The sequence below is a fragment of the Seriola aureovittata genome, chromosome 24 (assembly GCF_021018895.1).
Source record: "Seriola aureovittata isolate HTS-2021-v1 ecotype China chromosome 24, ASM2101889v1, whole genome shotgun sequence".
NCBI classification, from domain to species: domain Eukaryota; kingdom Metazoa; phylum Chordata; class Actinopteri; order Carangiformes; family Carangidae; genus Seriola; species Seriola aureovittata.
The window spans coordinates 437687-508172 of record NC_079387.1 but is presented as its reverse complement, the minus strand read 5'-3'; the positions used below and the strand labels follow the sequence as shown (position 1 = coordinate 508172).

The 70486-nt window shown below is 45.3% G+C and overlaps 2 protein-coding genes and 2 long non-coding RNA genes across 8 annotated transcripts; 2 read left to right on the top strand and 2 right to left on the bottom strand.

The window, feature by feature from the left end:
* Positions 1-18290: 18290 nt before the first annotated feature.
* On the top strand, positions 18291-25514 carry LOC130165393 (uncharacterized). Of its 3 annotated transcripts, XR_008826790.1 has the most exons (10): positions 18291-18391; positions 18470-18508; positions 18614-18671; positions 19291-19461; positions 24036-24299; positions 24394-24419; positions 24643-24726; positions 24819-24894; positions 24978-25219; positions 25310-25514. It is a non-coding gene; the product is annotated as an uncharacterized LOC130165393 (long non-coding RNA). The 3 variants fall into 3 exon arrangements; XR_008826792.1 differs by lacking the exon at positions 19291-19461; XR_008826791.1 differs by lacking the exon at positions 24394-24419.
* Positions 25515-26577: 1063 nt separating this feature from the next.
* LOC130165232 (uncharacterized) lies at positions 26578-31378 on the bottom strand. Its single transcript, XR_008826756.1, has 2 exons — positions 30876-31378; positions 26578-26658 (listed from the first exon to the last, which is right to left on the bottom strand). It is a non-coding gene; the product is annotated as an uncharacterized LOC130165232 (long non-coding RNA).
* Positions 31379-36116: 4738 nt separating this feature from the next.
* On the bottom strand, positions 36117-50585 carry kynu (kynureninase). 3 transcript variants are annotated; one of them, XM_056370294.1, is made up of 17 exons: positions 50447-50585; positions 44025-44080; positions 40938-41074; positions 40291-40513; positions 39209-39403; positions 38976-39096; positions 38818-38900; positions 38350-38411; positions 38137-38208; positions 37919-37993; positions 37694-37840; positions 37515-37613; positions 37321-37394; positions 37193-37245; positions 37029-37114; positions 36712-36942; positions 36117-36578 (listed from the first exon to the last, which is right to left on the bottom strand). In XM_056370294.1, exons 5-17 carry the CDS (start codon positions 39375-39377, stop codon positions 36456-36458), a joined length of 1395 nt encoding a protein of 464 aa, XP_056226269.1. In that variant the 5' UTR covers positions 39378-39403; positions 40291-40513; positions 40938-41074; positions 44025-44080; positions 50447-50585; the 3' UTR covers positions 36117-36455. The 3 variants fall into 3 exon arrangements, with proteins under 3 accessions (XP_056226269.1, XP_056226268.1, XP_056226270.1); XM_056370293.1 differs by lacking the exon at positions 40291-40513; XM_056370295.1 differs by lacking the exons at positions 40291-40513; positions 40938-41074; positions 44025-44080; positions 50447-50585 and adding an exon at positions 39978-40211.
* Positions 41085-69719, top strand: si:ch211-246m6.5 (von Willebrand factor D and EGF domain-containing protein). The gene is made up of 33 exons (XM_056370292.1): positions 41085-43811; positions 47707-47915; positions 48165-48393; positions 48518-48583; positions 48716-48948; positions 50295-50384; positions 50472-50613; positions 51120-51337; positions 52790-52863; positions 53004-53280; positions 53448-53650; positions 53790-54700; positions 54842-54978; positions 55072-55233; positions 55336-55440; positions 56346-56460; positions 57751-58022; positions 58214-58433; positions 58621-58758; positions 61135-61614; positions 61879-62049; positions 62974-63359; positions 63473-63980; positions 64363-64458; positions 64585-64680; positions 64776-64871; positions 65123-65218; positions 65315-65410; positions 65533-65628; positions 65940-66035; positions 67093-67188; positions 67494-67591; positions 68176-69719. Exons 1-33 carry the CDS (start codon positions 43712-43714, stop codon positions 68194-68196), a joined length of 6333 nt encoding a protein of 2110 aa, XP_056226267.1. The 5' UTR covers positions 41085-43711; the 3' UTR covers positions 68197-69719.
* The last annotated feature ends 767 nt before the right edge of the window (positions 69720-70486 follow it).

Here is a 70486-nt window from a genome sequence, read left to right as displayed (position 1 = left end):
TTGCTTTGTTTCGAGGGGTAGAAACGCTTGGAGGTGAAAGTAGAAGCGGGTACTTGTCGGTGCCGCGCCTCTCAACTTCAAACCCTATAAGATCTCTGACGCGCCTCAGAGTCAAACTTGAAACCGGCAGCGAGTCGTCGAGAGAAGATGAGCCGGGTGATCCTGATTCTTCCACCCGACAAAAGCCACATAGGACTGGACTGGACTACAGGGTTCGTGTCCTGCCTGCCACATGTAGTAGTTTTACACTACTAATTAAATTCATTAAATTCTGCTTCAGGTTAAGTTGAACCACCGCCTTTCCCTGATCACGTATTTATTGATGGACATAATCTGGGCAGTTCTGTGTTTCTCACAAAACGGATTCGCTGTTGCACGAAAAAAAAAACTTTAGGAGACATGGTTGTTCCGCTGGAGCTCGGTCAACTCAAGTTGGTTAAGTTGAGGTTTCTAACCAAAAGTCTGTGTTTCTACTGACTTCCTACAAGTGAAAAGAAACTATTACACAGAGTTATGGGAAGTGTATATTTCACGGAGCTTGAGCCGTAGTGGAGAATAAAAGTTAGGATTCTTTTGTACTAAATGGCTGGAGTACTTAGAATTAGTTTGGATTTTTCGGTGGTTGTTTTGGGACAGTAGGCGTCACTTTTCTGAGATGGCTTCAAACTTAACAGTGTAACACAAAGTCTTCATGTATAGCTGAGCAGCGGTTGTGTAGAAGAGACTGACACCGCAGGGGCCGAGGGATTCATGCCACCCACACCGAAACCATCGGCACTCTGGGAACTCTAGTAGATGCCCCAAAGTTTGATGAACTACCTCGTCTCTCTCTTGTGGTCTTTTGACTTTGTAAAACAGACGGAACGACAAGAGTACATTCTATGTCAGCATGTGTGACTGGCTCGCTGTGCGTGCGTGCGTGCGTGCGTGTGTGTGTTTAGTGTGCGGAGGGTGAAAGTAGGTTACAGTTTGCTTTTAGGACATGTATCTGACCCCCTGACCCTGACTTGGATCCTGCTCCCAGACTCCTTCAGCAGCAGCAAACGGCCGAGGCCTCCAGGACTCGGCTAGCGGTGTCAAAGTGCACGGGCGGCCCGGAGAAGCTTTCACATAGTGGCAAAACTCAAACAGCCGCCCGGCCCTCCCTCCTCTTCTTTCAGCCACCACCCCACAGATGTTTATTTCTCCAGCTTGTCCCCAAACTCCGGTCTCGTAACCACCGTCATCGTCGTCGTCGTCTCTGTTATGTCGCAGCACATGAGCGCCCGATCTCTGCTGTTTGAGGCCGAAAAGGTTTGAGTTTGGTCGAGTCAGAGCCGCGGCGAAACCTCGGACGCCCCTGACATTTTGCCTTTGGACGACCCGCATCGCGTTGACAAAAACAACAGCTTCGGTTGCCCCTCAGAGACACATAAGTCACGCTGAACAACATCCCCACGGTAACGCTCAAGGGTTAAACTGACATGAAGACAATTATAGAGTGTGTTTGTCCCCCAAGTGTCCAACTGTATACGGCGATAGCGTCCATCTAACTTCCATATCGTAACGTATTTTCTCATGCCAGTGCGGTTCGAGCATTTCAACTAAAGAATTTTACTGATTTACTAATCAGGTTCTTTTTTTTTTGTTTTGTTTTTCATATATTTTTGGCTGTGCACAGATGGTCCGCCTAGACCCCTGCAGCCACGCAGATGCAGACAAGTATAAATCGGGTTACGGACACTGATTTCTATAAAGGTTTAGGCACAAGTTGTTTTTCTGTTTGAGATATATCATTATAGTTCAATTTGAGGCAGGTTTCCTCAGTCCGCTGCCGGTCGCCATCAGGGCTTCGTCCATCGCCCGGACAACAGCTGCAGCTTTGGTTAAAGTCTGGCTTTGTGTATATGTCTGTTATCTTTCTCATCTGTTTTTGCGAGTTCTGAACGCATGTTTGTCTGTAACTGACTCCTTGAAGTTGCTCAAATAAAGTGACAAAATCAGTCAGGAAAGTATTTTCCGCTGTTAAAATACCGACACGAGATTTAGTTTTTTTTGCAGTGTAACTTGAACTTTTAAAACTTGAAAGAAAGAGGGTCAAACCTGATTCTTTCTCTAAGCATTATCTGGGGAAATGGAGCAAAAGTGCAGCGGCGGTGCAGAGAGTTTGGACAAAAGGTGAAGCTCGAGCTCTGTCTGGATGTCTGAGATTTGCAGGGAAGGGAAAACACAGGTCGTCAGTGTTTTTCAGGCCGGTATCCGGAGAGGTTTCCAGGGAGCACTTGCGTGAAATGGGCGAGATGTTCCCGCCAGCACACTCGTGTTTCTTTTCCAGTTTATACGAGTCGCAGTATACACATGCCATAACACAGAAATATTTTGTCAATAGGCATATACAAAGCGCTCTTTGGGCCACAGGAGAGCCATGAGAGAGTGTCCAATGTTTTTAAGAGGTCGATTCTGTGTTAAAAACAATGGGCAGTAAAAAAATCCCCTCGCTGGAGGAAAATAGCCACTTTCACCGCAGCTCCCAGGATGAGTGTTTACACATGCTCAGCTGGATCCGTCGGACCCCACCTCGCCGCCGACCTGCGCCGCCGTACAAATAAACAGGAAGGCCACAGGCACTTGGATGAAGGCCACACTCATAATTCACCAAAAGCAGTATATTTTACACAGGGCCAGGGCGCTTTGGTGGGGCTCCAGCAAAAGGAATAAACTGTTAATCCATAAAAAGGCACGCTGGTTATGCGATACACCACTTAGGTGCCATCTGAAAGCTCCATATCCTTTTAGCACTGGCCCTCTGTGAGCAGCACTAGTTGATTTGGATGGAAGTTAAAAGAGAATTGTTAACAATAGGGATCGTATAACATGGATGTTATGGTTGTTTGTTAGAGGCATATTTATGTGAAAGGGGGAGACTGCAGTCATGAAAAAAGCTGGACACTTTTATTGCTGGGTTCAGAAAATACTTGAATGTAAAAATGCCCAAAACAGCTGGCAGCTGAATGAAGTTCTCTCCACAAAATTACTGTTTCCATCAACCGCCGACTGTTACCGCATGTAATTTAGCACGATGTTGAAATGTGACACCTCTGGAAGAAGCTCTGATTGACAGAAAGCGTTTATCTCGTTAGCGTGAAACAATAGCAGGAAATTGCCTCTAAAGCCGCCGTTTTCAGATGCTTCAAGTTGTCTCCGAGCTGAGTGACTTTTTTTTTTTTTTTTTCCTTCTTCATTTAAAAAGCCAAACTGTGCCACAAAAGAGAAAAACCGACCAGATCTTCTCCGCTACACTTAGACGCTCAGATGAACGCAGCGAACATGAAAAGCAATCTTCAAAAGCTATCTTTATCCCCCTGCAGTTTGAAGTGCCGAAATTAAAGTCGCATATGGATGCCATCGAGACGCGAGCCACTCTGGGAGATTAACGACAACACGAGGCATCTGTGCGTTCCTAAAGCACGCACGTCCCGGTCGCCCGCGCGAGCAGCTGACAGCGGCGACGGCCGACACATCCGCACAGATCAGGCCGTGATAATCTGAAATTGGCTCTTTTCAAAGATCTCTAAGTCCAGACCGGGTTACAGCGGCAGCGTCGTACGGTCAATGTTACACGGAAGCTCTCTGAATTATCCCGCCAGTCAGTATCAAAACCGATTCCTACCGAGCAAAGACGAGGCCTTCAACATAAGTCTCCAGAATCAGCTTAATAAAATAGCACTTTTCTAAAAGAGTTGTAATTTGTACAATATCTGATTTACTGATGCTTTGTAGATCAGGAAGAAGAAGTTAAGAAGGTGTTAAGGAGCGGTTAATGGGCGGTCTATAAATAGCTGGTGTTTACGCTCCAGCTCCTTTACGTTACAACCGCAGGTGGAAGAACCCTTCATTAAGAACCCGGTAACTTTTATCACAGCAAAACAAAATGGTTGTCGTTATAAATTTAAAATAATATGACTCGCTAATCATAAATCATCACAGGTGTCTGTGAATTTTAGCCTCACTGCTTCAACAAGGTGAAGTGGTCGAAAAAGTCAGTGTCAGAGGTTCATCCTGATCATTTAAGTGATAATTATTTATTAATTATGTAAGGTAACAGCTGCTCACCAAGACTGATTGAAGATGCACAAAACTTTACAATTAGGGAGAAACTGCATTTAATGTGCATCGGTCACTTTGTGGCGCAGAAATAAGACGTTTGTGTATGAACGGGTGCATGAAGCAAAGTCTCCGCAGGTACCTTCAACATGCATGGATTAAATTAAGACCTAAAGGAAAGGGGGTCAAGGACAATTAGACCCAGTTCAAAATAGACGGGAGAATAATTAATGCTGCCGACACGTAGTCGACCCGAAGAGGTCCACGAGCAGCAGCTTGCGAAACCAGTAGCAGTAGTACACGGATCACAGGCATTTTTTATTGCCTTAAAAACAAGTTTAAAAAAGGGACCAAGTGGACTTTAAGTAATTAGATCAAAAAGTAACCCCATCAGAAAGACCTGACCACAGCTGAAGGTGCACTCGAGGCTAAACCAGGCCGTCAGGACATCCCTGCCGGGGGCCGCGGCGAGGCGGCAGGAAATATTTCACAATTAAATATACAACAGGATGGGGAAAGGGGCTTACAAAATACACCTCTTTTGCAATATAAACAGGATTTTCATCTAAATTGTGTACACAGCCGCAGTAGTTCAGCTGGAGAGCGTCAGGTCTTAGCTCACTAATATGGCAAACAGCATCGATGCAGATATCACTCACACAGACCCCAAAGTAAATACAACCCTGCGATTCATCCAAGGTAACAATTGAGGTTGTGTACGATATGATGGAATGTACAAAACCCCCCATTAAACGCTAGTTCAAATATTTATATTTCTTTTTGGTATAAATATAACAGAAAGTTTCACAGTTCTGGCATTGTTTGGAAGGGCAAGGAACCCGCTCGCGTTATAAATGAGAGCCGGGTGACAGGTGGCGATGCAAAAATGAAGAGCGTCGGGGCCTGAAGGTAAACAGAGCCCTGTAACAATACGGACCGATGCGTTTGGAAGCGAAGCAGCGGACCGCAGCGACGAGACCGAGTCAGAGTTTTATTGCCTCGGTCAGGCTGTGAAGGAGAGGTCCGCACACCGAGCGAACAGCTCTCGTGTCCTGGATGGATTTCACTGTTTCAGCTGGGTTTTTACTTTTTTTTTTCTCCTCATCCACAGATTTAAACATTTCCAAATTCACACACACATACAGTAACACAAACGGCAAATCAATCACTCTCCACTTGCCTCGATGAGTAGCACATACTGTACAGACCCCAAGCGCGCACACACACATACACACACACACTTCGCACCCTCACTGACTTAAACACACACATTTCCATTGCTAGATGTATGTGGATTTGGAAACTCCATCAATTCCCGAACTCATATCTGAACTCAAACTTTAGTCCTAACCGTAGTTTACTTTGTGCATAACTTAACGTATGTTGCTTTTTTGCATCCATCTTGTTTCCAGCAAAGCTCTAATAGCAGCTGTGAGTTAGATTCAAGCAGTGCGACTTCACTCCAGCCGGATGTTGGGAGCCGGTCGAAGCGTTTTCTTGCATCGCCAACTTTACCTGCAGCTACTGTGAATGGGGGGGGGGTCCAGCTGATTTGATTTGTTTTCTGTGAAAGCCCGGCGCCAAAGCAAGTCAATTCCAGGATCAGCTGCTCGCGCGTCACCTGCGATAATTGACTATAACCAACATATCAAATTCATATCAAACACTAAAATATAACCTTTCAGAAAAAAAAAATCAAACATCAAATCTCTTCACTCGCCACACCTTTCTACTTTGGTGTAAATCTTAAAAATACAGGCATAAACATTCAGGCCTTTCTTCCCTGCAGCCCACAGCAAACGAGTGCAGGCACCGGTCGACATCCTGACATGCGTTTTCATGGTGCCCGGTCCCCATAATGAACCGGAGCTGGAAAAGTGACTTAAAAAGCCGGCGTCTGGCTGGTTGACCTGGCACGAGCGCGGAGATCAATAGGAGGCGGCTTTGATAATTGCTCAGAGCTTCGTTAAAAGCACGACGAGCTCGTCGAGGATGCCCCCTCTTCTCGCCGTGGATGGGGCCACATCACATCAGAGGCCGGATTTAAAAAAAAAAAAAAAAAGGAAACACACACACACACACACTTAAACTTCTCCCCTTCTCTGGCTGTGATGGTAAACATGTTCTGATTGGCTTCAGGGGGAGATGAGCGAGGTATCAAAGCTAGTTAATTTCCCCAGTTAGGGAAATCTGTCAGCGCTTAGAAAACCTTTAAGGAGGAGGACGACGCTGTCGACTTAAATACGACGTGATGCGTCCAAAAGCCATGACCGACCATCTCCATCTCATACAATAGAACCCACACTGTAGAAATTGTCTTTTTGTGGCTCACACCGACAGAATCACTTTAATCAGCTCCCGTTTCTCTTGAATTCTCTAGAAAATTTGATTTCATTGGCCAAAAGAAAAAAAACTGCTAATACTACATGCTGCTAGTGAAATGAGGTTCATTAAGGTTTTGATGTGACTGGATAATCACCCTTCAAAATATAAGCAGAGCTGGTAAACATGAATTATTAGGGGGGGGGGGAAGCGGAGCCCAGCAGCAGCAGCAGGACCTCATTGGTAATGCAAAACTTTAATACTGGCGACTGAAGAGGCTCGACGTGTCGAGGTGTAATGTCAGCTATCGATTGATCGGCGGTCGGGTGTCTCAGCGTCAGGCCCCATTGACATTCTCTCATCTTACGACGGAGGGAACTTGTTATATCTGTTTACGGGAATTTCTCGTCTCTCCGGCAGTCCCCCCGCCCCCTTTCTGGGAAGGTACGGTAACGGATCTTTCAGCGTGTTTGCCGCGGCCTGGGCTGTCGACTGTAAGTGCAAAGGCAATTGATCACCCCACCCCACACTTCAAACAAACCGATCATACCTGCAAATATACTCAGCACAGTTTTCCCTTACAATACAGTCACCGTATCCTGCAACATCTTTAGATTTAATGCCAAAAAAATGCCGATGTGTACATAGCAGTATTAAAGGCTGTATGTATGGAAGCCCAGGACTGTCAAGAAACTGGAAAAAAAGCAAATGAAAAGTTACTCTACATTACAGATCCTCACCCCCACATATGTGGGCACTGAAGAAACACCAATTCCTATAGCTAATCAAATTCTAAACGTATTTTTTAATTATTTTATCTATTAATATCTTGTTTATCGTCACGTGTCCGTGGGAGAATCCCAACACCGGGGTTGGGAGCCACTGGTCTAAATGCTGTTTTAGGGGCTGATATCTAAATGACAGCCCAAACCTGCCGCTCCGTTACCTCCCTCCTTCGTTCCTCCTTTTTGTCGTCGCCCCCCCCCCCCCCCCCACAGACGCTGACCTACAGTTTATCACATCACGTATCACACCTCCAAAACTCGCTCTTCATGCATGCACGCACGCCTGCACACGGCGCATATGTATTTTCTCAAAACAAAATCCCAAACACCCGGAGCGAGCGTGTGTTGTTAGGTGACAAGTCAACGCCACTACCCCCCCATCCCCCACCCGCACCCCCCCACCCCTCTGTTCAAAAATAAAAACACGCAGAGAGGTGGCGGGGAGCGTCTACACCCCCCGGTCCATCGCTCTCAGCAGGGGTTATTGATTGTGACGTGCGCTCGCAGTGCACCTTCCCAGTCGCCTGTCAGCCAGATGCATGCTGGCAGGTCCGGTCCCCCCCACCGCACCCACCCACCCCTTGACAGCTCCCGCGCGGCAGGGAGGTTGTAGGGGTGGCGATGGTGTTGGAGGGGGAGGATGGAGGAGGGAGGCATTTGTCAGAGAGCAAAACAGAGGGAGAGAGACAGCTGGTGGAGCCTCGGCCCTCAAAGTCTGGCCTCTCCGCTCTCCCCGGGCCTACAGAAGGTGAACCTCGACCCCTCGACCCTCCTCGACCGCGCTCTTGTTTGCGCCGCCGTCGTCATCGTCGCTACAAGGTGAGCGGAGCTGCCTCCGCGGGTTAGCCTCTGTTTGAGGATACCCAGGTCTGTCACAGTGGATCTTTTCTGGTTTTTCACCCCAAAAAGCCCCTCAGGTTAAGGATGAACGTTTCAGTCTGCGCTCTACATTACTGTCGCTTTTCACCGCCGCGTTTAGTACGACAAACCCTCCCCTTCCTCCTCTCACTGTAACAACCGTCCAACCCCCCACCCGCGCAGCTTGTTTAACGCCAGCGTCTCCAGAAGGTACATCCCGCGCACGCTCGGCGGCTGAGACAGGTAATGAGTTAGCTCGGGGGAGGCCGACATGACTGCACGCGTGTGAGAGTGTGAAATTACCTGACACAGCTTTCATCGACGCAAGGTGCTTCCGCCGTCTGTGCGTTCGCAACCGTGGGATTTGTACACACATGTTCACACACAGAGAGAGAGAGAGGAGAGAGAGAGAGAGAGAGAGAGAGAAAGAAAGAGGGACGGAGAGAGACAGAGAGAGGAGGGAAAGGAGGTGGGAGAACAACATATGCCATTTGTGAATGCTTTAGTCCAAACCTCCTAATGGCACCGTGAGATAGCTGTGAGATAGGGTTGGGGATATTCTCTTTTGCAGAATAGGCCAGAGTACAAGCAGGGAAGTGTACAGAGCTGAGAAAAGACAAAAAGCACAGTGTGGTCATAGCGGTACACTTCCAGCATCAGGACCAACGGCATCTAAAATTTCGAAGTTAGACTTTTCAAATCAATTTGACTCGATGAATAAATCGCATCTCGTACAGGTTCGTTACTGGATGCCGATGACGTCGAACTGCTTAAAGAAAAAAGCTATAAAGAAGTATTTCATATTTATCCACGGCTACAGACGTTTCCAAATCAGCTCAACCTTACCCGACCCTTGACCTAAATCTGGTCCACATTATTTTAACTTCATCCGTTTCCGGCCTTCACCGGTTGTGAAAGACGATGACCCTTTTTATGGTATTGTCAAACGCGACCCAGTCTTTTCAAAGTGTTGACACCGTTCATGTTGCGTTTCAAAGTTAAAGCTGCAGGCGTCATAGTCTCGTACAGCGTTAAATCCTCCTCCTGTAGTATCAAAGTGTTGAACAGAGAGGTGAACGAGCCGCGGTGGACAGAGTAATAACCAACACGTGCTGGGACAAGCCTGAAATACTAAATGGATCATAAGTAATAATCACCCCGAGGTTGCAGACAATAAGCCCCCCCCCCCCCCCCCCCCCCCCAGTACCTCCATCCATTCGTCTTGGAAAAGGAAATTACTAAATCCAATACAGTTCGATAAAAATCTGGCCTGTCTGGATCGGCTGCCGGAGGATAATGCGGCCTGATAAAGGCACTCGTTTCCGGCCGCACGCCATCCGTCATCCGGGGGTCGCTCCCCTGGTCAAGCTGTCTGCTGCTCCAATAGATGACTGCAGCAGTTCAGTTGCTCGCTCCGCCGCCTCAGCGGTAGAGTTTGCAAAGTTTAGTTGTTTGCAGAGGTCCTCTGTACTGTACGGACTATTAATTATTCAGCCAGGTTCACCGCAGGAGTTAGAAGTGTTAATAACTCTGTCTTCGGTCTCTACTTCAGTTAGCGCTAAAGCGTAAGACGATTCTCCCGTTTGAGTCTCTGTGGGTCGCTCCGTGTGTGAGTGTCAGCTAACTGCATTAAAGGTACATTTTCACACAAACCTGAAATCGTAGCAAAATTAATATTCTCTTATTTCCTACTTGTGTCCGACGCATCTCGGGCGGATGGGCCTCGCCCCCAGACCCGAGAGCCATCGGGTTATTTCCCGAAATGTATATGTACTCGTCGCCCTCTGTTTGGTCCCCGTTCTGCTGCGATGAACTGTAGTTTCGGCTGCACTGTGACCTCTGACCTTTTCGGGTTTTAAAACAGATTTTTATTTTCCTGTCTTTTTTTTTCTCTCAGTTTACATTCCAGAAATGTGAACATCTTTCACCGCTGCAGCAGTTTAAAGTGGCTCTGGATGGGAGCTCGGGCTGAATATCTGACACGTAATGTAATCGAGTCCAGCGGTCTGACCACGAGCTCCTCACAGCTGTAGGTCTGTGTTGTTGGCAGCAGAGCTGTGTGAGCACAAACACAGTAACGCTGTACACTCTTAAGAGAGGTTAAGAGAGCCACTTAACACCTTAAATCACGGCCGTGTGTAACTCGGGCTCGTCCGAGTTTGTGTTTTTACGAAAGGACCTGTAAATGTTGAAGTCCTCTTGCTTTTTCCGTGTCTTGAGAAAGCTGAAGTGCCGCGGAGTTACACAAGGATTCCGGTGTGTAGAAATAGGGCGCAGAAATGAATACTAATCACCTATTATGAGGCAGATTTGCTTAACAGCTCTCTCCGTGTGGCCCGGGGGAGAACGGGATGTGTCGTCTTATACTTAAGGTGCCGCCTGACCTCTGCACGACCCGCTGTTAAAGAGGGACAAATGTTGCTGCTGCCGTTAATGAGCGGAGAGCAGCGGAGCTCATAAAAAAGGTGTAAATATTAGGACACTATCAGAGGCGGAGAGAAGAGAGGGAAGGAAATGTAGTGTTAGCAAAGTGGAGTTTGACTGTGTGGAATTAGAGAGCGAAGGGAAACGGGTGAAAGGTTGAAAGCGTTGAGCTTAGACTGATTCATGAGGAGAATCAACAGCTCTGAAGTCAGCAGATAAAAGGCCCGGCCGTTACACGGTAACACAAACTTATCTGTGGACGGGAATAGTTTGAAGGTGATGTTCCACTTTTTCCACATTAAATGACAAGAGCTTGAAGGCAACATTTGCACATAAAGTTAGTTTCACATTTTGTGAAGCCGGGGTCATCGAAGTAACATGTAAACTGTACGCGCGATAAATGTGCGCAATATAGTACGTGGTTGTTTTTTGCTACTTGGTGGCTGAGGCTATAATGTTATTATTTTATTATATTTCACTAAAATTCCACATAAAATGTGCGTCCCTAAATTAAAACCGCAAACTATTTGAACTATTAATTCCACCAGTCGACGAACCCTTATTATTATATCGCCTCGTAGCCTGTAGTCGATGGTTCTCGGTATTTTTCACCGTCCCTTACTGTGAGCGTTGAGGATTTATTATAACAGGTATTCAGGTCATGTATGTATTTGTAACAGCTGTAAGAAGTGACATCAAAAAAGCGCATGAAAAATTTCAAATGCCGATTTGCGCCACGTCCCTTTCGTTTCAGATGCGATCGCGTTCAACCTTCAGTCTGTGTTTCTGTGTCTACACTTTTCCTGCGGTCCTCTTTGTTTTTGTCGATATGGACCAGCTCTGAGTGATTTGTCTCGAGAGGCCACTCCGGTCACCCGCCCACCCTTCTGAAGCCCGCCAAGGCTGAATAATGTGAGCGTCTCAATTCAATTCACGTCCCTGCCGCAGCGTTTCAAAAGACACTTAATTTCATACTTGTTTACAGCTCTCTCCGGAGATCTAAAGTTCAAAATCGCATGCATTTTTAATTCTAAATTAAGCCAGGGAAGGAGGAGGAGGAGGAGAGGGGAAAAAAATTTCATGTTCACTTTGCCACATTTTGACAAACATGACCTCCCCTCGCTGGGGTGGAGGGATTATGCAGAACAAAAGTTGGCCCACTCGCCGTACCAGGGCTTAAGGCTATTGGGGCGACAGATTAGAATATCTTTCACCCTCTCGAGGAGATAAGAGCGACACAACCATCAGAAAACGGTGCAAAAACATAATGAACACCAAAGAGCATGTGTGAAGTTGAGATTCATAAATCTTCAAAACAGTAATGCAGATTTGTGGGGTTTTTTTCTCCTCCCCGTTATGAAAAGCACTACTTATGCATCTGCTAATGCTTAAAACATGATCCGGGTTATCAAAGGTTGGGAGAATTCTTCCCGCTCATTGTCTTTTCCCGGAGGAGTCCACTTCCAGCCGGAACAATCACCCTCAGCCGGGCCGTTTTGTCGCCGTATTTCATTTCTTATTATCCCAGATAATTACAGATACGTCGGACGTGTCACCGCACGACGTCCGCCGACGCCGGCGAGCCGCGCGGCCGAAGTGACACGGCGATACATCTCGCCCTCTCCCGCTCTCAATTAGCTCCCGGTGCTCCAGGTTAATGGAACTTTTGATCGGGGAAAGTCGGGTTTCCCGGACGCCCGGGGGGGTCGACCCCGTCCTTATCTGGCGCCGCAGAAAGACGAGTTACTCTGCCGCTTCCCCACCGTGGAGGAAGTACCTAAGTAACAATATGCTTTTTATTTGTCTTTCTTTACAGTTTACTTTGGCTTTTTTGCAAGCTGAAAGTGAGTGCTGTTCTTACAAAATAAGAAGTCAGCATTCTATTCTTTCCTTTTGATGTCATTCATTCACACACATATATATGTATGTATGTATGTATGTATGTATGTATGTATGTATGTATGTATGTATTTATATATGAGTGTTAGAGTTCAGAAAGGAATTAGTAAGATTCCAAAAACGGCCGGTGGTTTAAACTGTTAAACACGTACCCATGGATTGCGACAGGTAGAATTTAGTATTTCTGTTTTCTGCCAATCAGGGCCTAAATGAATGTTCCGCTGAAACCCTCAGACCGTCCTCGCGTGTTTCAGATACATGTTCCGAGCGGAGCCGGTCTCTCTTCTCCCTACATAATCTGCTCACTTCTCGCCTCTGCTTTTTTTCCCAGAACTTGAATCAGGTCCATTCAGGTGAAGTTTCCCGCCGATAAGAGTCGCACCTTTCGAGCGTCTTTGATTCTTCTGAGTGACCGATCTCCCTAAGCAAAGATGTGGGAGCGGCTGGTATTTCCTTGAAGCAACAATGTAGTGGAATAACCAGAAATGTGAACACAAATATTTGCTTGAGATCCATTATTTCTTTTACAAGAGATCTGGGCCAAAGCAGAAGCGCGTGCGTGCGCAAGTGCACGATACCCAGCTTGAAATCCGAGCACTCTGAATCAAATATCTCAATATTTTTTTGAAGACAACTGTTGTAAAAGAGCTCAGCTGTGTACAGGTCTGCCCTGGATGCAGGTGATTTTTGGAGGGTCAGACGTGGATCACTCCCTGTCTCAGCTTCACCAAGTGTCCAGCAGAAACAGGGGAAACGGGCAGCAACTCAGCCTCACGCTGCGTTTCCTCCTCGGCGGCCGGGCAGCGAGGTCAGTGAGATTACCGGACACTCACTCAGCCTCGCGTTCAACATCTCTCCGCACAAACCTCCTCCGGCCAAACAAACGAAACACCAGCCCACAGGGCATCCTCCTCCTCCTCCTCCTCCTCCTCCTTTTCTTCCTCCTTCCTCCACCGCTCCGGAGCAAACGCATCACCGGGTTTCACTTTAGCTTGTTTGCGGCCATGTTGGAGGCAAGGTGACAAGAGCAATACAAGAGAAACATTCCTGTAATTTCCAAAAAGAGCTTAAGGTGGAATTGTTCTCCAAGGGGGAAAAGCTGCCACCTCTCTTTCTTCTTCCCCTCCTTCCCCCTCAGTTTACCTAACTCGCCAAAAAAAAAAAAAGGGGGGGGGGGGGGGGGTCGGTTTACCCACACACACACACACAAACAGACACACAAACAACCCTCCTGAGGAATGGCTGGCGAGCGAGGAAGAAATGCGCCCTGACAATCTCCCCTTCCCTCCGGCGGCTGGATGCCAGAAACGAGCGCTCTTTCTTCTGAGAGATCTTTTACTGAAGATGCCAGGGATTAAGAAAGAAAAGACTGCAGGACACTGCTGTGTCACCTAGCATTAAACAGCCCTAAACTCTCCGGTTATGAGATACTCTGTGCAAAATAGGTCAGGCCAGGCAAAATGGGGAGAAAAAAGGAAAAGAGAGGTTTTGATTTCTTATCTTTTTTCACTGTTTTTTTTTTTATTTTATTTAATTTTTACTTTTTTCTCTTTTTCCTCAGAGCGCCGATGCCTCTGGACTCTGGACTCGGACTCGGCGGTCGGTGCCTTCACGCACACACAATCGTACATGCGCATGCAAATCAGAATCAGATTTTATTTTACATGAAAGTATAAAAAAAATGTTATAATTAAAGAAAAAAACGTCTCAAATGTAAAGAAAGGATCCGTTTTCTAGGATTCCAGGCTCGTAGTTCTCCAAGTGTTTTCCAACTGGTTGTAGATGCATAAAATGTGAAATGTATTTTTGTAGTCTGATGTCAAGTTTTGTTCTCTCTCACAGGCATCATACTCTGGTACATCAATGCAGAAAGAACCACAGGGGTGGAAGAAGCTGAGGTGGGTTAAAAACAAAAAGTATAAGGAAGGCGCATCTAAGAATTTACCGTAGCTTCTGTGTCGGTTTAGATTTTTCTTCATTTTTCAGGCGAAACGCCGAGCTCATCTCGTACAACGTTTTTCAGGTTTAAGGCCGGGGTCGGTAATTAAAGGGGGGAGCACGCTTTACCAAGGCGCTTTAATATCAAGTTTCTGAAGCTTTTACCGGACAGTCGGTCAAGATACCTACAGGGAAAAGAGGGGCTGAATCCAACTGTCGCGTCTTAACCACTAGGTCACCGGGACGCCCCTAAATAAAAAAGCCATTGTTCCTCTTTCAAGCGGCGTCCGGTCGTGCATTATGAAAGAAAAGTTTCCCGTCGTCTTTGCGAAGCCGCTCGGCCCGCTCTGAATAATTCAGCGGCTGCCCGGTGGAACGCAAACAAACGGAATAAAACATAGATAGTTATGAGGCATAAATATGAACAAACAGCATCTAAAAGTATTAAGGAAACACGGAGCGTCGGGGGTTAGGAGCGACAGATGAGGACAGTGCGTTTGACTGGTCGGACAGAGCCGTTAACTCCCCACCCCACCCCACCCCCCACATCTCCTCCACCCCCCTAACGATGTGCGGCCCGTCAGAGAGACACAGCCAAATTACATTCAGAACTACAAAGCCTTCGTCCGAGGTTTGCTCTCTCTGCGCAACACCCTGCAAAACAATAACTGGGATTCAGCAGCTGCAAATTGCACTAAAATTTCCCAGTCTCTTTCTGTGAATTATTAATGAGAGCCAAACCGAAAAAGACCAAAAAAAAGGGAAGGGGGGGGGTGGGGGTGGGGGGGGTATCTACAGCATGCCCGAGCAGTGGAGAATGCTATAAAGCTGCAATTATGCCAGAGAATGAGAAATGGAACAAAGTTGTTGGAGCCAGAAAAGGCGAGGCAGAAACTGAAACTAAGCGCTGGAAATTTAGAGCTGCGAGGGTGAAAAGAAAAGTAGTTTTATTACATATGCAAAACGCCAAAGCTGCAGGATCGACACACAATTAAAACGGGGATGAACAACAGCATTTGCATCCGTTCCTGTCAGGTTTGTTCTGTTTTGGAACGAAAAGCCCGTTAACCGCAAACATGACGACTTTTTAGGAAATATGAAAAACAGCCTCGTTTCCCAGCAGGAGTTTGAAACCATCGATAAACTCGAGCGTCGTACAACAGAGAAACCGCCGGGCGCAACCCGACGCTCACGAATCCAAAACCTAACGACTAGAGACAATAACGTGAGCTCGTCTAACGAGACACAACTACAGGTGGCGAGAGGAGGCAGTGACCGGAAGCGACGCACCGTACACGGAAGAATCTGAAGTATAAATAAATAAAACACAAAACTACCACTTTAGGAGAGAAAAGGAAGAGATGAATTCAAAGCAGGGGGTAATATGTTAAAAGAACAGATAAGTGAATAAAACAGGTAATTAAACTGCACATGAACTGCACCAACAAGAGCCGGGCTGATGGTAATCTGTAGTCTTTTACTTTTTACGGTCCAAAAAAAAAGATGCTCACTCCCCATAGCAAAGCATCCATCCATCCATCCATCTATCTGTGTCTGTAAATACACTCCCCTCCAAAAGTATTGGAACAGTGAGGCCAATTCCTTTATTTTTGCTGTAGACTGAAAACATTTGGGTTTGACACCAAAAGATGAATATGAGACAAGAGATCAACATTTCAGCTTTTATTTCCAGGTATTTACATCCGGATCTGATACACAATTTAGAAGATAGCATTATTTGTAACGGAACACCAAATTTTTAGGTGAGCAAAAGTATTGGAACAGATAGACTTAAAATAGACTAAAATGTATAAGACTTAATATTTATTTGCAAATCCTTTGCTTGCAATAACTGCATCAAGCCTGTGACCCACTGACATCACCAAACTTTTGCATTCTTCTTTTGCGATGCTTTTCCAGGCTTTCACCGCAGCCTCTTTCAGTTGTTGTTTATTTGGGGGGGTAGCTCCCTTCAGTCTCTTCTTTAGCAGCTAAAATGCTCCGTAGGGTTTAAGTCTGGAGATTGACTTGGCCGGTCTAAAACCTTCCACTTCTTGCCCCTGATGAACTCCTTTGTTGTTTTTGCAGTGCACTTTGGGTCATTATCTTGCTGCATGATGAATGATTTCCCAATCAGTTTGGTTGCATCTTTCTTTAAATTGGCAGACAAAATGTTTCTGTAGACTTCTGAGTTCATTTTGCTGCTGCCATCATGTGTTACATCATCAATGAAGATTAATGAGCCCGTCCCAGAAGAAGCCATGCAAGCCCAAGCCACGACATCACCTCCGCCGTGTTTCACAGACGAGCTTCTATGTGTGGGATCATGAGCAGATCCTCTCTTTCTCCAAACTTTAGCCTTTCCATCACTTTGGTAAAGGTTAACCTTTGTCTCATCAGTCCATAAAACTTTGTCCCAGAATTTTTGAGGCTCGTCTCTGTACTTTTTTGGCAAATTCCAACCTTGCCTTCTTATTCTTCTTGCTAATGAGTGGTTTGCATCTTCCGGTCTAGCCTCTGCTCTTTTGTTCACGAAGTCTTCTGCGAACAGTAGATTCTGATTCCTTCACTCCTGCCCTCTGGAGGTTGTTGCTGATGTCACTATCAGTTGTTTTAGGGTCTCTCTTTACAGCTCTCAAGCAGTCAACTGCTGCTGTTTTCCTCGGTCTACCCATTCAACGTCTGTTACTTGGTACACCAGTGGTTTCTTTCTTCTTCAGGACATTCAAAATGGTTGTACTGGCTATGGCCAATGTTTGTCTAGTGGCTCTAATCGATTTTCCCTCTTCTCTCAGCTTCACAATTGCTTTTTTTTCACCCATAGACAGCTCTCTGGTTTATATATTAGTTACACCTGTAACTATAAATGCTATGTATAAGAACTATAAAATCCAAATCTGAAACTGAGCGTAGACATTCAGTGCTATTTATTGTTTGAATAATCAATGTAATAGGACACACCTGGGCAATAATACACACCTGTCAGTCACACGTTCCAATACTTTTGCTCACATGAAAAATGGGTGTGTTCAAAATAAAAGGTGCTATCTTCTAAGTTGTGTATCAAATCCAGATGTAAATACTTGGAAATAAAAGCTGAAATGTTGATCTCTTGTCTCATATTCATATTTTGGTGTCAAACCCAAATGTTTTCAGTCTACAGCAAAAATAAAGGAATTGGCCTCACTGTTCCAATACTTTTGAAGGGGAGTGTATGTGCGTGTACATGATACATGCACAGAACGTATGTACAAATTAAATAAAACTGACAAGTTGGGGGGGGTTTGTCTCATAATCTGCCAATGCTGCTGAGTCATGGGCAGCTCCAGCTACAGTTAACTATCTCTTAGCTCAGCCAGTTAGGTAGCTTTCTTGAAAAAGCAGTGGCAGTACTAGTAGTAGTAGTAGTGAAGAGAAATATTCTTCAGCATTAGTCTTAGTGAGAGAGCGCCCCTCAACAGAAGAACTATATTATTTTATGTCACTTTTTGGCTTTTTAATCTTCCTTTAAAATGTCAAGATAATTTAATTCAAGATAATAGCAAAGGTCTTGAAAGGGTGAAACTATTATAATAGTTTCATCCTTTCAAAACCTTTGTTTACTCTGTTTGCATGAGGACACGCTCTGCTGTTCTGCCTTCTTTTGGCGCGATTGAGAAAGTGCCAGCCAGAGTATCTCCCCCTCCCTTTCCCTCCCTCTCTCTCTCACACACATACACACACACGGTTCAACCGAGGGCCTGGCATGGATCCTCTGCTCGCAGGAGGCAGCAGCGTCCCTCAGGGATCCATAACCAACCAAATACCTCTGAGAGAGAGAGAGAGAGAGAGAGAGAGAGAGAGAGAGAGAGAGGGGGGGGGAGTGCAGCTCGCTTACCCAGCTGGGCTCTCTCTCTCTCTCTCACTGTTTGTTTCTGTGTGTGTGTGTGTGTGTTGTGTGTGTGTGGGGGGGGGGGGGGGGGGGGGGGGGGGGGGGGGGGAGTATGGTGCACCAGATGACACAGGCGACCTCCAGCATACTGGGGGTGAAATGAGGTCGATCACCTGATGTGGAGAGAGAAATGAGGAGGATACAGCCAAAAGTATGTGGACACCCAATCATCACACTAATATCATCCAACCGCAAGAGCTATAACAACTTCCAGTTTTTTTGGTTGCAGGCTTCAAACGCTTCACATGAGTCCATGCGGAGTTAATAGGTCTGTGAAATTCCTGACTGTTCCTTTTTATTTGTTATTCAAAGGTGTATGGTGTGAAGACAATTGTGATATCAAATCCCCTTCCCCTTTTTTATCTGTCTGCAGGAAATGCTTAAAAAACGGACCCACGGTGACGGCTCTGAGAAAGTCCGATAATCTGCAGGTGAGAGGATGAGTGTCAGAGTTCACACCCAGACTTTCTACCTCGCATCGATCCTGTTAACTCCACCCGGTCGGGGTTAAAGGTCATCGTGCGTGTGAGACAGACACTCAGGATTTAAGAAGTCTTTGGCGGGTGTTGGGTTGCAGGTGTTTCCTGGTGCTGTTGTGCCCTCTACTGGCTGCTGGGTGGAAGTGTCCACTCAGAGCCAATATTGCCTGTTAGTACTAATACCATTAAGTCCTGTGTATGCGCTACTCAATATGTAAGCATTGATTTACTTTAACGTACAACCTTAATCTGTGACTAGTCTAAATAGCAGTTCAAAGAATGAAAGTACAAGTTACTCAAAAAGGGAACTGTAAGTTAATGTGAGTTAAAGCTGGTGTTTTCCTAAGCCCTCTGACATATATATGTGCTTATCATTGGCATTCTGGGTTTCTAATGTTGCTCTTGAAGCAGGAAGCGCCGCAGTGAGGTTTTGAACCGAGGGAAACGTTGTATTCTTCTTTAGTTATCGCGTGGAGTCGGTTCAGTTAAGTTTACGTTCTGAGTTTATCCTGGACATGCGGCGTTGCTTCTCTGTGTGTGCATGAATATGTGTACTGTGTGTTTTTTACAGCTCCTGTCAGTCCCATCTCCTCCTTCTCCTCCTCCTCCTCCTCCTCCTCCTTCTTCTCCTCCTCCTCCTCCTCCTCCTCCTCCTCCTCCTCCTCCTCCTCCAAGAGTCCAAGGTCGCCGTGCGGCTATTTCCAGCTCGTCTTCGCTCTGATCCGTGTCGCAAAATGACAAGGTAACGAAACTCGGGGGGTCAGCTGTGTTACAGGAACGCTTCCGAAGATGGGGAAAGAGGAAATCAATCCCGCCTGACAGTGTCTTCAGGATACTCTGCCCTGACCACGACAGGCACGTGCAGACACACGCGCACACAGATGTACACAAACAAACACTCGTAGCGTACACAAACACAAGCCGGAACCAAATATAGCGCTCTCCAGCCTCCGTCTGGCACGGCCGAGGTGCATCGGAGCGACAAGGTGGCCGCCGAACAGTTTGTCACCGTCTAAAACCGCGCCGACGTTTCCAAAGATCACAGTCCTCTCCTCAGAGAGTTTGAGCGACTGCCGTCTTCATATAATACAGATGTAGAGAGAACCGTATCCGCCCTCCTCCCTCAGAGGCGTTTGTGTGGCTGAACAATCCCTGTAAGCAATGGCAGCCATTAGACTCAATCTCAGGTCATTGAGCATCCCCCCCCCCCCCCCCCCTTACCCTGTCTGGAAGCACACGGGCATCTGCTGAGGATGGTGGGGGGGGGGGGGGGGGGGGTGTATTTCTGACAAATGTGCCATCTTCATAATTAGCTCGGAAGCAACATACGAAACATTAAACACGCCGGGCGCTGACGACAATCAAAACATTTCATTTGTTGTCAATTATTCATTACTTTGAAGGTTCTGAAGGGGTCGTTAATATGGAAATAAGCTTGCGATGCTAACAAGGTTGTAGTATCTGATTCCAAATCATCTAAGCGCAGAGCGCCCCTTCCTTCCTTTTTTCTTTTCGGCTAATATCGGGCCTTTTTTGTCTTTTCTATTGCGATTTCTCGTCTTATTCGTGAAGCCCGTTCTTCAAACAAAACCATTTTTCCGACTTAAAAACAAGCCGCTTTTATCCACTTTATTAAAGGAGGAAAAGCTGTACTTGATGGAATTCTTTGATAGCGTCAAGTTCAGCTCAGCCTCGAATGAAGTTAAACCACCCAAAACTAATCCACTGCATTTTTTTGTTTGTTTTTGCACCCGGTTTTATTAGCGTTCAGACCAATGTAGCAGACTTGCCGAGAGAGAGCGGTCAACTCAGCCGCGATTAAGCAGAAACATGCTTTGTCTACTTTTCTTGCGCTTACACAAACTTTCACCAGGTTAGCCTAGCGCCCCCACCCACCCAATTTTAATATATCTTATTTAGGATTCAATCTTAATGTCAGTTAAACGTCGTTCCTTGTTAATTCATTTATTCCCACCGTTCTCACCACTTCTTTAAGCGGGTTTGATGACTGATAATACAGTAAGGCATACAAATGTCACAGTATAGGAAGACATAAAAATGTATAGTAGCACGGATGCGGTTATCTCTATATCTGTAGTCCCACCATGTCATCAATACTTACAGGTAGTAAACCACAGAGCCCGATGAGAGAGAGTAAGTGAGAGTGAGAGTGAGTGAGTGAGTTTGATTTTAAATCGGGTCATTCTTCTGGCCAACAAACTAAGTGAACGTCTGAAATGTCAGTGAAACTACAGCGACTAGGAAATGGATGTAATGTTAATTTTCGACAAATTTAAGATTTGCCATTGAGGAATAATGATTGTAATGAACTTCAAAACTGAAAATGTGCCTCTGTTGACACATCTCTGTCCAAGGACGGTCATTTGGCGTCGGACGCGGATAACGTATCGCACGTGTCGTCCTCCACACCGCAGGGCACATTGTCACTTTAATAACGTAGACAATATCCCCACCACTCCTTTTTCCTGTGGAAAATGTAGTCCAAAGTTGGCCTGGCCAAGTATTGAGGCCTCAGCAGTCTTTTAGCAAAGTTATGGTGTTTTTAAGTTTGAAATGTCCTTTGTTTCACACATTGTGGCAGTGACATAAGTTTGTTGATAGAACTGGGACAATATAAGTACATCTGACTGTCAGGACAGAGACACACACTCGCTGTGTCAGACTCACTCAAGACACCAAGGTGCAGTTGAAAATCCAGACCTGTGCCGGAGGATGTGGAACGGTTTGCGGTAAGCGACTCTAAAGGGAGTCGCTGTAATAAGGAATTTTCACCATCCACTTACCACCCTCCCACCCCACACCTCCTCCATGAGGTGCAAGCGTAGCGGTGGGATCATCATCATCTCCAGTTTAGATTCTGCGTTAGTCACGATCGGCAAAGCTTTACCGCTTCACTGGTGTTGTGCTGGGTCTGTATTTACAAAGCCTTTTATCTTGCCAGTAAGTGTACTCAAGTGACATTAAAAGTTTCCTCATAAGTCTTCTTCACAAAGCTGTTGAGACCAACTCTCAGTAAGGAAAAATGTCTTGTAACTTGTAAGCTAAGAATGCAATTGAGGAAAAAAAATAAGTCATCCGTCCTAGACTGCCAAATTGAAATGGCAGCCTAATAGCTACATCCTGTTGTACCTGTAGCTACAGACTGTTAAAAGCACGGATTGTCGATCTTAAAACACACCTGACATGCTGTAAGGTTTGGAGTGCAAGCATGAGAGAGGACAGAATCAGTCACACAAAAGTTGGTTGCAGAGCTCTTAGTTTACTGATGAGATGTGGCAAATGACAACAAAGTCCAACAGTTCTTACATAGAGGTCGCAGGATGGCCGGACAACCAAAGCAGTCCGACTGGCGTAGCAGGTTACATTGGATAGCGGCGGCGGCGGCGGCGACGTCCAACCTGACCCCCATTCTTTGACACACTGCCCTGCTTTCCCACCTGGTATAAGTACCCATAGCCTCTACCAAACATCACGTAGTGCAGGGACCCTAGACACTAGCACCACATGCGCCATATGGAATACCTTTACAATTTAACCACACTGATATTTACATAAACTAACCTTTGGCCTAACAGATCAAAATAGAATACATAACAAACTAAAGAAATACCCAACAAAAGCCAAACTTAAGTAAAACCCCTCTACCCGCTCCCCTCTCTCCTTCCTACCCACTTGGTACAGCCCGATGAGGTAATTGACACCTGCCGAGTCTGGCAGCATTCCCGTGAAAACACGCCCCCCGGAAGTAGACCTCAAACAGAGAGAGCGGTTAGTAGGGGTTCCCAAAATAAAAGCACAACAAAAAATAAACTTCCTGTTTTAGCCAATGTGTATTGTTTTTTCACCTTAGCGAGGGGGGGGGGGGGGGGGGGGTTGCTCACACATGCCTACTCGGTGAGAAATCTGTCGCCAAGAGAAGGCTTTCCTGCAAGCTTGTATTATATATTTTGCAGTATTCCGAGACACAGAAAATCAATTTGTCCTCCGTTTTTGTTTTGTGCCGGTTTTCCATGACTGTGTGGATTTCACAGGGCATCTATGGTGACATTGACAGAAGCGATGGGTTTTGGAGCGCTGCAGTTGCTGTGTTTTGTCTGTAAGCAGCTTTAGGAGTCTTCTCTGCTACTACTAACTTCTCCCAGATGTAGGAGCTACTTTTAGATACTTTGTGAAAACGGGCCCTGATATCTTAAAAGGATATCAGTTTTATCTCGATGACATTGTGTGTGTGTGTGTGTGGTGAAAAAGAATCGGTGATCTCTGAGATATGTGTTGTCAGTTTTCTATGCCTCTGTTAGGCTGTAAAACATGGGCATGTCTTGCACTGTCAGTTTTGAACTTTGGCCAAATGCGGCAGGTGAATCTGTACGAGAGTTCTGCGGTCCCGCAGCACAATGTTTGTTTGGGTAGCGTGGCCTGCATTGTTTGCTTGTGTTGTTTGAATGGGTTTGTAATGTGTCTTTGGCTGTTTAGGTGAGTTGAATGGTGTGGTGTTGGGGGGGGAGCACAGAGAGAGTTTAGCTCAAAAAGGCATCTCTCCTTGACTCTACCTCCCTCATTCAAAATGGCCGCCACTTTCTCCAACTGTTTAGGGGAGTTTGTTTGCTGAATCTGCTAGTGTGTTTTGTCGTAGCATGGGCAAGATAAAGAAAATAGTTGTGGTGTGAGTAGCAGTGACGGCTGGCATTAGGGGAGTGACTCTGGGACGCCAGTGATCACTGCTCATTAGTCTGTATAGCTAAATTAATATTTATCATAGGACATGTTAAGCTTAGGGAGCTATTCACTGAGTCTGGTCCATTTTCTGTAGCACGAGTTTCTCGCGTTTACCTTAAATATTCACCAGGACGTCACGTAAAGCGTACGTACTTAATTAAGGCTCTCAATCGGTCTTTGTCAGCCGAGCACTGAGCTCCATTCAAGGTCGGTGTTTTTTTCCAAACGGCGTTTAATCCTCTGTAGCTCTCTGGTTTGTGGTGTCGTAATGACATAGCTGTGAAACAATGTTTTCTTGGGCGGGTGTGTGTGTGTGTGTGTGTGGACACCATGCATCATGATTTGTGTAGTGTACACTTATGAACAGAGGTGTGAATCGGTTCCAAAGATGTGTTTTAGCTGTTACTGTGAACTTTGTTGTTAGTGTGTGTTTGTTTGTTGCACTTTTGGAGTCAGACACCCACTTATAAAGACCTAAGTAGTTTGAGTCATTTACTGTTTGTTGGAGCTTTGTGATCAGATGTGTGTTTTGAACGGCAAAGTCAAAATGTTTGAGTGCTGTTTTCTATCCTTTTTCAGGCCACAAGGATTGAAGATGTGAAAAGGGGGTTGAGACGATGTGTGGAGGAGGAGCTGGGGTCCCTGGTGTTTTCCATCTGCAATCAAGAGGAGGCCTGGCTGGGATTGGCTGTTCACAGTTGTGATCAATCAGCAGTGTGGTACTTGAGGAGGAGTAGTGAACCACCGGTGCATCAGTCCCTCGTGTAGCCCTCGTGCGAAGACCTCTGTGTGTGTGTGAAGACGGACGTGGGTGAAGGCCTGCGACTCAACCGAGCGAGGACGGTAAGGCCTTTTTCTGCTGTTTTCTGCACTTTTGCCAGGCCCAGCGCTACCCTCATTGTCTCACTCTCTTTGCCATGTGCTTCATTGCTCTCAGCTGCACAAGGAGACCCGGTGAGGACGGTAAGAACACGTGGGTGCAGTTGTTGGGGAACGACTAAGTGTCAGCGGGTTGGAAAGACTGTCGGAGTGGCTATAAAATATAAAACTGTATAGAGATGTTAAGGTATTTTCAGGGCAAAAAAGTGAAAAAATGGCAATACACCTTTTTGTGTTTTGTACAAAGTAATAGTTGCTGCTGGAAAGTCTCAGTGATTTTTTGTGTGTGTGTGTGTGAGAGATGCAGGAGGATCCAATTAGGGGAGTCAACGAGGTGCAGCCCTGCGGAGGTGTGATTGGCTGTTCACAGGTGTGAGCAATCAGCAGTGTGGTAAGTCCTTTTTTTCCTGCACTTTTCCCTCATTCTCTGTCTCACTCTCTGCCAGGCCCAGCGCTACCCTCATTGTCTCACTCTCTCTGCAGGACAGCCGGTTTACCCACTCGCTTGGAAAGCAAAAACTGAAGACCTGTGAGTCCACTGAGCAGGGGACTCTCTCTGGTAAGTCACTGCACATGTATGCACCTATTTTCTGCACTTCTGCCAGGCCCAGCGCTACCCTCATTGTCTCACTCTCTCTGCAGGACAGCCGGTTTACCCACTCGCTTGGAAAGCAAAAACTGAAGACCTGTGAGTCCACTGAGCAGGGGACTCTCTCTGGTAAGTCACTGCACATGTATGCACCTATTTTCTGCACTTCTGCCAGGCCCAGCGCTACCCTCATTGTCTCACTCTCTCTGCTGTGTGCAGGACAGCCGGTTTACCCACTCGCTTGGAAAGCAAAAACTGAAGACCTGTGAGTCCACTGAGCAGGGGACTCTCTCTGGTAAGTCACTGCACATGTATGCACCTCTTTTCTGCACTTCTGCCAGGCCCAGCGCTACCCTCATTGTCTCTCTCTCTCTGCTGTGTGCAGGACAGCCGGTTTACCCAGTCGCTTGGAAAGCAAAAACTGAAGACCTGTGAGTCCACTGAGCAGGGGATTCTGTGGGACACTCTGGTAAGTCACTTCCACCACCCTCATTGTCTCTGACATGTAGGAACAGCAGATCTATTTAAGTATTTGTTTGACAAGTAGTAGCATACCAGGATGGAGCTGGTGATGCTAGTGTGACCATTTGTTTGTGCAACACAACTAATAAACTGAGCCTTTGTGCTGTACATTTTGGTGAAAGAGTGTGTGAATTTTTTTAACTCCTTACCTCACAAGACAGACTGATTGAGAAGTGGGTACAATTTTAAAGGTAATGCTACACCTCATTTCTCTCTGCAGAGAGCAAAAATCCAATTTATGTGTGCAGAAAGAAACAAAACTAAAATGCACTGTGTCTTGCAATGGGTGTTTGTTTTTAAAAGAGGTTGGTAATTTGGTTTTGTTGTAAGTAAGTAAGTAAGTAAGTAAGTAAGTAAGTAAGTAAGTAAGTAAGTAAGTAAGTAAGTAAGTAAGTAAGTAAGTAAGTAAGTAAGTAAGTAAGTAAGTAAGTAAGTAAGTAAGTAAGTAAGTAAGTAAGTAAGTAAGTAAGTAAGTAAGTAAGTAAGTAAGTAGTAAGTAAGTAAGTAAGTAAGTAAGTAAGTAAGTAAGTAAGTAAGTAAGTAAGTAAGTAAGTAAGTAAGTAAGTAAGTAAAGTAAGTAAGTAAGTAAGTAAGTAAGTAAGTAAGTAAGTAAGTAAGTAAGTAAGTAAGTAAGTAAGTAAGTAAGTAAGTAAGTAAGTAAGTAAGTAAGTAAGTAAGTAAGTAAGTAAGTAAGTAAGTAAGTAAGTAAGTAAGTTAAGTAAGTAAGTAAGTAAGTAGTAAGTAAGTAGTAAGTAAGTAAGTAAGTAAGTAAGTAAGTAAGTAAGTAAGTAAGTAAGTAAGTAAGTAAGTAAGTAAGTAAGTAAGTAAGTAAGTAAGTAAGTAAGTAAGTAAGTAAGTAAGTAAGTAAGTAAGTAAGTAAGTAAGTAAGTAAGTAAGTAAGTAAGTAAGTAAGTAAGTAAGTAAGTAAGTAAGTAAGTAAGTAAGTAAGTAAGTAAGTAAGTAAGTAAGTAAAACTTAAAACTTAAAACTTAAAACTTAAAACTTAAAACTTAAAACTTAAAACTTAAAACTTAAAACTTAAAACTTAAAACTTAAAACTTAAAACTTAAAACTTAAAACTTAAAACTTAAAACTTAAAACTTAAATTTGTGAAAGGACAACACATGAGCCTTTTCACCCGGTCATTTCTTTTATTGTAACCACACACAAACTGCATATCCAAAAATTTGCCAGCCGCCCCCTATGCAGTCCCTGAGGAAGAGAAGAAATAACAAATTAATGAAGGAACAGTGACATTTCAATTAAGCACAATCAAAGAACCACATTTCTTCCCCAATGACAAAAGTTCAACTATACTACATTAATCATCAAAACAGCCATTAGCAATCAAAGAATCACGTTTCTTCCCCAACGACAAAAGTTCAACTATACCACATTAACCATCAAAACAGCCATTAGCAATCAAAGAATCACGTTTCTCCCTCAACGACAAAAGTTCAACTATACTACATTAATCATCAAAACAGCCATTAGCAATCAAAGAATCACGTTTCTCCCTCAACGACAAAAGTTCAACTATACCACATTAATCATCAAAACAGCCATTAGCAATCAAAGAATCACGTTTCTTCCCCAACGACAAAAGTTCAACTATACCACATTAATCATCAAAACAGCCATTAGCAATCAAAGAATCACGTTTCTCCCTCAACGACAAAAGTTCAACTATACTACATTAATCATCAAAACAGCCACTAGCAATCAAAGAATCACGTTTCTTCCCCAACGACAAAAGTTCAACTATACCACATTAATCATCAAAACAGCCATTAGCAATCAAAGAATCACGTTTCTTCCCCAACGACAAAAGTTCAACTATACTACATTAATCATCAAAACAGCCACTAGCAATCAAAGAATCACGTTTCTTCCCCAACGACAAAAGTTCAACTATACTACATTAATCATCAAAACAGCCACTAGCAATCAAAGACTCACGTTTCTCCCTCAACGACAAAAGTTCAACTATACTACATTAATCATCAAAGAATCACGTTTCTTCCCCAACGACAAAAGTTCAACTATACTACATTAATCATCAAAACAGCCACTAGCAATCAAAGAATCACGTTTCTCCCTCAACGACAAAAGTTCAACTATACTACATTAATCATCAAAACAGCCACTAGCAATCAAAGAATCACGTTTCTCCCTCAACGACAAAAGTTCAACTATACTACATTAATCATCAAAACAGCCACTAGCAATCAAAGAATTACGTTTCTTCCCCAACGACAAAAGTTCAACTATACCACATTAACCATCAAAACAGCCATTAGCAATCAAAGAATCACGTTTCTTCCCCAACGACAAAAGTTCAACTATACTACATTAAACAGCCATTAGCAATCAAAGAATCACGTTTCTTCCCCAACGACAAAAGTTCAACTATACTACATTAATCATCAAAACAGCCATTAGCAATCAAAGAATCACGTTTCTCCCTCAACGACAAAAGTTCAACTATACCACATTAATCATCAATCAAAGAATTACGTTTCTTCCCCAACGACAAAAGTTCAACTATACTACATTAATCATCAAAACAGCCATTAGCAATCAAAGAATCACGTTTCTCCCTCAACGACAAAAGTTCAACTATACTACATTAATCATCAAAACAGCCATTAGCAATCAAAGAATCACGTTTCTCCCTCAACGACAAAAGTTCAACTATACCACATTAATCATCAAAACAGCCATTAGCAATCAAAGAATCACGTTTCTTCCCCAACGACAAAAGTTCAACTATACCACATTAACCATCAAAACAGCCATTAGCAATCAAAGAATCACGTTTCTTCCCCAACGACAAAAGTTCAACTATACCACATTAATCATCAAAACAGCCATTAGCAATCAAAGAATCACGTTTCTCCCTCAACGACAAAAGTTCAACTATACCACATTAATCATCAAAACAGCCATTAGCAATCAAAGAATCACGTTTCTCCCTCAACGACAAAAGTTCAACTATACTACATTAATCATCAAAACAGCCATTAGCAATCAAAGAATCACGTTTCTTCCCCAACGACAAAAGTTCAACTATACCACATTAACCATCAAAACAGCCATTAGCAATCAAAGAATCACGTTTCTTCCCCAACGACAAAAGTTCAACTATACTACATTAATCATCAAAACAGCCATTAGCAATCAAAGAATCACGTTTCTCCCTCAACGACAAAAGTTCAACTATACTACATTAATCATCTAAACAGCCATTAGCAATCACGTTTCTTCCCCAACGACAAAAGTTCAACTATACTACATTAAACAGCCATTAGCAATCAAAGAATCACGTTTCTCCCTCAACGACAAAAGTTCAACTATACTACATTAATCATCAAAACAGCCACTAGCAATCAAAGAATCACGTTTCTCCCTCAACGACAAAAGTTCAACTATACCACATTAATCATCAAAACAGCCATTAGCAATCAAAGAATCACGTTTCTTCCCCAACGACAAAAGTTCAACTATACTACATTAATCATCAAAACAGCCACTAGCAATCAAAGAATCACGTTTCTCCCTCAACGACAAAAGTTCAACTATACTACATTAATCATCAAAACAGCCACTAGCAATCAAAGAATTACGTTTCTTCCCCAACGACAAAAGTTCAACTATACCACATTAACCATCAAAACAGCCATTAGCAATCAAAGAATCACGTTTCTTCCCCAACGACAAAAGTTCAACTATACTACATTAAACAGCCATTAGCAATCAAAGAATCACGTTTCTTCCCCAACGACAAAAGTTCAACTATACTACATTAATCATCAAAACAGCCATTAGCAATCAAAGAATCACGTTTCTCCCTCAACGACAAAAGTTCAACTATACTACATTAATCATCAAAACAGCCACTAGCAATCAAAGAATCACGTTTCTCCCTCAACGACAAAAGTTCAACTATACTACATTAATCATCAAAACAGCCATTAGCAATCAAAGAATCACGTTTCTTCCCCAACGACAAAAGTTCAACTATACTACATTAATCATCAAAACAGCCACTAGCAATCAAAGAATCACGTTTCTCCCTCAACGACAAAAGTTCAACTATACTACATTAATCAAAGAATCACGTTTCTCCCTCAACGACAAAAGTTCAACTATACTACATTAATCATCAAAACAGCCACTAGCAATCAAAGAATCACGTTTCTTCCCCAACGACAAAAGTTCAACTATACCACATTAACCATCAAAACAGCCATTAGCAATCAAAGAATCACGTTTCTTCCCCAACGACAAAAGTTCAACTATACTACATTAATCATCAAAACAGCCACTAGCAATCAAAGAATCACGTTTCTTCCCCAACGACAAAAGTTCAACTATACTACATTAATCATCAAAACAGCCACTAGCAATCAAAGAATCACGTTTCTCCCTCAACGACAAAAGTTCAACTATACTACATTAATCATCAAAGAATCACGTTTCTTCCCCAACGACAAAAGTTCAACTATACTACATTAATCATCAAAACAGCCACTAGCAATCAAAGAATCACGTTTCTCCCTCAACGACAAAAGTTCAACTATACTACATTAATCAAAGAATCACGTTTCTCCCTCAACGACAAAAGTTCAACTATACTACATTAATCATCAAAACAGCCACTAGCAATCAAAGAATCACGTTTCTCCCTCAACGACAAAAGTTCAACTATACTACATTAATCATCAAAACAGCCACTAGCAATCAAAGAATTACGTTTCTTCCCCAACGACAAAAGTTCAACTATACCACATTAACCATCAAAACAGCCATTAGCAATCAAAGAATCACGTTTCTTCCCCAACGACAAAAGTTCAACTATACTACATTAAACAGCCATTAGCAATCAAAGAATCACGTTTCTCCCTCAACGACAAAAGTTCAACTATACTACATTAATCATCAAAACAGCCATTAGCAATCAAAGAATCACGTTTCTCCCTCAACGACAAAAGTTCAACTATACCACATTAATCATCAATCAAAGAATTACGTTTCTTCCCCAACGACAAAAGTTCAACTATACTACATTAATCATCAAAACAGCCATTAGCGATCAAAGAATCACGTTTCTCCCCAACGACAAAAGTTCAACTATACTACATTAATCAGCAATCGAAGAACTACGTTTCTTCCCCGACGACGAGAGGGGAACGTCTGTCGGAAGACGCCGCAGGGGACCGACTCAATTATGAGACCAAAGTCAATTTTATTTCCACAAGTGCCTATGAAGACAGGAACACTGTTCTGCAGAAGGCAAATATCAACTGATTTTAATATTGTGGATCCTTCAAAATTCCCCATCTCCACACATGAAAACTTGCAGATAGATTTGAACAAACCATGAAGACTGAACTAAAATTACACCTGAAGCTACTCAAAGGGCTTACCGACAGAACGTGAGAGCTATTCTCGTCGGTGGTCGAGGTCGTTCGTTTTCAGGGTGATGCCCTAGGAGAAACGAGCAGAGGGAAAACTTACAATGTGTAACGATGCCACACTTCACTGAATTTCAAATGGATATAACCTTATTTCATTGTATCTATATTCTTATCCACTGGCATCAGTCACAAGCCATTAAAGAAGTTGATTGTAAAGACATGTAGAGTTATTGACACAAAGGAACCTTTTATCACATCAGAGAGGCGAGGACAGTAAGGCCTCTTTTCTGCACTTTACCTAAGTATCACAGCTAACTTCCCTGTCATGTCTTCTTGCAGGGGACTCTTTCTGCAAACACTTTTAATCTAGGGTGAGTGTTACTTAACTGCGCTGTGATGTCAGCAATGACAAACTCTCACCTGAAAGGTTTACACGATTGTGTGCCTGAATACCATAAAACCTTCGCAACTAGATCAGTAATTGGGTGGGAAGTTCCCAGTGGTACCGGCACAACTGAGAGTCAATCAAAATACAAACAATCGTGTTCAACAATTGATTAATTCAACATCGTACTTAACTTATAGTTGTCACCGTGTAGCGTCGTCCCACCTTGTTCCCTGCACCTGAGTGCGACGAGAGAGCAGAACAAAATGTCAGCCGTGTGGAACTTTTACAAAGAAAGAATGAAAATAACATTTCCTAATCAGAAGCTGCCTCAACAATACAAATGCTGTTGTGAGAAATGTTAAAAAAAATTACGTATTGTGGTGAACCCTTACAACCGGGATGAAGGCAAGCGGGAGAGAGAACAGAAAGTGGTCACTCCCCTAATGCCAGCCATCACTGCTCCTCACACCATCATCAACTCTGACAAAACACACTAGCAGATTCGGGATGTAGAGTCAGGGAGAGGGGCCTTTTTAGGCTGTGCTCTAAGACAAACAATACAGGCCTACCACAGAACAGTCAGCTCTATGAAATATAAAAATCACAATGAACGTAGTGGGTCTCCGTTTACCCAGAGTTTTAGGTTCTGGGGAGTTGGCAGTACGTCGCCACTGTGCTTAAACGTCTAGCCGCTAACTAATTTTTTCTGCAGTGGATATTGGAATCTCACATCAGCCTGGGAAATAACCCAAACTGCAGGCGCTACCTGTTCTTCGTCGTTCAAGTCTGCCTTGTACCGCCTACCTAGACTCTTTACTGATTTTTCCTCTTCGTCTATTACAAACTTCCCTCTGCTTATTGAGATACTTACTAGCCCGCTTTAAGTTTTTATTAAGTCTCTCAAGTATTCTTTTCATACATGGCACCGTTGTAGTCATTGGTGTAAGGCCGCCTCTCTCCACCTACAACCCACTTAGAAGCTCTAATGATTGCCTAATATCTTGGAAATACAATTTTACTAAATTAACCACTACTCCAGGTACTTTGAAATAATCAAATGCTTCCCAAATCATGCTAGTGTGCTCTAAACATCCTGCAAACCCTGGTATTCCTGACTTCTGTACTGCAGTATCCTTTCTAAATAACTAGTTGATCTTCCCCTCTACATTTAGGAGAGAGATCATTCTGTACTAGCCAATGTCTATTGTTTTTTCACCGATCGATGGGATAGTTAGAAAAATATGTACAAGCTGATTTTGATTCTCTAATAGCGAATAAATATTGGTTTTAACTGATGACTTCCACCGGAGAACTCTTATTGCAAGTGACGGTGGTTCGTCGTATGTCCCAAGACATACTCGGGCGTAACGGAGACGGCGGAAATAAAACTCAGGTATGCTGATCTAGTCTAAGGGCCCGACACCCCCTGATAACTTGAACCGAGGTGCTACGCTACAAGCGCTTCATTTCTTGTCTGTAAGCCCAGGTATATGCAAATACAGTTGTGTCAGCTGGGGTACCGTTAAACTTACTTCTCTACAGCAAACTTCAAACTAAGGACTCGAGTGAATTTTCTTCAACAGTTGCTCGGCTGGCTGAGATGGAATCTTCCTTGAGATAACAGACAGGGAAGTCTATGTTAGTAAAGCAAATCAGGTTGGACTCCATTTAACCCTGAACGTGCAGCACATGTTTGTCGGCTGAACTGGGTGAGAAAGAATGCAAACGAGTTCGTTAAACTTCTACTTTAATGAAATGCAGGGTCAAACGTAAGGCTCCGCAAAAGAACCTCAAATAGGTTGTACGGTCGAGGCCTCGTTCGCTGCTAAAAACCTCTGTCGCGCGCAAAGTATTAACAACTCTTACGGCTAACCCCAAAAAACATATCTTAGGTCTGTTACGGACGTTATTGTACAGAAGGACTAAATAAAAGTGATATTCTTGTTAGTATGCGGATATTCTAGGCAGTGTTTATTTTCCTAAATGTTCACTTTCTATCCTCTGAGGAAGAAAATACACATTTGGAAGGTTGGGACTCGGCTATGTGAAAATGTTTTTGATTCATATGTGTTTAAGTCAAATTATTGTCACAATGAGCTTGCGTGGGGGAAGGAAAACTTACAGTTCTGATTAGCCTGGCTCAGTTTTTAATAGTTACCGTTGTTCGTGATAGATATATCTGACGTGATAATAAACACAAATATGGAAGGCTTACCTGAGTACGCGCCCGGGTAAAACGTGAGGTCCAGCTCTCGATCCGAGTACCGTTAAAATACATCTCTTTCGCCCTGTCGGACAAACACACGGCAAAAGATTAAAATGAACAGTGTGTAAAAGTACAAAGCTTCTCCAGAGTTCACTTGAGTAGCTGTATATTCAGAATAAAAATCAGGAGACAAAAGCTGTGCTCCAAAGGTTTACCGGGATTTAAGGACGTGTGTAATGGAAACACACAGACTTGTCAAAATAAGTCATAAGACACGTGGAAAATTAAGAGAGGTTAGTTTTAATGTGGAGCAGAAAAGATAGAGGGTGAATGTGTGTGTAAACCACAAATTGATATGCGTCGAATGGCAGTTTCTAGACTCTCTTTCTCAGAGGCCCGAGAAATGAAGTTCCCCGTTCAAACACTCAAAGTATATATCCGGAACCGTTCTCTTCTAAAGCTGAAGGTGATCGTTCTGGATATATATACTTTGAGAAAATATGACGAGGCGGAACCGGTTAAGATGTCACTTGGAGACTTCACATCTCCTCGGCATCTGAGTAATTACTACTTCCTTCTGCTACTGATATGGTTTCAACTATGGTTTATGACGTGTCGAAAGATACAGAGGAGATTGATGACAAAATTCAAGACGGCGAATGACAGCAACAAAGACTGGATTTTGATAACGTACGTCACATTAATTGACGCCGGTCATTTTAAGGAGGAGCCACTGCAGACAAATTATTCGAAATCAGCGACACTTACTTGAAAGGCTGATCTGTAGAAGGGGGATCTGCACAGACGGGGCTCGGGCGACGGCCGTCACGAGATCAGAATCTTCTTGGAGGAAGACTGTAATCAACTTGCCCACAAGTTTAACAACAACAACAACAACAACAACAACAACAACTACTGCCTCGTGAAATTTGCATACCTCAGTGACATGTTTCAGAATTTCAATGAACTAAACCTGCAGATGCAGGGCAGCAGCGACAGGCGGATAAAATCGACAGACTGCGTTTTGGATCGGAGTGGAAAAGGACTCGGGACGGCCGTGGCTTTTCCTGCAGTTGCCTCGACTAAGACAAAATACGGATCAAAGCTGGCCATCGAAAGTGAGCCAAGAGTGGCAGTCCACACAAAGCAAGCTCACACCCGTCACTGAAAACATATATAGGACTAGAGGTGGAAATGTTCAGGTTTTTGTTTATTTCAAGGGACTTGCTAAATCGTTTTTTGTGCTGAGAGGCATTCTGAGAAATACTGTTGAAAGCAGAAGACGACTTTAAATTTCTTCCTTTCAAAAGGTTACTTTTTTCTTTTACGTTTTTTTCAGAAATATGTGTTATGTATTCATTCTACAGGACGGCGTACATATGTTTGAGTGAGCGAGCTTGTGTTTGTTTTGTTGCAATATTTCCCATCTGCCGACCGCGTATTTTTAATGAAAATCGGGGAATCCCTAAATAGATCCCGGTCTTTAGTCAAAGTGACTGAGAAACAGGCGCTTAAGTCACATACACAAACACGCACTTAAACGCCTGCAAACGGAGATAAGACCTATAGTCATCACTAAAAGACAATGCTAATGCACGCTGCTAATTAGCCTTACCTGTGCGCCTCAGGTGTGTTCAGCGTCCGGTCTTTCCAGTCGTACTCGACAAAAGCTGCTCCGGATTGTTTTAGTAAACGTTTGTTGCTAGCAAACCGAAGCGACCGCTCAAATGTTGCTTTTACTCCGTATTTTCATCACTTTTTCTGTATTTGTTTCTGCGGGAAGGCCGCCGATAAAAACCGCATTTGTCGTCTGACTCTACTCTGCCTAACAACCGCTTCTGATTGGTGGAAATAACTTAATTCAGCGCATCGAAGTCTTTTCATTTCATCTGTGTTCATTAAACTGACATGCCATCGGTTGTTTTTTTCCCACCACCAGAGGGCGCCACATCATCAATGAAGGGCAGGAGTCCTTCACTGTTAATGGAGATATTAGTTCCATTAGAGCTCAACTGATCAATAATGCTGCTGTTGCAGTTGTAGCAAACAGGGAAAGTGATTAAAATTTTTTTTTTTTTTTTTTAAAAAAGCTCTGTAACTCATCATATGATTCAGGCGCCTGAACGTTACATTTATATTCAGTTTCTCAACCAAACCGTGATCGTTTACATGAGATATTCTTGTGACTCAGTCACACCGTGTTTTCTCACGCTGTTGAGGTTTCGGTTTTTTCTTTTTGCATCAGTTTGTATCGACTCGGCAGGAATCGGGTAACAAATGAAACAAAACATAAAACATTGAAGTAAAAGCAGGGGGAGCTGACATTTTAATTTAAATTGGATTTTAATGGAACATTAAGTTCACAACAAAACAATTATCAATGCTCTTGAGATTAACAATGATATAATGGTAACATACTTATACGGATATATGTGTTTATGCCGCATAAGTTAAGTATCGTTGCAGTCCTACTTACTTAAGAGACATCTTATTTTAACCAACCCCCCCCCCCCCCCCCCCCCAAAAAAAAATCATGCTTGTATATAAATATATATAAATCATCCCGTATTTTTATAAGCGAATTTAACTTCTATTTCGGTGTTATTGTTGCTGATATTAAAAACATATGACATTAATTAAAGCCACAATACCCAGACTCTTTTCAATTATTTATTCTCACATCACCCCAAAAAGATGACAAACGCTAATTCTGGTCCATTCCCCAGCTGGCTATCCAAGTGCTCATTAGTTTTAAAGAAGGTTAATCCATTTAGGTTTTGCATATTGATATGCCGATTATGTCCGATCGTGGAATAGGCATCCGTCAAGGTAATAGTGCATAAACACGTGCGAGAACATTAGGGGGAAATCGACGTTATAACAAAGTAGGTGTTAATTGGTGAGGGGGGGGGGGGCGCCACGCTAAGCTTGAATATTTGACAGTCTACCTTTATGAGTGTGCGGCAGTCAGTCAGAGTCGGAGTCCGCTTTTCATTCATTTGTTGCTGCTGGCGGCGAGAGCTGATCCCAGAGTTGCTATGAAGCGGTGAACGTCGCCGAAGGTGTTGTAGAGCGGCGCCGGAGCGATTCGCAGCACGCTGGGCTCCCTCATGTCGCACTGACGGACAAAAAGGTCAGGTTCAAGAAAAGGCAGTTGGTGAACTACACGTTACCAGGATAAAAGCACAAAGTTACCGCACCGCTTTTACTACACTGTTACTGTTTAATGCCTTTATTATGTCAGCACTCACAGCGACTCCCCTCTTCTCCAGCTCCCGGAAGACCTTCCCGATGGGGACGGAGAAGGAGAGCGAAAGCTGGCAGCCTCTCTGCCGAGGGTCAGAGGGCGTGATGACTCGGACGTGAGGCTTGCGGGGCTGGGCGGGGTCTTCGGTGTAGTAATGCTGGATCAGATACTCCAGGTAACCTGTCAGCAGGAGGGACTTCCTGCGTAATGCCTGCATACTGGTCATGCCGAATACCTGGCAAAACAATTGACTGATGATTCGTTCGTTCGTTGTTGTTAAAACCCATTAGAATCGCGGTATTAAGCGGTTTACCGCAATACCTCTAAGCTGGCCTGCAGGGGGCAGACCAGCAGGATGGGCTGGTTGGACAGTCTGAAGCCGCTCACCCCAGGCTGCAGCTCCAACACTACCGACAGGAAAACAAATACTGCGCGTGAGATATTGACACCTCGAGTGGGAAATATAAAACGACCATTTCTTTTACCGTTATTCATCTGGAACCGAGTTTTCGGGTCATGTCCCCACCATCCCGACAGCCTGATGGACAGAGAAAAAAACTGTGTACGTGGTACCGACTTTAGAAGTGAAAGGTTTGTGTGTGTTAGAACTCACGCCGGTCTGATGGAGTCTTTATGTTTCTCGTGGATAAACGCTCCGGCTAGACCGCCGGCACCTGAATTTAGATACTGAGAGAAGACGGTCGGTCGACACTTATACGTGTACGGTATGGTCTGTGTGTGTGTGTGTGTGTGTGTGTGTGTGTGTGTGTGTGTGTGTGTGCGTGCCAAAACCTGAGGTCGGCTGACCTTGTAGGAGCACCAGCAGGCGAAGTCGACTCCCCAGTCGTGTAACTTTAACTCGGCGTTTCCTGCGGCGTGGGCGCAGTCGAACCCGACGTAGCAGCCCTGATAGACACGCGGGATCGTTAGCTCTTAGTTAGTGGTAACGTCGCTTAAAACTGTTGTGTTTAATGTCCGAGTTTCACCTTTCTCTGACCGGCCTCGGTGATGGCGGCCATGTTGAACAGCTGGCCGGTGTAATACTGCACTCCGCTGAACATCACCACGGCGACGGAGTGGCCCTCCCTCTCGATCGCCTCCAGGATGTCCTCTGTTCTCAGAGTCTCTTCTCCCTGAACAGGAAGCACAGACATGGAATTTAAACGGCTTAAAGCTAACGATGGAAATCCCCGTGTGGAGCCCGGACCTACCGGCCTGGGCGACAGCAGCAGCATGCTCTGCTGAGGGTCGAATCCCCGCAGCCTGATCTGAGACTCGACCGCGTACTGAGGACAGGAGAGAGAGAGAGATTCGTCTTCATTGGCCGGGCGGGAGTATCCCGCCTCCGCGAAAAATAATCTTTATGTATGAACGTGTATTAATCTGAATATGAGAATCAATCATTTCTTGCTTTTAAGGATTCACTCACATGGTCGGAGGGAAAGGCTTTGTCTTCTAGAAGGATTTTGTGCCGAGCCGCTGTGGGTTTGTAGAAGGAAAGCTGCAGAATAATGCAACGGCCGTCAGTGCTGAAACGTCTAAGGTTTCGTTATTTCATCGTGTGGCTTTATTATCCCGTTTCCCATTCACAGCTCTATGACAGACATACACTCCGACAGAAAGAAAAGAAACAGTTTCTCACCAGCAGAAGGTGCAAATTAACTGTCAGGCCGTTCATCAGCGCCACTTCTTCGGTTTTAGCTCCTGGAAGAAACGGAATATTGATCACAACTCAACAGGAGAGGACGGACGGGACCGTGGCATTACGGCCTCGTCGCTTGTACTTTGGACTCAAAAGTGCAGCGACCTTTACAAGCCGCCTGAGCGTCGCAAATATTTCACTAAAGAGCTTTGTGAGTTTGTCTGGACACAAACAGAAGTGAAAAACACAGACACTGACTGGATGACTGAAGATTAATACACAAGATTATTATTGATCGTTGAGGGGACAAACAAGTGGACTGAGATCGGACTGAATAAACGCTCGACGTATAACTTCACCTCCGCATTTTGGTTTTTGAATGATAAACCCACGATTTCATCTTCTATTACTTTCCCATGTTCCTTACACAAACACAAATAAGGAGATTAGCTGAATAGTCTCTCTTACCAACGACATTAGCCATGAGTTCCTCTATGTTGTTTTCGGCCCACCCCCAAGGTCGAGAGCCCGATGTGTGACCGTGAACGCCCCTGTAAAAACAGGTTATTTCAATGCGATAAAAAAAACACCTTTAGGTGAATACGCAAATACGAGAGATTACGCACATTTTCGACCATTTATCCAGCTCCTCTTCCAGATACTTCCTGGCCATTTTGGGCTGAAGCCCCAGAGAGTTCCCCACCAGGTAGATGCAATCCTTGCTGCCATCGACCAGGGAGAGATCAGCTACAGACACGTCACAGAGGAAAGAGTCCGGATCGTTTTCACATCGTTAACACTGAAATCCAGAGAACGCTCCCCTCCGTCATCTCACGTGTATGTGGTATCTTTTACTTACAAGGAGGCAAATCTGCTATCGTGGGCACCAGGAAGTTCTCTCTGAGGTGTCTCAGTTCGTCATGTTTGTCCAGATACGAAGCCACCTCCGCGGAGGTCGGACTGCGGCCGAGCGACGACGAAACTCGCTCCAGAGTTTCTCTCGGGGTTGAGCCGACGAACCGGTCCATTGCTGTGCGAATGGGAGGCCGCTGAGCTGCAGAGAGAGGAAATACGCCGCTTTATAAAGTCGCCGTACAAACTACAAAGACCCTTTTTAACCCCTTTGGTCCATGTCCGCCTTCTGACGACACGCTATCGATTCGAGGTGAAAAAAAGCCCCAAAATAAATATTTAATCGTGCAAATCAAAGAGCTGAGTTAAAGCGGAAGATACAACCGCACAGCTGCTGTAAACGGAACACGTATGAGGGAAATGAAACGTTACAGTGTCCAAATTCCATTCTCCACAATGTTACAAAAACAATGTTTATTGTTATGTAATATGTAAATGTAGATGTTTCTCATAAACGTATTGTTTATGGGGAGAAAAGTCACACTTAATTTACTTAATCCAAATCACAGTAAAGTTAAAATGGCCTTTTTAAACACTGCTCCGGTTTTACTGGACACGTCCAGCTGCTTTCTTTGACTTCTATCAGCTTTTCTACAGGGTTTTACTTTAAACAACTTCTGCTTTCATTTAAAAACAAACAATAATCCTCTGCCTTCAAGCAAATTCTACTGTAGTCCAACGCTAAAATACAAAAGATACCGAGAGCTGTGACTCACGGTCGGATCAGCTGATCTGTAGTGAAGCTTCCTTTTCCTCTGCGGTCAGACTGAGAGTGAATCCTCTGTTCTGGAGATGCTCTTTAACCTGTCTGCAGCTTTCAGTTAATCATTGTTCGAGGCTGAGATAAAACCACGACTGAAAAATTTAACCCTCCGTGGATCAGACCAATTCCTGTTACCGGATGTGCTCCGCATAACAAGCGGACGGTTATGAGTTCCCATGCTTTCACTTTCAAATGTGCCAATCCAAACAGAGAGTGACACATGCTCACGAGGAATTCCCCGTTGGGGGAGTTAGCCACATTATCACCTCGTGTGTCGGACGGTCCTTCTCTTTTCTCCTGTGCTTCATTGTCTTCTTCTTGCCACTGGATGGCAGCAGAGTACTGTGATTAGGTGTTCCACTGGACTGAACAGATTGCATGCTGGTTAGAAATGTTGCCAGGGGCTGCAGACGCCGCACACACCGGAGACCGCCTCTGTGACGACAGCACTTTGTCCCGATCGGCCCGAGGCTCCGCTTCTGGTTCTCCCTGTCAAATGGGCAATTTCTTTGATCTCTGATCTCTCACTAGTGAAGGAGGTGAAGGCTGACGCATGCACAGCCAATATACCATAAATTCACTATGTAGAGTCAATACGGGAGCACTATAATTATAGATAAGGTAAATTATTGGCGGACCGTCTCTTTCGATGTTTGAATTCATAAAACAAGATTGCTTTTCAGTCATTGAATGAATATTATTTTCTACATGACGATGCACATTTGGTTTTTGTTTTGTTATGGAAATGTAAACTGGAGAAACCTCATCAGAAAAGCACTTGAAATATTCCTGTAATATGACTTTAGGCACTTGTATTTTGTTTTCCTGGAGTTTTATTGCACTCTATCACCTGTATTAGCACTATAATTAACATTCACTATGGAATTACGTATATGTAGAGGTATGATCTTACCTTATCAAAGAGGCCGGTGTTGTTCATCTTCTTCTTCTTCTTCTTCTGCCTCATTATTCATCTCTCCCTCACAGCTCACCGAGCCGTCGGCTGAAGGTGATATTTTCCATCCGCACTGCATCGAACTGTGCCGGGTCCTGAATGAAAACACACACAGTCTGTATTAAAAGCTTAAAACTGACTCTTCTTCACAGCAAACTGACACTGTATCGGCGACACCTCGTCGTTTGGGAAATGTCCCGTAATCGAACTCGACGGAGTGAGAAAACCGGCGCCGGAGGTTCAGAGGTCACACAGTATTGTGATCTACAGTATGGAGGTGTAACCTGACCTCAGCGAGGCCTGCGCGCTGTGAATCCCGAACACGGTTTCCGTATGACGCCGACGAACCGACTTCTAGAGCCTCACGAACACGACGCCTCGCCTTCAGAGACGACTGTGAAGACGTGCGGGTCGAGCCGATTGACCCCTGACCCCTCCTGCCCTCGACCTTCGCAGATGCTGAAGGATCATTTTCGGTCCATCGTCGTCTATGCCGAAACAAATATGTGGCGTTTAAGACATGAGGTTCTCGTTTGTGTCTTCCACATGAGCTGCAAATTAGCTTGTTGTTTCTTCTCTCAGAAAGACCGACGTAAACAAAGCAACCGGCAAATATGTTTTTAACCCCCCCCCCACTCTGAAAAATCACATGTCGTGTTAAACACACAAGGGCACCACATATTACAGCCTTTTTCCAACTCGTGCGATTGTAAGCAAACATGTCACGACTGCATGTGTCGACTCGTGTTTTTTTGTTTTTTTCAAGAGCGCACTGGAGCTGCCGACATGCCTCGTGCATGTTCCTCCCTTGCCTTTCTCGCAGTAAAAGAGGATGTGTGACATCTGGAAGCGCTCAGGAGGCAGGACTCTAACCCCACCCCACCCCCCCCCGTCGTTTCTTAGGGCACAAACATCAAAGCAGGCGCGCGAGATAATGTTTTCTCTCAAAGGTGCTTCAGCGGCGAGCCCCCGCAGCCTCACACCGGCCTAATGTGGATGATGAGGCACTTTCGGACACGTATAGGACAGGTGTGAAAAGGCTGAGATACGGGACAAACTGGAAGTAGCTGGAAAGTTTTTCTGCAGCATCTTATCAAACACTTCTTACCTCCTTGACTCCTACACAGTCTATTTAGTAGTTGTTCCAGAGCTTTCGGCTGTTTCACAAAATCTGCTCTCATTCTGCATAAAAACAAAAAGCTAAAAGGGGTTTTCTGGTTCAGTGACAGCTGAGGTTCTTGATGTGATGTATTTCCCGTTGAGCGAGGTGACCGAGGGGTCAACCTGAAGTATAAACCGATCAGCGTTAAGCTACAGAGAGGAAGACAGTGTGATTGGGTAAACGGGTAAAAAAAGAATTTGGATTTTTTTTGTGTTAAAACAGTCTGAGGTTAAACCTGGACTGAAAAATCCAGAATGCACATGACATAAGTGTGTGGTTCCAGTTTAAGCAAGCTTTTATTTTGTGGTTTAATTAATCACACCTCATTTCCTATCTTTTTTTTCTTTTTTTTTTTTTTTTTTTTTTTTTTTTTTGCTGTTATGTGTCGATTGAGACTAAATAAAACTAACTTTAAAGTTAAGGCCTCAGTATGCTTCGTGTGAATCATCCGACGTGACGGTCTGAGACTTTCTCACAGCGCCGTGTTGAGGGTCTTGATGAGAAGGCGAGTGCAGAACACCTGCTGCTGCTCTCAGGTCTCTTATTTAGTGGAAAGGTATGTCCCTTCCTCCCTGAAGCCTCCGGCACCTGATATTTACTCCACAGCGCGGAGGCCGACCTCCTCCGTTTCAGCTCCGCGGGTTCTCGCTTCCCCCCGCGGTGAAACCTTGTCAGCCACAAACTGTTTCCAGTCTCATGAGGAGCTAATGAACTGAGTGAGCAGATTAGGCCTTTTCAGCGGTTGGTGTTTAGAAGGGCCGTCCTGTCTTTTGGTCGATAATTGGTGTAATTAAAAAAAAAAAACATCTTTGGAAACGTTTTTTCAGCTGAGTGCTGAAGAACAGGTCTGGGCGAACATCTGTGTATTTTTTTTTTGTGTGTCTACGTTTGTGTGTTTAAGATGAACGTATGTTTATAGTTTCTTTTTGTAAAAGTACATTAAATAGCAGCATAAGAAGAAAATCGGCAGCTTAAACTCAAACAACTAAAGTTTACATCGTTTTTTAATAAAGTCTTTCACACCTGTTAATAATTCATTTCTTGCGCATCGTTTCATTCTCACGTTTTCTCTGAATTAACACTCCCTTCCTCTCCAGATGTTGACCGCTGTTTCATGTATAGTTCGTGTATACGCAGTGTAGTAACATGTACAGAGACTCGGTTCCTGTTTATTTTCTCTCCTTGGAGACTGAATGTGATGCTTTTATTTTGACGCTATATATCTTCATCTGTGTCTTGCGGTTTTACAGCAGTGACTCTGGAGGCTTTTCCGCTCGGACTCTGACAGTTGGGATGGATCCGTCATTGATGTGATTTGTTGGGCCCACCTACAGGAACTGACTCTGCAGCGCTTGGTCCCCTCCTCCCTAATCTTCTCTCTTTGTCATCTCGCGCTGCGCGCCGGGAAAAGTCTCCAGCGAACTTAAGCCTCTTATTCTGTAATTGCCGGACGGAAGTGAGGAGATAAGTGCAGTTTGTGCCACTTTTGAGATTTCGTTTCTCCAGGCTGTCAATGGGACCGGACGACTGAGGCGAGTCCGTTGCATCACTTCACCTCGGAGCCGCAGCGATGGACTGTCGCGCATACGGTTCGGTGCGCCTCCCGTTCCCTGGATATTTACGCATCGCGCTGCTGTGGCTGCTGCAACTACAAGCGTTCGCGCAACATGGTAGGTGCATGTAAAAACTTTGTCGTGGCATTAGTTGGTGAAAAGACCCTAAATCTTTTGGTCTCCATCTGTTTTCACCTCTTAGATCAAAACAAAACACTGTTTCTCATCTTCATGACTAGAGGCTTTTCAAATAGAAGCAGATGTCTAAAGCAACCCGTCGTTTCTAAACCTAATTTCTTCACGTGAAATACAGAAATGAGAACGTCTTACCTGCCTGAGCTGCTGCATTCCCATCACTCAGCAGGTCCAGAGTCAGTGAAATGGACCTTCACAAGACAAGAGCAAAGCTAATCACACACAGCGGAGTCAGACAAAGGTATTTTAGTTCTTTCTCAGGGTCTGATTGATCTAAAGAGAGACATGGAAAGAAAATTTTCCCGCAGCGGTCATTACCTGATCTATGACTGATCTCAGTCCTGGATGTGTGAACTTTATTCATTTAGAACTAGCTGATAAAACAGTAAAAGAAATGCTGCAAAAATAACATGAATAAAATCAACAGACTTGTAAACAGAATCATTAAATGCAGCTGTAATTGGAACAAGACTGGAAAACAGAGATGTTGCTTAACACCATCCGGTAAACCGCATCACACTCCTCTGTCTCTGTGTGCTGTTTAGTCAGATTTCCTCTCCCATCATGCTCTTGTCTTTCTGTCACCGCTGTCGTGACGTGTGTGGTCGTAAATTTAAACAATAATAAAAACAGGATTGTAAAAGCTGCACAGAACCTTTATGATTGTAGCGCCCGGTGATTCCTTTTGTGAGCTGCTGTTTTGCAGGAGTGAGGCTCCGATTTTATTCCTCGCGTTTTCATATCATTTATATAGGATGAAATAATAAAGTTATACGAGCATATAGTATTAAGAGTCCTCTCCACCTCGCTCGTATCTTTGTCTCCGGGACTAACAACAGCAGATGAAAGCACACGGTCGTAAACTTAAAGACGGGCCGTCGTAAAACAAAATGCTGTGGGTCCTCACAGAGCCTTGCACCGAGAAACACCGGGGATTTCTACACCTTTTGTCCAGTTTGTCCAAAAAAAAAAAACAGTTCTGGTTTAAGTTGCTGAGAGAAACGTGTTTAAATAGTGTCAAGTCTTCTAAATTCTTCCTCTGGCGGTGAAAGCCCTTTAACCCTCCTGACCTTTCAATCAAAAGTCCCAATGTTTAATGAGATGTAAAATAACTTCTCGACAAGCGGCGACGTATCATTGTCGGTCTAAAGAAGGCGGGTTATCTGACTTTGAAGCTTCGTAACGAAGAGTATTCCGATCAAAAATAAACATTTTTTGGATCTTAGTGTTAGTGCGTGCTATGAAACAAACGCTTCTATGGTACTCAAAGAAAAGTCATTAAGCCATCAGGAGCCTCAGCCCAAAACTGCTATTAAAAGCAGACAATCGAGTTAAAGTAGCAATTGACACCTTTCCCCCCCTAGTGTTTCCAAGCGGTATCGATGTCGGCGCCTTCTATGCGTCGTCTGACAACGGGACTCTTTCTTTTTCCACAATTATGGCGTTTGTCGCACCGTCTACCGTTTCCGCTACCTGGGGAAATTTACAGATAGCGCCGCGCTCTCTCTCTGTTCAGGTTGTGCAGTGGTGAGCGCACTTCCTTAGTGCCGTAAATTGACACTTCAATTTTCCACAAACCTTCGTGGCCGGTGGCTTATAGAGAACCGATCTGAAGGCTGATGGTGTCGTTACACTAAAGCCGTTACGCTGTGCGGCCACAGTGTTTTCTGTTAAAATAAAAAAAAGTTGTCCGTTGTTAAGGCCTATTACCTTGTCTGGCGGTGAGTGACAGGCCCTCTGGGAAAAGGACCTGTAACCTCGGTTATGTTAACACCACGCTCTCCCGAATTAATCTTCTTTCCTGAGAAACAGAGTCCCTGCGCATCTGGGCTGCTGAGGGCCCCCCCTCTCAGTGGGAGCTCCTCCACCCAGGGGCCGGTTCATTAGCTCACCACCCCCCCCCCCCACTCGCCCGGGGCTCTGTAAACTCATTAAGCCGCCAATTGGAACAGTTTAGCCAGCAGCCAAAGTCTCGCCGACTGTCCTCCCCCCTGAAAACCCTGGCTGTTTGGACAACCTGCGACCTCGAGTGTTGTCGGCCGAGCTTCCGGACGAGGTGTACGCGCGACGACGTAAACAAAACCGTTTGCTTTCAAAGGGCTGTCAACATGAGGGCCGGCCTGTAAGACCTTGTTTAGACATCCTAAATTCCCTCAGTGTTTGTTTTCCCTGACTTTACGCAGCCGCTACCGCCGTCAAACTCGAGCGCAAGAAAGGGAAGCGAAAGAACAATTTGTTCTTTTTGTCCAGGTTTGCGAAGAAAGGCCTCTGTTGACGACTATGACCCGCTTCGCTTCACAGACGTCGAGCTTTTGAGAGTGTGCTAGTGTGGAAAACTGCATGTTCTGCTCAAGTAATTTTCCTCCGGTTGTTTCAGCCCCCCAGCTGCAGGCGGTGTTCTCATGCGCCGTTGGCTTTAGCGTCCTTCCCGGGGCGAGTTTAGAGAGGTGAGAGGCTCACAGGAATGTCTGTTGTTCTTAGCAATTTAGATAACCTCTGGGGGTGAAATGATCTTTCCGACTCACCTCCTTAACGCCAACTGACACTTTAAAGAGCAGTCACACTCTATTCTGTCGCCTTTTTCTTGCCACCACGTCTTGTTGTCCATGTTGACATGTTGAAGTTGAAGTTCTTCAGTGTCAAATCATTCCCCTTAGGCATATAAACACACTGCTGGAGATCCTCTAGGTTGTGTCATTGCTACATGGAGGTGCTGCCATAACTTCAAATGTACATTTATTATTAAGTTATTATTATTTTACAGTACGTTATTGATTTTATTATTTTATGTTGTTAACATCAACCTGCCAAAGGGACTGCAGATGGAAATTAGCATGTATATGTTCATTAACATGCACTGTCCCTTGTTTTTAAATAAATAAACTCTACATCGCTGGAACATGCTCAATTAAATCCTTGAGTCTTTAACTAGGACCGACCGAGACTTAATGATTAACTCTGTGCATTGTTGTGCGCAAAATAATCTAAAACCTGGTTTTTAAAAGGAGCAGGGTTGAGCTGTTGAAACTCTTAACATGCATTTAGAGGCAAAAGCACCCAAGTCTTCGTTAGCATATGGACTTTACAACAGGACACAGGTTATGATACCTCCTCATGTAACCACCTGTTATCATGAGGCCAAAGATGCATAATAAACTCCATTCCTCTGAGGAAGACCACGAGATGGTAGATAGCCCTGGGAAATGCTATTAAACGGGATCTTGAGTTAATAGTTAATAGTTCCTCAAATTACTATTCCCAAGGCCGAGAATAAACGTCCACATCCCAGTTTAAATGAAGAGAGAGATTCTCTGTCAGGCCGAGGACAAGGAGTTGCTTTTGTTTTGTCTATCTCTGTAACGTCCTTCCCCTCAGATCGGTCCCGAACGCGGCCGAGCCGGCGGGACTGTGTCACAGATAAAGACATGATCTAATCCTGACCTGAGATTCTGCACTTTTCATTTCCTCTTGATTAAACTGTTTTTTGGGTTTTTTTTTTTTTTTTTTGTGGTCCACATCTGTCAAAGCGAGAGGAAGAGGTTTTAGTTGGAAATATTGATTATTCAGTGAAGGAGAGCATCCAAAAAGATTAAACTTCTCCAGAAGTGGAAAATCATTGAAGAGTTTCAAAGCAGGTTCACATCAGTGCTCGGTGTGTTTGTGTCACTTTCTAGTTTTCCTTTTGCAAAACATAGAACAACATCTGCTGAATGTGTGTGTGAAGAAAAGCAGCATATTGATAAAAAAAGGATATGGGCTATTTTAGGCATTTGAACCTTTCCACATTGTCTTGGTTTCATTGCTCTTCTGCTTTCAGCTGCCCAGAGTTCACCTCACTCGGCGCCAGAGTGTTCCCCAGAAGGCCATCAGACTTTGCATAATCCCTACCGGAGCGTCGACTTCGACTCCACAGAGATCCAGAACACCGCCATCCAGGATCTGATCTGTGACCACTCGATGTCCCCGGGCTGGTACAGATTCAGGATCGACAACAAGCCGGCGGAGATGCCGACCAGCTGTGTTGAGGTAAGACGCCGGAGCAGCGGGTGAGCTCTGTCAGAGAGGTGGTTGTTTTCACACTGTTCCACTTGTTTGTTCCTCTTTCTCTCCTGTTTCTCTTTCTCAAAATGATTTTAAAAACTCTCACATCTCAGAACCGGCATCAAACATCTAGCGCCCAGCAGGTATAATAAGCACCTTCAGCCCAGCTGGAGGGTATAATAACCCCCTCCCTGCAGGTAATGACTGTTTCTATCGACACCTCCACCTCCATAGATGAACCGCTGTGGCACACAGGCTCCGGTGTGGCTGTCGCTGAAGGACGCCTCCCTGCCGCGGCCCGGCCAGGTGCGCCAGCTCTCCGCCTGCGCCACCTGGCAGTTCTTCCACGGCAGCGCCAAAGACTGCTGCCTCTTCCGCATCCCCATCTCGGTGCGGAACTGCGGCGACTTCCTGCTCTACTACCTGCAGCCCACGCAGGGGTGCATGGGATACTGCGCTAAAGGTGAGCACACTGGACGGGCAATTTGTTGTTGCATACTGGCTGGAATGAGGTCCAGTACCTAGATTGAGTGTAAATTGAATGATCTTTTTTAGCCAATAACGAAGAAATATTTGTCATGTTTTAGTTGCTCCCGATTCGGCACCAAGACTTTGCCCACCGGGTGAGCTGGAAGTCAACGGCCGATGCGAAGGTAGGACTCCTGAAATGTTTATTAGAAACAAGTTGAATATTTGTACTTTTATCATCCGGTGTACAACGTTTAACTAAATTATTCGGCATCGTGTAGCGCTCCACTGATGATCGCCCGATTCACTGTTTTCAGTTGCCGTCCCGTCCCTGCCCTCCCGGCCGGTGATCGCTCCGGAGCTGATCGGCCACAGCGTCCGCCTCAGGTGCTCCTTCATCCCACCGCCGTGGAGCCAGCCGCTGGGCTTCCAGGTGGTTTGGGCCAGACACATCGGCCACAGCATGAAGGCTGAGATCAGGCAGGAATCCACGCTAAAGCCCTTCTCTCTGGTGGAGATGGATGGCGTTCACTTCAGGCTAGGAGAAACGGTAATTCCTGCCAGACAGTGTGCTGAAAGTTTCGGGGGGGGGGGGGGGGGCGCGCATGTGGAGGGTTTGACCCCTCGAGCGGGCAGCGTAAGCCATGGATCATGCTGACCTCCTTTTGCCCGGGTTCAACCTTACAAAGCAAAAGCTAAGACATAACGTGTGTCATATCCCGTTATGAAAAGGCAAGAGGAGGGCGGGCAAGTGAAATCAGTTGCAGGTTGGAAAAGCCTCGCTCCACATGCTTCCCATTTAAACTCTCCCTTCGAATCTTCACAATAAATTCAAGGGAAGTTATTTTTATGTGGACAGATGCGCACGTATACAATGATGCTATTTCTTCTGACACACTACTACACTACACTGTTTTCTCGACAACTCGGCACTTACTCGGCTGGATTTGCTGCTCTTGCTCACAGACACTCTGGCGCTGATACAGCCGCAGAATCGTACGTGCGCGTCGGCGGTCGGATGGCCGTCGGCTGATGTCTTTTACCAGAGGACATGAAGTAATTCAAAGCATCTGATCGGTCAGCTTTTGTAAGCACTCCATGTTTGAGGTCGGCTTGTTGTGTCAGGACCGTCAGACTGTCTCTTTGACTGCAGCGGAAGAGGAACTGCATCAGGGAAACGAGGACGTAAGATCCGAGTGCTGATGGGAAACAAGAGCAGCAATGCTCTCGTTCAGCACCCGCAGACCGGGACAGAGGCAACAATATTCACGATTAAACTTATTCTTTCCGGCGCGTCCACAGTCTGCTGCTCAGCCTCGTTCCACACAGAGGCTGCTGACGGCTCTCGTTTCCCGGAGCAATGATTTATTGCCATGAAGCAATAAGTTAGATTAGATGTAGAAACTGAGCTGATGTCACTCTCGCTGTACACCCCTGCGCTGCCATATTTGGACACCGGGCTTGTATTAGTTGTGTCTGGAACATGTTGCGGAGGGCTGGGCTCGCTCACGGGGCCCGTCTTTAACACATGTCGATGCTGCGGCTGAGTTGGGTCGAGGGTCATCTCCGATTTTTTTTTTTTTTTCTTTTACCCAGAGAGTGAGTTAAATGTTAGTGCTCCTGCGCAGGGAGATGTTTTGATAAATCACAAATACAGTGTCGGCCGTACATTGTTAGTCTTTCTCACCGGTAACAGTCACACATCGTAGGAATTTGAAGCGCTGGTTCTCTTGGAAATATAATCAAAACCAGTTCATGTGATGTTGTGGGGCTGAAAATGAAAAAGCACTGTCATTTATAAGAACAATTTTGAGTTGATGTGATATTTACGTTAGCTTTAAAGTCAACTGTCTGATTGGATAAAAACTCTATTATACATTTAACTTTTCCTTGCAGTTCTCCTGCAGCGTGGCCACTGTCAGAGCCAACTCCAGCACAGACAGATCTCCCCCAAAGGAAAGTGAGAGTTTCTATGCCGGACTGAAGGTAAACGTTCTTGTGTGATGTTATCTACACCGGGATAACGAGTGTCCTTCCTTTTTACTCACCAAAGGCAGCTTTTTTTCCCTCCAGTTCTCTCCAGACTCGCTCCACATAGCGGAGAACAGGAAGGAGCACGAGGTGACCGTGCACAGCACCGTGCCCGTCCCCTGCTTCTCCCCCGACGGCGGCCACCAGTGTGGAGTCCCTTTGGCTCTGAGCGTCCACGACCCAGGTCGGACCTACAGGAAAACAGGAGATATTTTGTCTTTGTGATCTTTATGTAACTGCAAGGAGTTAATGAAGCCTACATTTGGAGTAGACTGCCGGTTAACCATCGTGTTAGGTTGTGGAGACAGAAATTCCTGATTTTGGCAATGAAATGGGATGTGCTGGAGCAACCGCCACAGCTGACCAAACACGCCATTCTTTAAACCTTAACATCCCCTTAATTTGACAGTTATTATTAAAGTAGTGAGAAAAACACAAGTTAGAGGAGCTGACAGTGAGCCCAAACATAATTATTTAAAGAATTATGAATTTATTAAACATGATTAGAGGGCCGGGTTGCCGTCCTCGATCTTCTTTCCTGTTGGATTGTCTTCTGTTGTGCTCACACTCTCACGCTCACTCTTTCTTCATCGTCACATCAAAGCCAGCTCAGGCAGACTTTATTACAGCTCTGCAGGCAGCTGCTCGCCGTCCGTTAACACTAACTTACCGCTGTGTCGACATCCACAGACGGTCTCGGACACGAGGCCTCCAATGTGGCGCTGTCCGCCTGCCAGGTGGAGCTCCGGCCTAACGCCTGCAGCGAAGGCAGCTGCGGTCGGGCGACGTTTTTTGTCACCGCTGTCACCGATTTCACACGAGATGGGAACCGTCCGAGTCTGGTCGGTGCTCTGCCCGCACTCGGCGCACCGCGACTCTGGAGGAGCTACGTCCCAGTGTCCCTGAAAGTGAGTTGAAGTGAAACCTCCTTTAATCTCACGGATAAACACACATAACTCTGATGTTTTCTCGTTAGTGTCAACTCTTATCTAGATCTGTGTAGTTCCGGGGATCTGGAGTCGTACAAATTGTCATTGTGACCCATAAATGGGTTCAAGAGATCCTTGAGGATCCCCGTTTTCCAGGGGTTCATGAAGACCCATTCCTGGGGCTATACTAACAAACTTTAAGGGGTTTTATAGAAGGATTGATGAGTACTCGTTCCTGAAGGGTTTCCAGTGGTCCTGGAAGTCAAGGAAAATTGGAATTTAAGGCATAAAGGTTGCATGGGAAGTTGCATGGAACCGTGGAGCACTCATAGATGTTCCAAAAGTATTTTTATTGGATGGATTCTTGATATTAGGGTCCCGCGTTATGAAAAATGCATAGGATACGGTCCTTACAGGGGTTCCTGGGTACTCTTTGAGGAGGTTCCGGTGGTGCTTAGGGATTCCAGGATTCTTGGATTCTTGAATTTCTTCTATCTTTATTGGGTTTTCATATTTTTTACAATAACAATAAAACAAAACAAACATATAGACAATACCAACAGGCCAAAGCGCACAAACCGCCCCCCCCCCCCCAAAAAAAGAGCTCAGATCGACAGAGGCATACAGGAGGCCACAGGAAATGTCCACATTACAGGCAAATCGCAGGTCACAAGAGCCATGATTCATGAGTTCTCCTGCACGGTGATGGAACAAGAGTCAGGTCCAAGATAGTTCAAGTAGGGCTGTCAGACTTTGTAGAACTGGTCTGCTTTGTTTTGTAGAATATTCGTAAGATATTCCAGAGGATCCACTGTTACAATATACTTTTCCTAGCAGCAAAAGTAAGAATGTTAGATAGTGGTTATACGTCTACTTGGGAGGCCCAAAATCAAATATATTGGATCCGTATCTAAATCCCTACCAAATATTCTTTCCATTTCGCATAGTGAGTCAGACCAATATTTCTGTAATTTATGACACACCGTAGAAAATGGGTACCTATTTCGGTTTTACATTTAAGACGCAGAGGAGAAAGTGATGTACAGATGGATATCTTTTTAGCGTAAATCCAAATATTTTCCCACGTCTTCTCGCCAATAGTCACTGATAAGCCCTTCTCCCGCACGTACATATACGCACAGTTATACAGTGCTTTATGGAGTTGGTAGGGAGGAGGGTGGGGGTTTAAAGTCTAACTGTTTGATGGTTTGACACGATGTTTGAGGAGCGCTGCTCTAAGTGCTCGTTAGTTGCGTCCGCACAGCTATTATGTTATGTAAGACGTGATGTCGGCCCTCCAGACGTCGTGTCTCTGAGGAGTCCGCGGAGGAGCTTTCCCATCTGTGTTTAGTGAAAACATCAAAGCCCAAAGGTCAAAGGGTCAGTGGGTGGGGCCCCCTTAATCTTTGTTCTCCTGACCTCTGCCCCCAGGTCACGGTCCAGGACGTTCCTACTTCCATCTGCTACTCTCTGACTGACCCGCATGTCATTACATTGGATGGCAGGTAAGTTCCCTCCTTATCGGTTGTTAGCAGTTGTCAAATGGTCATTTAATTCCATTTATAATGTTGTTATAATAGATAGTAGTTTCAGTTTGCACCAGATGACATAACCTCATGTCCTTCTGTAAATTTACTATGTGCAGGCGTTATGAAAACCACCAGACTGGCACCTTCGTCCTCTACCGGAGCCTCGTCAGGGATTTCGAGGTGCATTCTCGCCAGTGGGACTGTGGCGGCCGACGCTACGCTGTCGCTTGTAACTGCGGCGTTGCGGTGCGAGAGGGAAATGAGGTTGCCGTCTTTGACATGTGCGATGGTCAGCCGCAGGAGACCAGGCCGCAACTCGCCCTGAAGAACGTCGGTGACGAGGAGGGCGCTCGGGTCAGGGTCCTGGAGTCCCACCGGGGGAAGAAGGTCACCGTAGGTATCCGAACATTTTGAAACTGGTGCAGATTTCTTTGGAGCGTCATTATATGTGGTTTGGCTTCTTTAATGCTTCGAGTGTAGCGTGTCCATCATGTACATTTGAACGCGCAGCTCTTTCAGGATGTACATTTTAAGAACCGGATGTGACTCTCCTCTCGTAGTTGCTCTTTCCCTCCGGAGCCTTTGTTAGGGCAGATGTTGGTGATTGGGGGATGAGCCTGTCCGTTCGGGCGCCCAGCGTCGACTACGGCAACACACGAGGCCTCTGCGGCACCTTCGACCGCAATGGCAACAATGACTTCCGCAGCTCTGATGGTCTCTCCTATGGCCCCGATGACCTGCATCGCTTCATAGAGGACTGGAGGTCAGTCTTGTTTGTTTTACTTTAAATTCGAACTTCGCTATGCTCGGACATCATTTGACTGAAATGGTAGATTGTTCAAAGTCTCCGCAAAGCCGTTTGTTTGTGCGGTTTTCCCATCCTTTGTGTGTGTGTGTGCTAGGATAGCTCCAGGTGAGAGTTTATTTGACAGGACGCCCCATGGGACGGCACAGGAGTTCAGGAGGCCGTTCTGTCAGTGCCAGCAGGGATACAGCACTTCTCATCACGCTAGCAGCGGGATGAGGAACCTCTACGATCCTTCCGCTCACTCCGCCTGCATATCTTACAATAATGTGGATTACACATCTGTGTTCCCGTCCATGGACACCACAGTGGAATACATCAAGAGTCCAGAAAGAGAGGAAAGCATCCTGGATACATCTGCCTTTATCAGTCATCCTCCGGAGAGGAGGCACATTGGGTTTCACCATGAGGACAATCCAAAAAGTGATGGTGATCTTGAGTTAGACGGTGAGTTCGAGGAGGATCATCTGCTTTCCGTCGACAGGCAGAGGAGACAGGCGTCATTTGAATTCCGGCCTGTCTTTGCTGCTCAAAGCTTCACTCAGGCTGATCTGGAGAAATTCGCTTACTTTTTCCCCGAGGATCACCTGGCAGAGGCCCGACCGGAGGTGCGACCCCGGTGGCCCACGCCGAGCGGCCTTACCTCGGCCAAAGCTCTGGAGGTGTGCCGGATGGCTTTGGCCGACTCCACCGTCGGCGCGGTGTGCCGGGGGCTGCTGGGACGCCGCCTGGACGAGGCGGTGGATCTCTGCATCCTGGACCTGCAGCTCAAAGACGATTTGGGCTGGGACGAGGCTCTGCTGCCGTACCTGGAGAATGAGTGCGAGAGACGGTTGCTGGAGAACCGGACCCAGAGAGCTTTGGAGGTGGCAGGTCCTCCGGGAGCGTACGGGGAGGTGATGATGGCTCTGCGCTGCCCAAACTTCTGCAATGGAAATGGGGAGTGTACGGAATGGGGCTGCCAGTGTTACCCCGGCCACAGCTTCTACGACTGCAGCCTGGCCATCGGTGAGTATGGACGCGTTCCTCTGATGAGCTTCGTGTCTAAGAATGGTTTGACATCTGATTACAAGCATTAAATAACTAATCTTCTCTCTTTTGATTGACCTGTAATTTACTCCTGAGCTATAATAACCTCTCCTCTAATAGGCCAGCCAGTGGAGATAACAGATCTTGAGAACGGTGGACTATGTGACATCCGATCCTTTGATTGTCGCAACGTCCGAGTCTTCGGCCTCGGCTTCGTCGACTCTCCGGACCTCAGCTGTCACGCCACTAGACTGAAGGTGAGGAGAGGGAAGTTCAGACGCCGGGCTGAGAGGCTTCAGGAAGAAAGTGTGTTTTTTAAAAAAAAATATATATTTCCTCTGCCTCCACAGTACATGAACGGGGTTTGGGTTGCGGGGGAAAAACAGAGAACAAAAGCCACCTTCCTCAGCTCCAAAGCTTTAGACTGTGCCGTCCCATCCTTGAGCAACACCGCCGTCAATACAGAGGATTTCATGATGGATGACAAACCATACGCACGCTGGGAGATTAAGGTAAAGCTGCTTCTCATATTATCCTGTGATTTAAGTGTCTCTTGTTGGTTGATGGCTGTTTTTTCGGAAGACGTTAAGAATATCTCCTCCCTTTGCTGTCAGGTGACCAATGATGGCTCCCAGTACAGCCAGGCCAAGGTTCTGACAATCTACGACGGTGTTTGCCAGGTCTGCGAGGCCTCGCGCTCAGGACTCTGTAAGTTAAAGGTAACTCGCATACAAAAGTGAACCGTGTTCTTCTCCATCCAAGTTGTTCATCTCCTCCACAGTGAACTGAGAACCGCTTATTCTGAGTCTGTTAAAGACTTGATAACTGCGTGAAAGATATTTGCAGTATACACGTTTTGGCCCTGTCGTCACTATCGTCAAGGCTCAAGGTCACGGGTGCAGAATGTATTATTTTCCATGCGCATTTTCCGGACGCATAAAATTACAGAAATTAAAAAGCTCCCATCCTAATGAACTAATCCTAATCCATAGGTAGGACGAAGACACGCGAAGACGAGGTGGTACAGTCGTCCTTCGGAAAACCTGGACTCTGTGGTGTTCGTTTATTTGAGTAGGGAAACGGATTTATGAGACAGTGGGTGTTTAGTGGAAAAGTGTGGTGAAGTGTTTTATATGCTCTGTTAGGGGTCCACAATCTGCGCCCCGAGCAAGTTGAATGATTAAACCAGAGACAGAGTGATTTCTCATCCTCTCAACACGCAGCATCTGACTAACAACTTTACATTCATTAAAAAAACAGGTACAGAGGGGGTTCTGTTGTTACTGGAACTGCTTTTTATGGGAATACAGACAGAAAAACATGTAATCTTAACAACCAGAGTGAACACACACACACACACACACGTGTACAAACAGCTGCGGACACCAAGAAAATGTGCATGCGCTTGCCAAAGCTGAAACAAATTGAATTGGCTTAAGTCGAAATGTAGCAGATGATGTGTATTTAGATCCGATTTCCCGTTCCGCGACCACAAACAGCTCGAAAAAAGAATATGTTTTACAGTGTTGTCATTTCTGCTGTTTGAACATGTCAACGTTTCAAAGCGATGTTGTAAATATGAGCGCGCGCACAAACCTCTCTCCGTTCCACCTCTGTTGGCCAGGAGCGGACGTGTAACATCGATGGGATGTGTTTTGCAGAGGGAGACTCCAATCCCAGCAGCCCCTGCCTCCTCTGTGACCCGGACACCTCCCAGTTCACCTGGTCTGTGAACCAAGGTACGACCCAGTTAGTGTGTCTCTCGTCGTACAAAAAGAGAACGACCTTTTCATTGCTATAACTGTATGGCCAAAAATATGTGGACGGGGGTGTCCTGTACCTCTTTTGTGTAGTTTCAGAGTGGATCTGTTTGTCATGGTTTGCTCGAGGCCCCTTAGTTTTAAAGAAGGGAAATCTAAACGATACAGCACACACTAATATTAGTTTTTCACAAAGTCAGCAAAGAAACGGTTTATTGCAGGTGTTTTCTGTTCCGCTTGCAGCTCACTAATGATGAGGAACAACAGGGAAAAGCAGCATTTACCTGACTGTATTAGTGTATTCGTCCGTCACCGACTGTGGTCCTGTTTTTCCCCTTTAGCAGATCAAAGGAGCGGAGGTCTAAGTTTCCCAGCGTGCCCTGACCTGTCGCTTAACCACCCTGAGAGAGAGAGAGAGAGATGGGAGGGGAGAAGAGGGGGGAAAATCACATGTTTAATTTCCACGGCGACACAGACTGACAATCGGCATTCTTTACACACAACAAAGCACGTCAGCCGTAATAGCGAGGCTGTGCAGTGCCATAAATTACCTAGAAATGGCCTGAAAACCTGAATTTTCTCAAGCAGTGGGGTGAGATAATCCCTCCTCTCTCCAGTGCAGCTGTGCAGTTTGTTGCGACCAGACAAAACAAGGCAGATGAAAGTGACTGTATCAAGAAAAGGACACTTCTTCTACAAAAGTCTTGAGACAATTTGATTTATGTTGGATGCAAGAAGGATTATGTCACTTCTCTGCCACACGTTTTGCTTATTTCTCTGCAGTTAGTTTTGGAAATTCAGAAACAGTAATAATCCTATAAATCAGCAAGTGTTCTCTTGATGGTTTCTTAACATAAGACCATCATGCTGCGCTGGAGTTTCCTGGGATTACCATCACTTTCTTCCTATTGAACGTCTGCGGTGAGAGCGTGACCGGTTAGAGGATCTTAAGTAATTGTACTGATTTAGCCGTAAAGAGCTCCAGTTGGAAAGAAAAGACAGAAACCCGTCCAGCCACGGACATGTGTGTTTACAAGGATTCTTCCAAGAAAAGCCTGGATGAATGTTTGTCAGACCGAATTTACTCCGGGACACGAAGTAAATTCTGTCATCAAAACACAAAGGCTTGTATTTGGACATGTAATAATAAATAAAAAGGTGGGAATAATTGCAGATATTTGGATTGTAACTTCAACATCTAAATTGCATCACAAATATATTTCAGCACTTCCCTTTCACCTGTCTCTTCACCTTTTCTTCCTCTTCCAGTCAACGCGCCCCCGGCCTTCCACCGGCCTCAGAGCAACCTGCGAACATTTGCCGGGGAGAACTTCGTCTTCCAGTTTGCTGCGTCGGACCCCGAAGGCTCGGCGCTCCTCTTCCAACTGGAGGAGGGTCCGGGGGGCGCTGTCCTCTCCCCCGCCGGTCTCCTTATCTGGAGGGTCCCGGTGCTTCCGGAGGAGAGGGGGCGTCGCTCGAGACGCTCGTTCCGCTTCGCGCTGTCCGACGAGTGCAACGCCCAGAGCACCTTCACTGTGGAGGTAGAGTTGGAGGAGGAGAGGGGAGGGAGGAAGAAACTGAGAAACTTTAAGATGCTCATAGCTCTGCTAGATTAGAGGGAGCAGGTGGTTTTAGTGATCATATAAAAGGATCCCTATTCATTTAAAGATGATAAAATGATTGTTATACATAGGGATCTCCCTCAGCAGTGTCCTTTTTCCATGTGCAACAGATTGATGTGGTGCCGTGTGGCTGTCAAAATGGAGGCACTTGTGTGACGGATGTCAACTTCCCCGCCGGCAGCGGGAAATACCTGTGTGTGTGCCCTGAGGGGAAACGGGGAGAGCGCTGCGCCGAGGACGTGGACGAGTGTTTGTCGGCTCCGTGCACCGTCGGCAAGTGCGTCGACACGGCCGGCGGGTACAGATGCGAGTGTCCTGCAGGGCTGAGAGGTAAGAGCTGAAGGCAGACGCTGGAATTTATCTGCGCTGTAATTCCTGGAAAAAAAAAAGTAAGAAATACAAGAAAAGCAGGTTCTGTTTATTTCTGCCCTGGCATCACATTTGCAGCTGTAGAGAATCAATCATAGTTATATCTGATAATCACAGAATCAATTTCTCCTGTGCGTGTTTTTGGCAGGTATCGCATGCCTGGAAGACATCAACGAATGTGAGAGAAAACCCTGTTTCCCAGGAGTCCAGTGCTTCAATAGCTTTGGCTCCTATGGCTGCGGCCCCTGCCCCAAAGGCATGGTGGGAAATGGGACGAAATGCACGGGTAAGTGTGGGCACGCTGTACACGTTTAAGGTGTGCTATGCCAGGACAGTTCCGCTAGGGTGGCACTCGCACCTTAAACACCAGCAGAGAGTAACCCGCCTGCTCCCTTGCCACATGTTGCCGTGGAGAAACGGCAAGTTTTTTTCATTTACGAGAGGTATTCAATCTGGTGTCCGGTCGTGAGATCTGATCTGAAAGAACATGAGACAAAATCAAAACATCATGAGAATGAAATGAGAACACTTTACTCTGAACAGAATGGTAAAATTACACAGTTAAAAAAAAAACACATCATTTCACCGTATTCAGCCTTTACTCTCTCGCCAGGTTGTTGTTGTTTCTTTTTCAAACATAACAAATTAAGACAGGTATAATGATGAAAGAACTTCAGTGTTTACACACTGTATAAATATGAGACCCTTATACCCCAGCTCCTACCCACAAACCTGGATCCCATTAGCAGGCATAGCATGAGTTGATCAGATACTGCTGTACTTTGAGATCCTGCAGCCGTTCCGTAGCGCTGTAAGGGTCTCACGTGATAAAAGAAATAAACAATTCTTCATCGTGAACAATCATCCGTTGGAATCTGTGATGTCGGTTGCAGCGTTCTCTGCGATTATTTGCACGCGACCCAAAAGAACATGTAGCTCATTCTGCTAAGTGCATCACTCCGGATAAGAGCATCAGCTAAATGCCCAAAATGTGAATGTCAGTGCAAATTTACTCATTGCAGCCGTGCTACTCTGAGGAAGAACTCAGCAGGGACCCAGTCCTTGTGCTGAATGGAAACCAGATGGCCTGATACCGCTGCCTCCCTCCACGTGCTCACTTTGCATCGCAGCGACTGCTAACTGGAGTTAATGCATTGCAAACACTGGTTGTACTGAGATTCATAAAGCCTGAGGTATTCCTACCTGCAGCTGCTGCACAGGAAGCACTTCCCAGCAGTGGGGAATCTGTCAACAAAAACGCAGGAATGAAGGATGCTTCTAAATCAAATAAAAACTTCTCTCTGTTGCAGACACGCTTTTGTTTCGACGAGTGCAATTAAGGTTCATTATGGTTCATGAAAGCTGAGTCGTCCTACATTCATGCTACCAGCAAACACGTCACCACACTTTGGTTTGTGATTGGATGTCGCAATGTGACGGTGATCCTCTTCACATTTATCAAATCTTATCAAATTCACTTCAGTGTGTTTTGAGTTGCTCACTAAATCGATGCAGAACTTGTTTTAACAGAGGAGCCATGTTGCGTTGGGCAGACTGGCGCCACAGGTGTATTTAAAGTTTGTAACGCATGACACACCTGGGCTGAACAAGCATTTACAAATCATCCTCAGTCAGTGTTTGCGTTTACACGGAGACTATTTAAATGTCAGTTGAGTTGTGGCTTTCTTGCAATTGCATTGTATTGTCCTTTGAGTAATCAAAGGACGTCAACACTTGGCATCTAAGCAGGGTGAAAACCAAACCACGGTGTACATCTCAAGACTTTATCGTCCTTAATGGAAAAGTTGGCCCACAGCAGAACACACAGCATAAGTTACAGTCAGTGACATGTTAGTTTGTCACTTTTATGGAACTGTGTAAAAGTAGACTCATGAGGACAGATCCTTGGATTTCCACAATCCCTTTGTTTGACTGCTTACTCCTCAGTCCTCTGATCTTCTTGAGTTGAGAGACTTTGGTTCAACTTATTTCACCTCCTTATTCAGTTCAACTTTGTGTCAGGGGCTAGCGGGGGGGGGGGGGTTGCACCGTGCTGTGATGGATGCTCCTCTTCTTATGTTTTCTGCCGTAAGACCAGGCCCAGAGGGAGCAAGACAAGTCGAGTCATTTCCAGTACAGCCCTATCTCAAAGAGACAGCAACAGAAACAAATGAAAGCCTTTACTAGACTCAGTAAATTGAAGTCCAAGGTATGAAGAGGACTCAAATGTTTCATGATGATGTAATCAGTCTTGGTTGTATTTGATTCATCCTGCGTCAGCACGGCCAACATGTCTTGCTTAAAATCGAGTCGGGTTTGTTTGACCTGCTGCCGTGTCCGCGGCCCGTCCTCACGAGTGTTTCCTGCTACGCTTGTGGTTTGTAAATGTGTTGATAGGCTGTGAGTGGTGATGGATCATTACACAAACTCAGTCCAAAGTCTCAACTCTTGCTGTGCAGCATTTTGACCCTTCCAGATTTATTTTTGCCTATTGCTTTACTGCACCATCGCGTACACTGCAGCCTCCGCTTCACCTCTTTGCTATCGGTTCATTGCAGCGTGAGTGATCTTGAAATTGAATAGGAAGTCATTCCAGATAAGAGCGTCTGATAAAGGCATCACATGGCAATCCAAAACATAAACTGTGTCTTCCTTCACGCAGCAGTCCTCAGGCCGGCCACCGTCACTCCCGCATCCGCTCCTCGTACAACGGTCTACAAGATACCAGATGTTCCGCTGCAACCTCCCAAAATAAAGACAGACACTTTCCGGAAGACCTCGAGCGGTAGCTCCCCACAGACGAGGGCTGAGGCGGGGAGGACGATTCCAAGAATTGACCCGGGCCGATCGCAAGCTAAGACCGCCGCTTGGAGAAAGACTCCGGGAATTAGCCCGAATCCAACCCTGACAAAGGTGGAAACCAGCGAGAGCGTCACAGCGGTTGCATCAAGCGTCTCCCAAACAACGACAGACGCTTTGAGAAAAACCCAAGGAATTAACCTCAGCCCATCCAGCAGCAACACAAACACTATGAAGAACAGCTCAGGAATGACATCAGACCAAGTCGAGCCTGATCAGCCCAAAATCAGCAACACTATTATCAAGACACCGACAGCAGCGGGAAATGGCGGACCGGCTGCAGGTAAGTCAGAAGTTCCCAACCGTCTCCACCAACTGTTCTTTTCTAAAGAAATATTTACCTCTGTTACTGTAGCCAGCAGTGGTGGGTAGAGGTGTTTCAGGGGGTTAGGGGTAAAGGAGTGTTTACTGCTGATCCTTTTCACTATCTTTAGAGAACTTCACAAGAAAAACCAAGAACGCATGAAGCAGAAACCACTGTGCATTCAGAAAGACGGAGAGACGACTCAGCTCGCTCAGAGCTCTGACCGTTGTTTGTGTCTCTCAGGATCGGTTCAGATTCTGGCCGCCGACGCGGCGGCTACGTGTGCCGGCAGGCCCTGCTTCCCCGGGGTTCAGTGCATCAACCGCAGGCCGCCACACGTCGGCTACGTCTGCGGCCGCTGCCCGCCCGGCCTTTACGGCAATGGACGTGTCTGTATGAAGAACGCCAAGGCGGGTAAGAGCTTCACGCAACCACTGGACCTGCAACACCTAATTCACTGATTTAAAGCTTTTCTAAACCTGAAACATACATGAACGTCTACTGATGAGTCGACCATAATTTTCCAAATGCATGCATGAATATAGAACCTTTTCTTCCTCTTTCTATTCTTCTTTTTAATCTGAAGACACTTCCTGTGTTGTTGTTCAGGGATAAAATAAAACACCAGGCAGTAATGTGACGTCTCTCCATATGTCATGCGCCACTTTAAAGATCTTTGATTTTGATTTTTATGACATTTTGGTTTTCCCTGATGTTGTTTAATGTGTTTCTCTTGGTTGGAAGGAATGTCGTTTATTGCGGCAGATAGATCGGTGCGACCGAGACTGCCTGCCTAGATGTAATAACCACCTCTGGTGCTTTGCTTTTTAAGTCAGCACCCGGCCGCTAAGCTTCAACAGAAGACTGCTTGATGTTATTTTCTCACAAGCGGAGCGGGGGGGGGTGGGTCCTAACAGCTCAGAAGAGACGGTTTCATTCCAACTTAAATCCCTTAACTGTGGATTGTGTTTGTCTGGAAAGACACAAAGCGGAACAGAGTGTTTGTGCAGATGAGTGTGTCAGCCTCAAACGAGACAGGAATCGCTTAAATCACTTTGCAGTGCTGCTCTGAGGAGTTTTACACAAATCGGAGCCTGTAAAAATATCTTCTTAACATTATATTCACCCAAGGAGGGATTGCCTGTGTGCTCTTTTCCAACAACATGCTAGTATTTAAGCAGATATCCCTTCTCTTTTTGCTTTAACTTGAGCCCACATAGCTTTAGCATGTGGGGGAATTCGGAGCTTGTTCCTCCTAGTTACAGCTGCTATGTTCTGACCGGACAAGAAGGGGTCAATTTGCCAAAAGCACTGATGCCAGCTCCTGTCTTTCCTCAGCATCCAATCACCTCCCTCGGCAGCAGACAGTCAGCAAGACCGGCCGATCCCCGCACGGAGGTGGCAGCAAAGTCTCCCAGCTCCACCTGCCCGACCTGCCCAGCAGACACGCCATCAAACACCTGTCCTTGTCTGTCACCAGACCCAATCAAGATAATGCACCACGCCAGGTTTCCGCATCAGGCAGGGGAGGTGGTACTGGCCGGAGAGAGGCGGTCACTGCTTCCAGAGTTGTTACAAAAACATTAGTGAGCCCCTTGCATGTCACTGCGAACACTCACATCATCCACCACAGCACCAACTCTAGATCAGACGCCAGGACACACGCGAGAACTAGCATCACTGCCTCCAGAGAGTTTGTCGTCCCCCATGCGACTGTCTCCAAGGTGAGTCTACCTCTGCGCTGTGCATCCTCCTGATGAAAGACATGAGTCATTATTCATAAAGGAGGAAGTATGAATAACCCTCCTGTCTTCTCTCCATAACCCTCTCCCGGCAGTCTGAAGCAGCACTGACGGGTGCCACGCCTCTGAAGGTAACTCCTCCTCCTCCTCCTCCTCCTCCTCCTCCTCGTGAAGTGACACAGTCCAAACAGGCGACCCAGCCTCAGCTCAACCACCTGGCATCCACCCAGGCCAAACCCTGGACCCCTCCGAGACCTGTCCTCCCACTTACAGCGGCCCTCACCGCTCTGTCCTACTCTCTGTCCGAGTCGGAGTTCTCAGCAGACGGAGACGAGGCTGAGCCTGGGTCAGAAAGCTCAGAGATGCTGCAGGTGGTCCCGGCGTTGGCCTTCACAACACCAGGCAAGACGGTCTACAGCTCCCCGCAACAGAGAGCCACCCCCGTCCGACCAGGTGTTAGGAGTGGTACCACGGCCGACAAACAGGCGACGACCTGCGCTGACCTTCCGTGCTTCCCTGGCGTCCAGTGTGAACCGACCGTGGATGGGTTCAGCTGTGGGAGGTGTCCCGTAGGATACACTGGTGACGGACGCGCCTGTCGAGGTACAACTCCTCACCTTCAGCAGCCGAGAGATTTGTCAATTTGTTTGTTACCTTTTTGAAATTTCTTGTAAATGTAACTTGAACGAGGGTGATGACACACTCGCTGTCGCGATCTAAATCCATCACTGTGTGGCACTGATTAGGAACATTATGATGTCAGGTGATACCAGGTCAGGGTTTGTTGCATTTAACCTGGAGCAATCCCATTAAAGCCAATCCCCAATGTGCTTAGTGAGATCAGTATCTGCACCAATGCCAATCAGGCATATGGCATGTATGTATCCCACGGGATGTTACGATTCTGATGCAGGTAATTAAGACGTATTGAGCCATCATAGATTGTAAATACCATCTCCGCGTCGCCCCCTGTGTGTGTTTCCAGCCGTCTGCAGACATACATGCGGCAGGAACATGGTGTGTGCTGCGCCAAACACCTGCCGCTGCAAACCAGGCTACACTGGATTAGACTGTCAAACAGGTAAACAAATAACCGGCTCACGTTTATTATTATTTTAGCATCTTCATACACATTTCTGTGTGTATTGGTTTGTTTTGGGTATTTTGGTTTTCCGTTGTTGATTTTTGTATGCCCATATTTTCTCAGCCATCTGTGATCCAGAGTGTATGAACGGGGGCGCCTGCATCGCTCCGGGTGTGTGTCGGTGTCGGAGAGGCTTTCATGGAGAGACGTGTCAGGAAGGTAAGGCTTGTTTCCCAGTTTCGCAGTTGTTCCGGTCACAGGTTTATGAATCAACTATTCTAAATGATCAAACTAACGGACGCCCGTCTCTGCAGCTCTGTGCAGGTCGCCGTGTGAGAACGGAGGCACCTGCGTGGGACTGCAGACTTGCTCCTGTCCTTATGGGTTTGTCGGACCTCGGTGTGAAACCAGTGAGTTCACAGCTACTATAATTCCCTTGTCGTCATTCAGTGGCTAAAGTTGCTAAGGCTTGTGGGAGTTGTAGTTGCCGAATTATTACAAATTTACTTCAAAAGTTTTGTTTATTTTAACTTTTATTTGATCAGATTTTGTCCGTGGTTAATTTGACATTTACGATCAGAAGGTTTTTGTTTTGGGTTAAGTTGTTTTCCTTACCATCATGAATGCGATATACAGTATATTATTTTTCGGTGTGTTATAGTGGTGTGTAGCCGCCACTGTCACAACGGAGGCCAGTGTGTGTCTCCAGATGAGTGCAGGTGTCTTTCAGGCTGGAATGGACCATCCTGTGACACTGGTGAGTGTGTATTATGTGTATTGTGTATTGTGTGTGTGTGTGTGTGTGTGTGTGTACTGACCACAGTGCTGATGTTCTCGCCTCTCTCTCCTCCAGCTCTCTGCTCTCCCGTCTGTCTGAACGGAGGCTCGTGTGTCCGGCCGAACATCTGCGAGTGTCCTCGTGGTTTCTACGGAGCACAGTGTCAGAACGGTAAATCAACGACTAAACAGTAATTCAAGCTTCATTTGCAAAATTTGAGGTTGCGAGGAGTCAAATCCAGATCCCTTTATTTCAGTATTTGTGTAAGTTTGGTTTTCCTCTTCCTCCTGCAGCCGTCTGCAGTCCTCCCTGTAAGAATGGTGGTGTCTGTATGAGGAACAACATCTGCTCCTGTCCGCAGGGATACACCGCGAGGCGCTGCGAGAAAAGTCTGTCTTCCCGCATCGTCCACCTCATCATTTCTCTCCTCGTCTGTTCTTGTCTGGCACTGCTTCCCTCATTCCTTTAAGTCCTGCTTCTCTTATTATCTTATCTTCCGTCTCTTCTTGAACATTTTCCACTTCGTCCTCATCGTTCAATATCCTTTTGCTTCCTCTTTATCTTCCTCTATTTTAAATTTACAAACTGAAAGTGTGTTACCTAAAATTCTTCACATTACATCTGAAAAGAAACGATTCGGTTCATTTTCACCTGTTCTTTTCTGGCTTTGAATCATTTCTCTCACTCTCTCCCTCTCCAGGTGTGTGCGAGCCCATGTGTATGAACGGCGGCAGGTGTGTCGGTCCAGATGTTTGCGATTGCCCGTCAGGCTGGCGAGGGAAGAGATGTGATAAACGTAAGTGCCGTGATACAAGAATCGAACACGGAGTCTTTACATTTACAACAGCGCCGTCCTCCAGGCCGACGCGCTGAATGCCAGGACGCATCGGTGTGAACACCTGCGCGCGTCTGACCGCGGATTCACACCGGCCTCCCGGAATCGACACCAAAACCTAAACTCGTCTGTTTGTTATCAAGCAGTTGTTGAAAGATAGAACAGGAAAAATCAAAGTAAAGTCACTCAAATGTGTTTGAAGAAGTGATTTAAAGTATGAGTGGAATATTTGACAATCGTTTAGAATTGAACATTTAAGAATGTTTTTAATTGCTATTCAAAGTCGTTGTCATTTTTCAGTCCACTGACTAACCTGCTCTATTAAAAAGAGACTGTGTTGGACTGAAAACATACACCACTACCTCAGAATGGATTTCACCATCAAAGCTTTTCCCCCATGTTGCTACGAAACTCACCGCGGTGAAGCAGAGGCTTCAGGTGCAGTGACACTGTCTGAACCCTCCGGCCTATGCCGACAGACGCCTCCACAAGTGGCGCCTCACATATGGGAACCAGCAGCTCCGACGTCTGCGGTGTTTTATGGTTCCGACCTTCACGAGGCTGAGAAGGGGAGACGGGGATTAACCACAGATAACCGTTATCTGTTGGAGCTCAGATCTGCAGCTTTTATTTTGAAGGAGGCGTGCTGGCAGCCTTGACGTCCTCCTTCATCAGTTCACACCTCAACACCAGCCACTCACCAGGATGGACCGTCAGTGACCATGAAGCATCTGGATATTCTCCACAGCTGCTTTTTCTGCAACATTTGGTTTCACTGTCCTTTTTTTTTCCTCCATTGTTGCTCCTGTTGTTTTTATTTTTGTTCCGCAGCCGCTGACCTCACACCCGACCACACCTGAACCTGCAGGCGGTGGCAAATGACAAAAAACACCATGAACGAACTGCATTTCAAACCAACACATGAGCAGAGAGAGTTTATACTGACACAGAAAATCCCACAGTTAAGATGCAAGTCAAATGAAGTGTCTCTAAGGTTAAGTGTTGTGTGTCCTCCCAGCCAGCTGTCTGCAGAAGTGTTTGAATGGAGGGGAGTGTGTGGGTCCCAACACCTGCCACTGCGCACCGGGGTGGCAAGGCATGCTGTGCCAGATCCGTGAGTATTGCAACACGACCTCTGGAAGTTATTCCACGTGAAAAGGATGAGATGTCATTAATGAAAAATGCCTTTCTGATTGGCTTTTTTTTAACCTTTCTTTTACACAAGTTGTGTTATACGCTACATGAGGATATAGATTGTCATCCCAAGACCGACAGATTTGCAGGTCCTGATATTCCTCTAAGTTAAAACTGGGATAAATTTGGTTGAAAAATTAAAGATAGTGTCCTGGCTGAATCATATAATTAAACTTTACTATATGTTCGTTCTGGTTTATTGTTTTATTTCCTGTGATATTTCAGCCCTCTGTGAACAGAAGTGTCTGTACGGCAGTCGATGTGTCCGACCTAATGTCTGCGCCTGCCGGAGCGGATACTCAGGTTCTCTCTGCTCCGGGAGGGTAAGAAGTTTAGCATGTAAACGTTGTCATTTAGAAACAGACCAGGGTTACTGGGTAGTGTAAAAACTGGACTTCACAACCACTTCTATAACTTAAAATACTAAATCTCCCTCCTTTCCTGGATTCTCATATGGTTTTAAACTCCAGCCATGAAGTAGTTATATGTTTTTATAATGTTTCTCCAGCTGGTCTGAGATTCACACATATGTGAGTCAGAAGATCTGTATATGAAGAAAACTGGAAGCACGTGAAAATGCATCCATGAATTGACCAGTTACAGATGAGGGTCAGTGGGGGGGGGGGGGGGGGGGGGGGTTCAATGATAACAGTGAGCCTGTGAACGCTGCAGTGATCAAAGCAATGTGCAGCACTTTGTTCTGGATGTGAATTCACCGTTTTATCTGAGCAAACATACAAATTCAGCTTCCCTGTCTCCAGATGTTTAACCCAATCCTTTTTAGCTGGATTTCTGAAAAGAAAATAGAAAAAGAAATTAGTTTTTCACAGTCAAAGTTTTCCATAACTTCTACGTCTTTCATTTCTGTGACTGTCATTGTAAGATCTCATATTCCTTTTTTTTTCAGCTCCCTATCGCCCAAGGTTAAGATCCAATCAGAACCAGCAAACACCGATCAATACAGACAAACCCTTTAGGTCATCCAGAGCCATCGGCACAGAGTATCATCAAGAGAAAAAACCAGAGGGTCTTAATTCTCTCCACTGGATTACACTGCAAAGTTCAAACTCCAGGAAATCACTCAAATTCTTTTCAAACCAAGCCCAGTAAAGTCTGAGTCCAAAAGTCAGTTTCGTCTCTGTGTGTCCAGCACAGGACCTGGCTCAGCACTTAAACTGGAAACAGAGGGGAAACTACTTTTGTGCTTATTGCAGTTACTTCTTGACCGACTGTCCCGCATCTCTAGCTGCGGCAAGGGTTGTCAGTGTATAAATTCCAATACTGCCAAACTGTTAGAACATGGTTTTCACAGTTTCCCCTTGCTTCCAGTCTTTGTGCTAAGCTAGGCTAATGAGACACTGACAGACAGAGATAAAGACTTTTTTTATTTACTTTTGCTACACATGTATTCTGCAGACAGGAAATGGGGGAAACCTGAATTTCACCATTTAGTATTCGGCACACGGTTCTTCCTTCATCGGTAACATTGATCATTTTGAATCTGCAGTGGAGGTCGTTCTCTCCTCTAGAACACTTTATACGTTTCGCTGTAAACGCCATCCTGTTCAGGTTCTACACTTCAAACCCAAACCTCTGTATGAGTATTTATTTATTTGGTTGTTTTATACTGTCCTATATTTCTTGTTGTATATATCTTAATCACTGTATAATCTATATTATTTCTTATTAAAGCATTGTTTATTGGTTGTTTTGTCAGAAAACAAATAAAAAACCTATTAAGGTATTGATTTCTTCACATTTCGTTTAAGGTATGGAGAGCGGCTTTAATTATTTAGACTTATTTTTTTAAAACTGTTAATAATTTTTTAAGGTTTGTTGAACTGAAGCTCTGTGGTCAAACTTGATATTTGCATTCTTTGGTGTGGAATGAACCGAAAGACGGATACTTTTGTGTTTGGTTTGTTCGGTGACAACTGAAGTCAACCAGGATTCGGGTGAAGTCAAATGACTAGTTCCATGTTGAGACTATGTGTTTTTCCCTTTTGCGAAGGTCTGTGTGTTTGAATAGATGATCATAGAGTCATACAATTTGATGTGATGAGACACAGGCTACACGTTGGAGTCTGATCAATCACGGCTTGTGATTGTACTGTGTCATGAACACAATTGTCAAACTCAATGAGAAAAGACACAAAATTCTGACATGCTAGTTTTTTTTTGTTAGGAAATTTTCCCAAGTGAAGTTTGGGTTTTCCCCTATCTTAAACTAACCCTATCCATGTGAGCGGATGATAACACCCAAAGGTGGTGTGTTGCAAAGAGGAGGGGCCCCAGCACCAAGCCTTAGGGCGCCCCTGTGGGGAGGCAATGGGATATAGACGTGTGCTGTGAAAACATATCAGAGAGTACGGATGCAGGATGTGGAAGTTCGATGTGTTAAAGGCTGCTGATTGGTCCGGCAAGATCAGAAGTGAGGACTGAGCTGCAGCCCTTGCTGACGGACTACAAATCACTTTATGTGACGCCTGGAACAGGTACGATAACACTACCAGATGGCTCGTGTTGGGCTCCTCCCAGTTTCAGACAAACTGTGGTTCCTTACCTTTCACACAGATGGTTTGAAGTTCTCCATCCGTCTCCTTGCACCCATAATTCCTTGTTAACAGCTATTCTTAGAACTGAAGACCTCCAACATGTCCACCAGAGGATGTGTGAGATCACCTGAAAAGTACAGATTTAATCAAAGATTATGGGGCAATCAAACAGTGTTCAAAAGATCTTATAACATTTATAGTTTCTGATATTATAGTGTGTTCACCATCTGTTCGCGACACCCTAAATAGATTTTAGTTTGCTGGCGTTCCTTGAGGTTCTCTGGGACTGGCTGTTTGTCGGCAGCAGCGGAGAAGCATTTGACTTTGCTGCAGGGGCCAGACAAGTTCACAGCCAGCGGGTCGGGGCCACAGGGGCCGCGAGGAAACGAGGATTAAGAGATTAATGAGGCCACATTAGCTCCGCACCAGTTAGGATTCCTCCCTGCCAGCCTCTCCCTGACTGCTGCCTCCACCGTTTGACTTTTTACAACTGATTAGGATGAAGCTGGACGCTTTGTTAAACCGCAGCAGGAGCAACAAGCTGGGCCCTCTGTTGATATTTGTTTCTATCACTCTTATCCCCTTTAGCATGTTGCTTTAACACGTCTCACAATTTTTCTTTTCAAAGTTATGGAGGACATTTCTGCTAAATATGTTGCTGTA

Coding starts and splice junctions, on each gene's coding strand:
- si:ch211-246m6.5 (XM_056370292.1), top strand. CDS start 43,712: ATGGACTGTCGCGCATACGGTTCGGTGCGCCTCCCGTTCCCTGGATAT. Junction 61,615..61,878: donor AAATGGCGGACCGGCTGCAG/GTAAGTCAGAAG, acceptor TGTGTCTCTCAG/GATCGGTTCAGATTCTGGCC. Junction 64,681..64,775: donor TGGAGAGACGTGTCAGGAAG/GTAAGGCTTGTT, acceptor CCGTCTCTGCAG/CTCTGTGCAGGTCGCCGTGT.
- kynu (XM_056370294.1), bottom strand. CDS start 39,377: ATGGACCGGTTCGTCGGCTCAACCCCGAGAGAAACTCTGGAGCGAGTT. Junction 38,901..38,975: donor CTGGATAAATGGTCGAAAAT/GTGCGTAATCTC, acceptor CTGTTTTTACAG/GGGCGTTCACGGTCACACAT. Junction 37,395..37,514: donor CCTGCTGGTGCTCCTACAAG/GTCAGCCGACCT, acceptor GTCTTCTCTCAG/TATCTAAATTCAGGTGCCGG.